This window comes from Mercenaria mercenaria, chromosome 19 (genome assembly GCF_021730395.1).
Source record: "Mercenaria mercenaria strain notata chromosome 19, MADL_Memer_1, whole genome shotgun sequence".
Classification (NCBI taxonomy): Eukaryota; Metazoa; Mollusca; class Bivalvia; order Venerida; family Veneridae; genus Mercenaria; species Mercenaria mercenaria.
The window spans coordinates 19,874,944-19,935,891 of record NC_069379.1 but is presented as its reverse complement, the minus strand read 5'-3'; the positions used below and the strand labels follow the sequence as shown (position 1 = coordinate 19,935,891).

At 33.5% G+C, this 60,948-nt stretch overlaps 1 protein-coding gene across 1 annotated transcript; it reads left to right on the top strand.

Annotated features, from left to right (window-relative positions):
* The first annotated feature begins 4,664 nt into the window (after positions 1 to 4,664).
* On the top strand, positions 4,665 to 52,286 carry LOC128551205 (aminopeptidase N-like). Its single transcript, XM_053531823.1, has 24 exons — positions 4,665 to 5,085; positions 15,855 to 16,163; positions 17,026 to 17,236; positions 17,804 to 17,959; positions 19,069 to 19,186; positions 19,485 to 19,605; positions 19,783 to 19,937; positions 20,417 to 20,530; positions 20,997 to 21,128; positions 21,468 to 21,533; positions 22,291 to 22,356; positions 23,371 to 23,555; positions 24,528 to 24,628; positions 25,545 to 25,687; positions 26,172 to 26,227; positions 27,426 to 27,573; positions 27,915 to 27,991; positions 30,653 to 30,763; positions 31,080 to 31,247; positions 32,294 to 32,383; positions 37,232 to 37,282; positions 38,386 to 38,467; positions 46,592 to 46,740; positions 48,084 to 52,286. The coding sequence occupies exons 1-23, from the start codon at positions 4,818 to 4,820 to the stop codon at positions 46,736 to 46,738; spliced, it is 3,075 nt and encodes a 1,024-aa protein (XP_053387798.1). The 5' UTR covers positions 4,665 to 4,817; the 3' UTR covers positions 46,739 to 46,740; positions 48,084 to 52,286.
* The last annotated feature ends 8,662 nt before the right edge of the window (positions 52,287 to 60,948 follow it).

Here is a 60,948-nt window from a genome sequence, read left to right as displayed (position 1 = left end):
TTAGCTGACATAGGGGTATGCGAAAAATTATAATACAATCCACTGTGTAAGTAAATTTTGAGACGGACATGCATACAGATGGGATAAAGATATCAGAATGTACTTGAAACTAAATGATGATAATTTCGATATGTTATGTTGTCAGTAGAATAAATAAGTTTGTTAAATAGATAAAGGTAGATAAGGTTACATTATATAAATTCAGTCCCTTCTTTATTTCAGTACTTAAAAGTATTTCAAATTGTACATGTAGTGCTATCTATGTTTGCGTCACATTTCTCGATTTTTCGAGGTTTATTTATGTCAACAAATAATATATACGTGAATTATTTCTTTTATAAGATAAATGTTTATATTCCTTCACATAATCAAACAGAAATGTAAGCTACATGGAACATTTCACTTAAAAAGTCACATGTTATTTGGAGTACCGAAGGTGAAAAAGCATTAACTGACCTTTTTGCACATTGAGTTATATTTTATGTACATGTATATATTAAGTAATAGTTTAAAATATATCAGTTTTCTACACGGTGGTGTCATCCGCTAGATATAATGCATCTGTGTATATACTTAATGTGATTGTTATATAGTTTATGTAAATGAGCAAAATAAGTCATGGAATCAAATTAAACATTATTGATTTATATGAGAAGGCCGCAAGAGAAAATGCGAACTTTGATTTTTCCGTTGAAGAAGTGATATTATAATTTATCTTTTTATTCCAGCGTAAATCAAATACTTTTAATACATTGTATAGTCTGTTTACAAATGTTTTCTACTTAAACGCTATCACTGCAAATTTGTCTATGTACCATTTATCCTGCAAAACTATGAATGAGAATGACTGCAAACGTTTTCAAGTCTTTAAATTTCACGTGTACTTAATGCTCAACTGATAACAATTTTCATAGGTTAACGAACTGACCAGTGGAACACTTATCTTTTAGAACATTGCATGAAACACTCAAAACAGTTATCAAATATAACTAAATGCATATCATGTAATTAAAACAAATCGGCAACATAGAACTTTATGCAGTTAAAGACCACAATGTGTTGAAATCCAATTTGCCATGTGTAATGTGCCAGATACATAGATTTCTTCAATATCAGTAAGATGATTTATGTTGATATTATTACAATAGTGTTCAAAACCAACATCAGCTGGTATAAATAAATTAAATTATGATAGAAAATAAATTATACGAGTTCACTGACATAATGATATTAAATGGCGATGTTTCAAAAGCAATGTCTATCTTTGAGATTTTATCATTAAACGAAAAATACTTGAAACAGAAGAAAAGACAGAATAGAACAAGATAAAAGAAATAAATGTTTCAATAGTTAAAAAATACTTATTACTTTCTTCAGTTATCCTCTACAGCATAGTGTAAAAATTCATGAACGGTATAGATAAATGTAATATGTGATTCTATTTATCTATATGTCGCGGCGATTTGTCAAGCTTACTAAAAACCATAATTTGCAACACAAGTTCTTTATCAACACGTAATATAAGTTCAAACTTAAAAAGTCAAACCACCTGTTTCAACAGTTGAATATAAGAGCAAACATAAATTAAAACCACCTGTATCAACACTTGAATAAAATTCAAACAAAAACTTAAACCACCTGTATCAACACCTGAATACAAATTCAATAAAAAACACCAAATAAACCCACCTGTATGTACACTTGAATATAAATACGAACAAAAAGTTAAACCTCCTGTATGAACACTTGAATACCAATTCAAACAAAACATTTTATCACCTGTAAACGAATTGCTCACATTTGTTATTATATTAATATAAAATATTACGTAATATGTGAAGAAATTTCAAAGAAATTTCGATTCAGACCTACTTTCCATTTACCTGATAATTAGATATGCAATTGTGGCTATATTAGAGTAAACGCAGTAGGCATAGGAATTAATTTTCCTACTTGTTTTCACAGCATCACAATCGTCATTCCAGTGCTTTATTTACTCGTTGAATAATTGTTATCGTTGTATCGTTCCAAAAATAAATCAGCGAACAACATCAGAGGAAACAAAACGTGCGGGTATTCAAAATAACGACAAATGTATAAGATATTTTCCAATCAGAACGACTTTTTCAAGTCGTTTCCCTTGAACATAGTACCACGAGACGGGCCTTATTACATGGTATAGTCTGTATACAATTGTTTTCTACTAAAACGCTATCAATGCAAATTTGTCTATGTACCATTTATCCCGATTAAATTCAGATATAGCATACATGTATACCCCGTTCAACTACTGCATCATTTACGAGTTGTCTACAAAATATAATTGTACAGTTGAGTTGATTTAACTGACATATACTAAACACAATAAATATTATACATGGAGTTATGTAATGTAGTCTACAGTAAGTCAGTAGAGCAGAAGGAATGTAAATCTATATTTAGAAAAAAACCCTATTTTTACAGGTTTGATTCTCATACAAGGCATCATGTTTTCTTCTTATTTAACAAATTATTTTCTTTACATACTTGCACTTATCAGCACATGCCGTATTGTTTACTGTCAAAAACTCTAAATTTTGAATTCTAAAGATCATTTTGTTAGCAAATCTATAAGAATATGAGCGCGCCATGAGAAAACCAACATAGTGCGTTTGCGACCAGCATGGATCCAGACCAGCCTGCGCATCCGCGCAGTCTGGTAAGGATCCATGCTGTTCGCTTTCAAAGCCCATTGCAATTAGAGAAACCGTTGGCGAACAGCATGGATCCTGACCAGATTGCGCGGATACGCAGGCTGGTCTGGATCCATGCGGGTCGCAAATGCACTATGTTGGTTTTCTCATCCTTTTAAAGCGTAAAGCGCAACAAAACAAATCATAAATAGGTTATTAGGTTTGATTCACGGACGCAAGACAGCGAAAATATTACACATTTAACGAAATTGAAACCGTTCGTACATTCTCAAATGAATGTAAATAATATGTACCCGAAGAAAAGACATGTTGTAGTTTTACAATTTCGATATTAAATTTTATGTATCTGTCTAGTATTTGAAAGTTTCCCTTTTATATGTCTGATTTCAAAGAAATTCAAAGGATGCAAAAACAGCTGCACATATATAGGAACAATTCTTTTATAAAAGATGCACAAAAAGGCCTTACTGCTTCCGGATTCGAACTCCAGTCCTCCCGAACGGGAATCCTACACTCTACCAACTGAGCTAATGAAATTCCTTGTCGACGAAATAACTCTCATAACCATATAAGTATGTACCAGGATTCATTTATTTCTTTTTCCTCGATATTTTTTTCTTATTTCATTTGAACTCTAACTGATCTAACATGTCAACATATAAAGAAAAGCAACCGAATGTTTAAGCAGTAGTTTCACCAGTGCGGGGAACATGCTCTTGTTTGACATTATTGAAACGGACTATAGTTAATCAATAAGAGGTGCATCGAAAATAAAATGAAAAAACAAGTTTACCCTTCAAGACAAGAAATCTACCAATAAGAGTCAATGTATCTACAACATTTGTTCAGGAAAAATTAAAAACCACTTTTGTCATTCATTCAGCAGTTTTATCAAAAGCAAGGATTTTTTTTTCTTAAAATTGTAAGAATTTGTCACGGTGCGAACCCACTTTCAACCTCGGATGTATTTACATGTGGTAATTATAGATCTACATTGTATATATAGCCCTAAATTCAGAACCGTTTTAGTTCTTTAAATGTCTTTTTGATTCTTTTTTTTTTTTTTTTCGTCGACACATTTGCCTCGTACTTAATCAGGTTTTGATATTTATGTAATTGAAAATGTGTGATGTGTATTCTTATGAATTAAATATTATGCAATAAAAGCTGCTCAAATATGATTAAATCAATGAAATGCAGATAATGCAATGTCTGCAAAAATCTTAAAACTAAATATTTCTATAACATTCAACTTCTTTACAATGATTTGGTCTTTAATCAAGTCATAAACATACAGACGAACATTAATTACTCTTTTGTCTACCGAGTTAACTTGGCATTTAATGGAATTATTAGAATATTTTGTTAAAATACTTCATTTCGTCTCGATTATGCTCAATACTTAGTCTTAGAAATGAAACGCCATTTAGTAATATTATCTAAAAATGGTCTTAAGTCGATACATTTATGGATCTAACTGTATCGCCATACCTTCAGAGATAGAAGGAGACGGACCACCAGCAAGACGGCTACTGGCAGCGCATCGTTAATTACTCACTTGAATTTTTAAAGATATATAGTAGACCCAAAATAGAAAATGTAGTATCTCCACAGGTCGCCCAACACGACAAAAAATTGAAAATATTCAGGTTCGGTCTGATTGAGCCTGTTCATGAACGATAGTGGAAATTCATGCTACCGTCAACGCCCTCTAGTACCGTGTTTGAAATAGTACACCCCTATTACATGTATAGCAAAACACAGTAAATATGTGTACTATCACTCCACTACAAATACTGGAAGATTTTTAAACAGCTGGATGTTATACATCACATCTAATTGTGAATGTAGCTCCAGACATACAGTTGGTTTATATATTTGGTCGAGTTAAATGCATCTGATGTGTATTTTCTACATTTAAAGTTAGTATCTAGTAGAATAACCCATATTATTAAAATATGCGCATTGGATATCTTTAGCTTTTGTTAATCCATTTGATTTTTTTTGTTATATAGTATTACGCTGCATACAATTTATGGATCGGGTGGGAATATATATATCATACAGTTACGGATAGCACACGCATTTTATAAGCTATTTTACCGAGTGAATTCAAGCTTACCGATGAAAAGACAAGACTATTATCTGAACGGTGATAGTGGTAAAATGTCAAGCGATGGATTTTATATTTCGAAGTCAAAAGCTTTTATTATTGTGTTTTTGGCACTGGCTGTTGCCGTCGGTGTCGGCATTATAGTACATTTTGCCGGTTCTGCAGTGAATGTGGAATGTGTGTGTACCTTTCCGACGACCGACGGCGGGAATTCTGTCGGAGAAACGGCAGCTCTTGAGCTATGCAAAACATGGGCTTCAGAAGGATATACAGATATTTGTAAGTAAATTTTCTCTATTACAAATGTAATTGAAACCCGTCAGATAAGGACCATAACGATAAATTCCTAAGTAAATTATTTTTCTAGCCAGAACGTTCATTATATTCAAACCGTGTATCCAGCTCTAGACATAATCTGGTTACCCTATAAACATGTTACTAAAAGTTCGTCCATGTACATAGACACAATTTTCTACAAAACTGAAGAAAAAAAAAATAAAGCATTGAAATAATGTCCCAATATTGTACAAATTTTCTTCAAAATATGATTCAAAAGGTAGCATTATTATACCTGTATGTACGTCAAATCCAAGTATTTCAGATAATGGTAGACGCTTTTTGTAATTGATTTAACGGTAAAAACAGTTGAATAATTGTATTAAATTGTTTTCGAATGATTAAAATGGCTACTGATCTATTTACAAACTATCTTTATTCTAGCAGATTTAAAGCGACTAGAATAAGTTCACATTTTCGGTAAAAAGTTATGGCATTTAAAATTAAAATGTTAAACGTTGCATGTTGTGTACGAAACTTTTGGCATAAACTTACTGGCTAAAATAGATTTGCAAAGCTATACTAGTATCAGTAAAGTTGGAAGAACATTTTTCCGAAAAGAGATTGATTAAAAGACGGTTTTAAAAATATACCACGCCACTTTAATGCTGGATATTTTATTACAAGGGTAAATTTTCCATAATTGTTGGCAAACTCTAATGCTCATGCTAAAATATAGGTACTATAAACATCTTTGTACAAGAAAAAAAAGCAATAAACTTTAGATTTATCTTTAAATGATATATATCATGTTTACTCTAAAAATCCTCAAAAATGACATTTTTATCGTATTTAGAAACTTTTGTCTAAATTATCAAAGAATAAAACACTGAAATCAAACTATAAAAAAAAAAACATTTTTTTTGTAAATATACTGTATTTCTTGAAATCAGGTGTATTGCCCATTTAGTAAAATATACCAATATATTTTAGCTTGTTATGATTGCTGTTTTGGGAACTGGTGATATATGACAACCTTTTGCAAAACCGTGTATTTAGAGAATATAGACAAAAGGCAATCCCATCAGTTAAATTTTTTCACTTATCCACAGAGTTGATAGCACCAACTAGCTGCAATATATTCCAACTACTACAAATATGTTACAGGCCGGAATAAATATTGTAAGTGGGATTTTCTTAAGCTCTGATGCAGTACACCTCCATCTATTTTGATCACAAAAAGTTTAAACTTAACTTTATGCAAATAATTTTAAATTCTGTAGTTTGTCCTTTCGCTATTGTAAAGATGTGCTAGATACTAAAGTGCCAAAACAAATTTAATTTGATTTCTTCGTTGTCAGCATTGTCAATGACTATAATTACATTGCTGATAAAAAATACTTTATATGCGTAGAACGGGAAATCAGATACGGGAAGAACAGGAAACGAGAAATCAGATACGGGAATATCTTTTGTGTAAATATTTGCACTGTTTTTGTTTTTGCCATATTAATGTCATCTGTCATTATGTAGATTAAAGTTATGATATATTTTAGAGTTTGATTTGTGGAAAAATATGCTGAGCAGCAATACGATTTTACTTTAATAACTTTCTGACTCATATTTTGAGATTAAATTCTTCTTGACGATCGAAACAAGTTGTAACTAATGTCATCAGATTCAACAACCAATATACATAATGTACATGGTTCAGAGCAGAAACTGTGTAAGTTATTTTACTAGAATATTGAAGCTCAAAGGGCAACTATGTCCAGCCCATTATTTGTTGACAGACCACCTGAATCACTTAAACATTTCAGCAAATTAAACACGTTTCATTTGATTATCTTGACATAAGTTTTTTAATGGATACGATCGTCCACAAAAAAATCAAATCTTTACAAGGTAGAGATAGGTCAAAATACATCTAAAAATTTGATTTACCATTCATGTTGCACCACAGAAAAGTGTGTTTTTTCAAATATGGCCAATAATAAAAAAGTTACAAAATAAGCTATTTATTGGAACAATAAAAGTAAGTCCATAAAAATCTAAGTCAACAAGAAATCCTTATCAGGTACAGATATGTCCAAATACACCTAATCATTTGAAGTACCATCCATGTTGTACCACAGAAAAGTGGTCTCGGTTTTTCCCTACGGCCAATAATAAAAAAGTTAAGCTATTGATAGGAGCAACGAAGGGAAGTAATTCTAAAAAATGTAAGTCCACAAAAAAGTGATCTGCCAAATAAAAAACGATTGAACAATGGTTGTCAAAATTATGGCCTAAGATCTTATATGAACTTTGACCCCTAAATGTGACCGTTACCGTTGAGATAGGGGCCTAGGGTTTGCGTTCGACACTCCGTCTCATTGAGGCAAACATTTACGCGAAATAAAAATAAGTGTGTTCAATGCATGTCCAAAACAGTTATGGCACGGACAAGCTCTAAAATGACCTTTGACCCCTCTGTGTGACCTTGACCTTTGAGGTAGGGGTCTGAGAGTTGCGCGCAACACTCCATCTCATTGAGGCAAACATCAATGCCGAATTAAAAGAAGATTGCTCTATGAATGGCAAAGTTACATCCCGGACTAGCTCTAAAATGACTCATAAAATGACCCCTAAGTGTGGCCTTGATCTTCCATATAGGAACCTGGGGTTTGCGCGCGACACTCCGTCTCACTGAGGTAAACATTTATGCGAAATAAAAGATATGGTCCGGAAAAGCTCTAAAACTACACTTGACCACTTAGTGCGACCTTGACTTTTGAGATACAGATCAGCTCACGCGGAAAACCCACTTTCCATTTTTCCTCGAAGGAAAAATCTTGTAAAGCGAGGTGACCGCCGTTAAAGAAAAGTGATTTGTTATATTTTGATATTGAAATAATTTCTGACTTTACGAATTAAATTTAGAAATAAAGTTATGTAAAATGCACTAAATTAAGAATAATTTATAACTTAGACTAGATAAACTTTAAAATAACATCCGCTAAAAGAAGTAAATTGTTAAGTATGATATTGAAATATTTTCTGACTATGCTATTGAAATTAAAAATAAATTTATGTAAAACGGACTAGATTTAAGAATTATATAAAACTTAACAAACTTTCAAATAACTGCCGTTAAAGAATAGTGATTTATTAAATATAATATTGAAATATTTTCTGACAGTGCAAATTAAATTTAGAAACACATTTATGTAAAATGGACTAAATTAAGAACTATATAAAACTAGATAAACTTTAAGATAGTTATTTTAGTTATTAGTTATAGATTATTTTTCATTATGAAAATGGTCTTTGTTTTATTTATTTGGAAGGAATTATAAAAAGGAGAAAGAAATTACTGCCATATCCACTCAGAATGTCATAAAATATCATAAGTGAACAGAAAAAATCTGGTTTATTTCAACGTAAAATAAAAAAATACTATTATCATTATTCACAAATACTGTGTTTTTTTCGCGTATCACTACGTAAAATATAATTATCCGGCTATGAGTAATTTGAAATCTGTCCTCGAAGTTACTCGAAGACCCAATTAAATTTGTATTCGTCTCGGAGTCACTCGAAGGAATTCCGTCAAGTGACTCGGGAACAAAAGAAACCAATACAGGTGTGTATTACGCTAACTGGATTTCATCTCGAGTCACTCCGAGGATTTCTTTCGAGTGACTTCGCATAAATCCTCGGAGTCAGATAGCGAAATTTCTCGACGGAAAATGGCTGATTATAAGTATCTTCGAGTCGGAGCCTTGGTACTCGTTTTGGCCATCCTCCAAGGATCGAGTAGAATGGGTTTTCCGCGTGAGCTGATCTGTAAGAACCCGGGGATTGCGTGCGAAACTCTGTCTAATAAAGGTAAACTTTTATGCAAAATATAAACAAGATTCCTTTATACACGTCAAAGTTATGGCCCGGACAAGATCTGAAATGAACTTTGACCTCCAAGTGTCCCTGACCTTTGAGATAGGAGCGTGGGGTTTGCGCGCGACACTCCGTCTCATTGAGGTAGGTAGTATTTACCTGAAAATAATGTCACATTTTGGTCAGTTGAAATTATCAAACAAATTTAAATCATCTTTGGGATTCCTTAAGCAAATGCATGTGTCTTTTGCAAAATGTAAAATACATGTATTAGCCTTTTGATTTGATCATATTATGCTGACATAGGGTATGCAAAATATGAGAAAAGTAGGCATGTAGTAAAATTTGGAGACGGGGATACCTGTACATATCCTGTCATAATGAGATTAAGTTTGAAATTTGGTATGACATTTGACTATATATCAGTGAAATGTCAATATGTACTCCTATGCATCCTGTATAATGATGGCTGTTTGTTTTGTAAAATCACTACTTTTATGTGTATTCTTGTGACTTTTAAATAAAATGGGTGGAGGTCGTCAAATTTATGAAGTGATGGTTTTGTACAATTTGATTTTGTTGCAGTTATAACGTGTTATTAATTTGCTTGAATGTGTAAGACATTTGATAAATGTACTATTAGAAATATGAAAGATATCGTCAAAATATTTCGACGAGGCGTTAGAAATTTCTATTAGTCTATATGTCATGGGTTTGCAAATGAAATATGTATATAATATGTTGTACTAGAACAATTCTAAATACACAAAGATTTTAAAAGCATTTGAAAATGACCTGGATACCAACTAATCGTCCTACATGTATTTTTTTCTGCTTCGCATGAAATAATAAGGTCATGACGGCACAATAATGCAAACACAACATCCAAGGATATCAGGTACGATATAATATTGTACTTTTGCTGTTACAGTTTAGATGCATGTGATTTCATTAATTTAACTATCTACTGAATACGGTAATCGGTTTTCAGTTGGAAACTTGATATGGTATAATCTTTTTAAGATGACTTAAATTTCTTTCTTATTTGTCTTTTGAAGTTGGTTTTAATGACCAGATGACGATCAAATAAGTCCCGCAAATTTTTATTTCGTCACTGACCTAATAAAGCAAAATGTATTATACCTCTTGATTTGTCATTTATTTCGCATGAAGGTAGGATAAACTTCACTGAGACAACCATTTTTATATGCATGACGATTGTTATATTTATAATTGACAAGATATGTCTTTGAAATATATTTTGTCGTAAATTTGTAAAATTAACTTCAATAGTAGTGTAGATTGATATGCCTTCATACTTCCCTTGGGATTATTGGAGACACAGGAAAGTGGAATGAAGATAACGAGACCAAGATCTTAAATCATGCTAAAACAAAGAAATAAAGAAAATCGATCTATCCAGCGATGGTTTCGACCAATGTCTTCTCCTTGGCCGCCCTAAAGGAAACACAAACAGAAAATTATCATGCGTTCACAACTGCAAAAGCAAGACATCGCATATACTTCGCAAGACTGTCATTCGGTGACGAAATATCTGTCCAGTACAATTTGACAAAAGTCAGCGAGATCCTTTCATACAAAGTTAGGCAATTGGTGCAGGCCAAGAAATTCAATAAGAAATGGATCGCTGGTTGCCAAGTGTACATATCAAAAACGGACAAAAATGAACTACGTGGTACCAAACTAGTCTATAAATTTGGATAAAAGTCATGGATGTGATGGAGATAGACACTTTAAACATAGAGTAAATTCGGAACAATAAAGTTACCATTAATTTATTTGCTCATGATTAGTCCCGATATTGATGTGTCAGCTTGTGACTTGAAATATACGCAAATCACGTCATTAGTATTTTGGTGATGTATGTCATATATGTTGACCATGATAATCACATTACAATTTTAACGTAAACATAGTGCATATACTACACTGATTACCTAAACACTTACATTTTAAGTCGTTCATACTCGTAATCACAATCATTTGGTACAGTAAACTATCAAGTTGATTGTTGTTTCTAATTACGAAGTTTCCGTGCACTATTTCCCTTACAAATCATCTGTTCATTAATCAAACAGTCAGCGTCAAATCTGATTGGAATGAGGGGGAGAAATCAAAAATTATTACGATTTGAACATACAGAAGTTCTCCCCCTTGCTATGTATATATAAATTGCGCGGAACCTGCATAAGTCATTTACTACTCTGTTCACTATATACAGTAAAAGTGTTTTTTCTGTATTTTGTCAGTCAAATGTGCTTAACATTTAAATTAGTGCTACAGGTTTTTTACCCCATGTTGTTTATTTTATATTTTTATACGGTAAAGTAGTATTGCATTACAAGTACTTATAATTTAATCTTCACACTCAAACCCATAAATCATTTGCTTATTCATGATTAGCTATTCTCAAGCCGTTTAGTTTAGTCATTATGTTGCATATATTCAATGTAAACTAAAGATTGTGCTGAAAATTCTATTCTGAAATATATTAAATTAAAAGTAAATTGAGTTTTGCATTTTGGTTATTATGCTGTTAAATTGCTGTATTTATTATAATTACAAATGTATGTTAACCCACTTAATTACTATAAGTACATAATATTAAGTGTGTTTACCAATGTTGAAGATTTGAATGCTTTTATAATTTTGTTCCAAATTTTCAGACAAAATACTCTAACATTCTCCTTAAAGGTCTGTTCCAAAATGTATTTAGAGAACTTACGTTTTACATTTTAGTCATTATGCTGCATCCTTCTTACTGTATGAACAAAATTTAATACGTGTTTACCGTTATTCAAGTTTAAAATTTGCAAATGTTTCATAACGTTGCATATTTTCAGATGCAGTATAGCCTTTTGCTTAAAATTCTATACAGCATAGTTAATTATATTTCAACCTTTCTTTATTTTCTCTTCAAAAATATTTACACCCAGCATTTCTTCATGTGCACTATTCTTATGGTTTTAGCTCTTATTGATTTGTCTTCAGTTGCGACATAGTCCCCTTTTCTGACCGTCCCCTGGGATAATACCCAATACATTTATCACTACAGCCGGTATATAATATAAATAGAGAATAACAGGCTAGTCTCTTTTGATATCAATGTTATCAGGTCGAGGTTGATATATGGGCGGAAGGGGTTCCGAGCCTGATAACATTGATATCAAAAGACAGTCGTCTGTTATTGTATTTATCATGAAACTCGTACAACCTGGCTAGAAAAACATATGTCCTCATCTCTTATTTCGTAAACATTGACTTCTGAAGCAAAAATTAATAAATTCATATTTAATTTACGGATTTCAAAATTCATTCGCCCTGAAACATCTGAACGAAACAATACGGCAGCCATATTGAATTCAACTTCGACAATGTTTATTGGCTTTCTGATATTCTTATAGAAATTAACAATAAAATAAACTCTTACCTGAGTGTGTAAAAATAAAAAAAAAATCATCCTATTGAATAAATCAAAACATGCTTTATTTCCACATTATTAAACATTTGATTCAGACAACTACATGTCCAAAGCGCTGAAAATTTCACTTCCAGTTCCAGACTCAGTCAGAGAACTTTAAAGTTTAATCACTAAATTTACACTGATCCAAGAATTATAATTAACACAAACACTTTTGCTACTACTTAATAAAAAATGGATGCCTTAAATTAGGCATAAATCAAGAATAAGTACATAGTCAAGTGTATTTTAAACCTTTCCAAGAATCGATCCATGTAAACATTGTGATGTGACTATGAACGTTACGCAATGACGTCATTAAGTGATATTGTCTGTGTGATAAATGTGGAGACAAACATATTTAAGGAAATTAGTTGAAATTACAGAATCTGTTTAGAAAAATGTCGTGAAACATTAAAACTGGATTCTGTAGTAAAATTCGATGTGGAAGGAAACTGGTGTAAAAACTAGTCTGACAATATGGGAGGAGCTAAATTTTGATATCAGGTCAATGACATGATATCAAAGTAAAATATCAGGCAAGTGATATCAAGCACTTTGCATGGTAGTTGCATGATAAATAGTAATATCTTAATGATTGATTGTTTTTGTTACATCGCTTTACGTAGATTAAATTTTGTTGTCAGGTGATATTGAGCTTTATCCAGGCCTAGTAAATGACATGCCTCATTATCTTTCAATAGTAAATCAAATCATTTGTAGTGTAAGAAATGAAATAAACTGTTATGGATTGTCACATTTCATGATTCGCTGAAACACATTTAACTATAAAAGTAAACATTTATCTATAAAAGTAGACATTTTGGAACAAATACACACAATTCATATATTGAAAAGTCTTCAGAGAATATAGATAGCGTCATAATAGTCCGAGAATATAAATGAGGACCAGCTTAATTCGCTTAATAAAAAATTAAAGATATTTTAATCCGAACAATAGGACACATATTATAGAAGAGCCAACTCATGTACGTGACCATTCAAGTATTTGTAAATATTGGCCCAATTGCCATTTCAAGTTAATAATATGTAAAAGCATGTCAAAGAAGTATTTTGAATAACATTGAGTTTTCACTATATGATTTATATATTAAACAAATTCTTCATAGTATTGGAAACTGGATAAAATGCTTTTCAACGGAAATTCAAGTAAGTGCGACAATATACCATCACTTAAAAATGAAGACCCCTTGTATACTGTTTCTGATAACGGTATAGCCAATACCTTAAATAATTACTTTGTTTCAATCTCTACAATTGATGACTCTCAATCTGAACTTCCAGATTTTGTTTCAAAAACTGATGCCTCTATTAACAACATAAATATCACGGACCAAGAAATGTCTGATGTTCTTTCCAATTAAATGATTAATAAAGCTAGCGGATTAGACGAAATAAGCCACCACATGTTCAACAACCTACTAAACTCCCCGTTGCATCATTCTAATAGATCAATTCAATGAAGCTCATATCCGAGTAGTTTCAAATTTGCAAATGAAATGCCGTTGTATAAAAAGGGTGAAAAAGACATTCCATCCAACTAGATACCTATTTAGGCCATGGAAAGAGTAATTTTCAAACATTTATTCAATTATTTTCATTCAAATAGCCTCATTCATAAGAATAATTCAGGGTTTCTTCCTGGTCATATAGCAGTATATCAACTAATTCATATGTACCACCAAAGTTTTAAGGCATTTGATGATAAAAATCCACTTGTTTTTTATCGAAAACATTTGACAGTTCTGGCCCCATGTTCACAAAACATTTTTTTCGATCCCAGATGAGTTTGAGATTGGAATTTTCATTGCAAATGTGACTAGAACTTCAAGAATAAATTCCAATTAAGACTACTCATCTGGATATGTGAATATATATCTAATATCACTCCATCAACATAAAGAAGTTCTGCTAGGTTCAAAGCAGATGTTAAAATTCAAATTTAAACGTGATATACTTAATCAAATTTACAATTCCTAACTAAGACTATTTTAGAATATGCATCGGTTGTTTGGGATGGTTGCACTGTTTTTGAAAAAGAAATCTTAGAAAAAAATGCAATACGAAGCTGCAAGAATAGTAACTAACCTTAGAAGTCCTGTGTAAATTAATAGATTATTAAATGAAATGATTTGGTCTCTCTTTCGGATAGCCGTAAAATGCAAAAACTGATATTAGTATATAACGAAAAACACTAGTCTATTATCAATGTATCTCTCCCACATGTTTTCTCCGATGGTTAATGAAATTAATCCTTATGATTATTTTGAGAAAAAACTCAAATTGTTCAACAGTTCAAAGACGTACAAAAGTCTATTCCAAATCAATGATACCCACTTCTGTTAAACCCTTGAATGAACTTGATGAAAATACTAGGGATGCTAGGGATGCACCTACTCTTTCAAACCTTAAATCATCATTAAAGGACCGCTTTAAACCTCCTAATGTACCAAAATGTTTTAAGTAGTAAAAGAATCTCTTTCGTTTACCATGCCCGAATTAGAAACCATTATAACAAATTAAATGCAGAAAATCACTTAATGAGACAAAAACCTGCATGTGACTGTAGTAGTGAATCTGAAGATGCTGAGCACATCTTTAATGAAGGATTAACTTAAAAGAGACATAACATATTTTGGCTGCTAAAATATTTCACCCTCTGAGTACAGATAAGCTATCGTTTGGGAATGAACAACTTACAAATGCTACAAATGCATGCATTTAGTTTTAAAGATTCATCAAACAAACGCCGGAAAGATTCAAATACTGATGGAAAATACTGGGATTGATAAGAGAACGTTATTAATCATTACTGAGCAATTAAACTAGAAATAAATAATCGTCAACATTTAGGTCAACATGTTGATTGTTTAAAACAGAAATAGTGAATCATGCAAATATCTAATTTTATTTAACAAAAGTACCACACCCTACTTTTTAAAAGTCACAAAAAGTACACCTAAAAGCTGAGTTTCACAAAAACGAGTAAATACTATTTATAAAACTACAGAGATGAAGATTACTAGAAAATCAAACAAATATTAAATGTTCTTTTTCCGATAGGGCACGACAAAGATATTAATTTGTTTCGGTTAGTTTCATTTCCTTCCCTGATAACGGTTTTGACTAGTTTGTCAATACTCGAGATTTTTGTGTATTTTTGTGACTTTTCAAAAATTAGTTGAAGTCTTAAAAATGAGAAACTTTATATGTTGACATAATTTGATTTTGTTGCAATTTTGAATTTTTATCAACAAGGAATCGTTCTGAGCGTTCGCTCAATTTCAATATAGAAATTGCAGTATGTTTTAAGATCTTGGCAAAATAACAAAAGGCAGGTAAGCTATTTTAAACACTATTATAAACGGATAACATTTACTGCATTTCAATTTAGGCTCAGTCTGTCCCAATAACAGAATGTCCAGCACAATTTCGACCAGGATGACACGGAAGACAATAACAACGCCGCGAACAAATACAACTTCCGGGTCAGTTACAACAACACAAAATGTGCCCTCTGTCGTATCGAATGTTCGGCTTCCCACGGCTCTCAAACCTTTGTTGTATACGCTTGAACTTCAGCCTCATATGTACACTATGAACCCGGACGAATTCACTTTCAATGGGTCGGTCAGGATACTGTTTCACTGTATGGAGAATACCGACAACATTACCCTTCATATAAATCAACTGAATCTAACGGGTAGGTAGGAATGAATCTTTATCGAAACAGAATTTGTTCATATGACGTAGCAATGCGACGTGGTTTAATTACTTTTAATGCAAACATTTAAATGTTATTCAAAGGTATATACTTTGTTTTAAAACTGCTTTAAAAATGGTGTAGTTAATAAAAGTAGCGATAAAAATATCTGTCTCTTATATGTTATAGAATACCGCAATCTGACATTACAATATAAAATACACAATATGTCAGATAGGCATGTCAAAGAAAATATCGGATCTTAAGACATTCCAGCTCCAGGTGAGCAATATAATAAATACAGGGATATTTCGGATAAAGAGATAGGTCACCGACATATACTTCATAAATGAGTGAGTCAGTTAGTCGGAAATAAAGATATTTAGGATTTAAAGTAGTGGACCCGTAATGATAAATATTCTCCGTATGCGGTTTCGAAATTCTACTTTTTACGGAAAGTCATGTGCGCGTTCAGCTATATTTATGTTCGAAGAATGCCGAACTGTATAACGAGAGTACGTAATCATACGGACATTGCCGAGCGTCACTACAAGTCCACTATCTTAAAGCAATTTAAGATATTTTTACCGTGATATATAAGATAAACACAATATCTAAGATAATGATAAACAGATATAAACTTTAAGGTAAAGAAAAAGATATGTCAGAATTAATGATAAGTTATCGAAACAACATGTCACATAAAACGATAAGCCAGTTATAGCAAGTAAAACCACTGTTCAGGACAAGTGTCTGTTAGGCGTGGTTCTTAAAAGACATGTCGGAATTTATTATAAATTAGAATAAAAAAAGAATCGGATATAAATATATGTCTGTAGTAACAAGTACGATAACTTTACAGGATATATATCTGTGACCCACGAGAACAAAATTGAGGACCTATATCAAAGGCATGAGTTTGATATAGCACGACAATTCATAATCATCTACACCAAAATACAGCTAATTGCTGGACGGAACTACACCGTTGATATTTCCAGCTTTGTCGGGCCATTAGTTCCGGGTTTATCTGGACTATACATTAGTTCTTACACCAGAGAAGACACTAAAATGTATGTATTAGTAAATTGTCAGTTTTACGTATCTTCATTATATAATTATGATTTATTATAAACTAATATGTTTTTATTGTATACTAAAGAGAGATGTACGTGCAGTCAATGCTTGACAAGACTAATATTGTTGAAGAAATAAATCAAACTCACTCGGAGAAAAAGAAGAATGTTGTTTTTATGAAAATGTTCTTCCAGGTACTGGGGAGCCTCCTTGGCCGAGTGGTTAAGGTTGCTGACTTCAAATCACTTGTCACTCATTGATGTGGGTTCGAGCCTCACCCGGGGCGTTGAATTCTTCATGTGAGGAAGCCATCCAGCTGACTTACGGAAGGTCTGTGGTTCTACCCAGGTGCCCGCTCGTGATGAAATAATGCACGGTGGGGCACCTTGGGTCTTCATTTACCATCAAAGCTTGACAGCCGCCATATGATCTATAATTGTGTCGGTGCAACGTTAAACCCAACAAAATAAATATATAAATCTTCAAGGTACTGGGACGCATTTTAGTACCTTCTAAATGCAGATACAGTTTCATTATGACGAAAATAAGTTGATATTTTTCAGATATTTAGCTACGACAATGATGGCTCCGATTGACGCCAGAAAAGTTTTTCCGTGCCAGGATGAACCAGCTTTCAAAGCAGAATTTGATGTTACTATTTTAAGAAAAGAATCTAAAAAAGCAATTTCAAATACCCCTTTAGCACAGAGTGTAAGTAGGTAAGTTACGCTAATGTCATATATAAATACAAGAAACCAGCGTTATTTTTTGTATAGAAAACCGTTGCTCTTAAATAAGCGCTACTTCGGTCGTGTGCAGCAACAGCATAAGTTTGACATATGGGGAAATTATTTGACCAGGTAGCATCATTGTCATATTTTAATGCAAATCGTCTGAAACATCACTTCTGCAATCAGGTTAAAACTGAAAACTTTAAATTTGGATACACATGTTCTCATACATTTATGTGAGAAAAAAATGAACCTGATCTTCAATGAAAAAAAAAATCTTGAAAGTGTGTGTGTGTTCGGGTTTAACGTCTTTTTCGACAATTTTTCAGTTATATAAACGACGGTGTCTACTTGTAGCAGTGAGCACAATGCCCAACTTTATAGTGCTGCCTCACTGGAATATCAGGCCGTAGACACGTGGCATGATACCCCACCCAGTCACATTATACTGACACCGGGCTGACCAGCCCTAGCACTATCCTCTTAATGCTGAGCGCCAAGCGAGGATGCTACTAGTACCATTTTTTACGTCTTTGGTATGACGCGACCGGGGATCGAACCCACGACCTCCCGCACTCGAAGCGGACGCTCTACCACTAGGCTACCGAGGCGGTTTTATCTTGAAAGAGTGTGTGACATTCAAACTTGCATCTTAATAGGTAATCAGGCTATTATTTTCGTCTTTTCACAACCGGAGAATAAGTTTGCTAAATGGAGATAGAAGTAAACAATATTTTACTGTCTTTAAGATACTTACCATGGTATAAGTTGTTGATGTGTTTAATCCAAACAGCAGACCCTTTGTCGAGTACTATATGTCCACGTATCAATAGTGAAGAATGTATTAATATCATAGTGACGCTCTGGGAACAACATCAATTATATGATTTAGACTAGCGTTGTACGCTCTATGGACAATATTGCTAGATGATTAAGGCATTTTAATCTTTAAAAAATAAGAAATTTATGACGTAACTGTTGATACCATACACACATTAGTAAGTAGAATATAGAGACTATTATTAGTACGAAATCTCGTGTCATTGTACTGTTTTAACATACACAACATCACATGTATACTTTACCTCATGTTGCAGAGGCGACGACTGGGTTGCCGACAAGTTTGAGAGAACTCCAAAAATGTCAACATATCTTCTCGCTTTTATCATCTGTGACTTTAATTACACCCAAAATACAACGAAATCTGGTATAACGGTAAGAAGATATAATTAACACATTTTGTGACAGGCATTTTAGCTTGAAGTTCTAAATAAATATAATATGCTATGGTCATTGTACTGTAAAGGACTGGACAAATGTTTGTTTGATTTTTACATATAGTTATCTTTAGCAGTTTGAATTTGCCATAGATTTTATTTTGAACGGGAATTCACTTTTTAAAATTCAGTTATGATAGCCCATGTTAAAATCACTTATGGTCCATTATTTTGAAGATTTTGCCATGTATATTATATTTCACTATATAAATGTCCGGTCATATATTGTATTTCAGTATCGTGCCTGGTCAAGACCGGAGGCAACTGATCAGACTCAATACTCTCTTGATGTGGGTGTCAGGATACTGACGTTCTACGAGAAATACTTCAATATACCATACCCGCTTCCGAAACAAGGTAAGCTGGGCGTTTACAGTTCCTAGCGAGTAAGAGTAACTTTGTTAAGTTTCAAGCCTTCACTAAGATTTATGTTCACTTCCATTTAAACAAATGGCAAACAAAATGTATAGTAGTCGACATAAAAATTCTGTAGATATCTATTATTTTAAACAAGTCTAGTCTATTGTCTTTTAGACATGATTGCAATCCCAGATTTTGCAGCGGGTGCGATGGAAAACTGGGGTTTAATCACTTACAGGGAGACAGCCATGTTGTACCAGCCAGGAGTATCCTCTGTAAAAAACAAACAATTTGTTGCTATTGTCGTCTCACATGAGCTTTCTCACCAGGTGAGTATTTCTGTCTCTGAATTATGTTTTCGTATGTCTATGTGATAATGTTTGTCCTAATTATTTTAGTTCTTTGTTTGTTTTACACAAATGTTGAAAACATAAATAATTAACAAATCGTGATTCATTTATGTCTGTTTATATATTGAGATATTCAGTGTAATATAACACAGGACAGATTTTATTCCCTAGAACAGTTAGGTGAGGACTACAATTTTAAACCAACGCACCATTTGCAAAGTCAGTTTTCTCAACAAAATAGTCTGATCACATCAAACAGTGCACGTCACTGTGGGCATATTGTAAAGGAGACATCTACATTAATGAAGATACCATTGAAAATTCAAGGCGCTGCAGCTTCAGTTTTCATTATAAGGTTGTACTGACAGTAGCCAGATGAATGCGTTTCAAAGGGTTGTTAATTGTCAACAGTAGGGAAACATTTCCGTAGTTTAGTTTATGCAAATGTTTACTTACAGTGGTTTGGTAACCTGGTGACCCCATCATGGTGGGACGATCTGTGGTTGAACGAAGGATTTGCCACTTATATGCAATATATGGGGGTAGATCACGTACATCCCGAATGGAAAATGGTATAACCGTGTAATGTCCAAAGCTAAAAACATGTGTTTCTGATTTTCAATTGATATATTGATAAATTGTATGTTCAAATAAAAGGATGAAATCTTCTTAGTTTCCGATATAGAATATCAAGCAGTTCAAACCGTCGTTTTTGATCAAGTTAGGAGAGTAATGTCTCCAATAAGCGATGTTTGCTGAATTCTATTTAAAATTTACAGAAAGATAGCAGGACTTGTAGGTATTTGTGTGTTCTGTGTTAAAATGTGGATACTAAAATAATAATTTCTAACGGCTGACACCAATAATTTGATATGATAGACATAATTAAATAAATTGATAAACATATTACATTAATATTCGAGTCATAGTTTCAGATAATATGTTACATAAAAAATTATTTGTTTTTCTAAACCTTTTTCGCATAAATTCCGGTAAAGATGTGATTTACATGTATCTTATTTTGAATGTTGTTGACAGTTTGAACAATTTGTTGTCGACCTTCAAGACGTGTTCAACATTGATGGACTGATATCCTCACATCCTGTCTACGTACCAGTAGCACATCCGAACGAGATAAATGCAATTTTTGACAAGATTTCGTACGCTAAAGTAATACTTCACTTGCATGTTATATTTTGTGCGTTTTTGCAGCATCGTGTTACATTTAACAATGAATCTTGTTATAAAATACGACGATTTAAATTTATGAAATAGTTTAACCACACAGATGTGTTCTCCCTTACAATATCTGTAATACATATTACTTCAACAAAATGAATTAATTAAATCAATGTATTCACGTTCGTATATGTTCACTGAACGATTTTATTTGAGAAATTCCACGAGTGCCTTTATCAGAAATAAGATTTCAAAATCATTTAAAAATATTCCACCATACCTTTGTTATTGCTTTTTTAGAATAAGCTTAGATATTTTTTTGTATTTAAGGGAGCATCTATAATCCGGATGATGAGATTTTTCCTTGGGGACGACGTATTTCAGCATGGACTTACGGTAAGAAGAAATGAAAGCAAATTATATACATTTTTACATAATATTATTATTGTAATTGAGCTATTTAAATACGTAAGTGTTTTGAGAGCTGAAAAGTTCTATAGATCTTCCAAGATCAGCTGAAAAACATCAATTCAAATAGCACATAAACCATGATAATTACAAATATTTGGAATTGGTTCTGGTTTCAGATAGGTAATTGCGTTGTACATTGTCAGTACTATTTTTAAATAGTAAAAGTTCACGATAACTAACGATTTTTTTTACAATCCGTTCTCTCTCTCTCTCTCTCTCCCCCTCCCCCCCCCCCCCCCACCCCCTTAACACCGACTCAAGTAGATCTGATCTCATCATTTAATAAGCAAGACATTTAATGAGCTTCGCGATCCCTGCGGAACAGAAATAGCAACAACGCTAAGCCCATTACGAGGAAATATTCACGAGAGTCTCACGGCACGGTAAGGCTTCATTTCATAAAGGTGTGCCTAATTTAAATAAGAAAGCACACAAGCGAATTAATAGCATACTCGGTCTTCTTTAGTCTGTTCCTGAGAAATAATGAAATATGCAAATTGTTCTAGATTGTTATTGTTCTCGCAACGAATTAAGAGGACTATGACTGATATATGTAATGTTGACATTGTTAGGCCTATCATACAATGAATAAGTGTACAAATACAAGTGCCTAAAGCATTTTGATTTGATAACTTTATATACTTCTGTTGTTCTGTTTATCCACTTTGTGTTTTTTTTTCAGAGGTACTTAAATGGTTTACGCTACGATGTTGCTTTCCACGATGATCTTTGGTTTGCCCTGGGCAACGTAAGTAAATATTGTCTCAATCATTTTACATTAAGATGCACACAATGTACTTCTTTCTATGGTGGAGTTTTGTTTGGCCAAGGCAATTTTTTGTTTTCAAAATAAAATAAAAATGTTTCATGAGTATTTGTGTTTCAAAATGGGAAAGGGTTTTAATAAAGTTTTTCATATTTAAAAACGAAAATCCAAAATACGCTTCATGTAATTTACAATTAATTTAATTAGCATGATGAAAGAATATTTTCAAGACAAAAATGTTTTCTTTTTTCTTTTGTTTTCTGACTACTTATCAAATACAACAGTGCTGAAAATTAAAATGATAGTTATGAAGTTGTGGAAGCAAATACCAGTTACAAATTTCCAGGTATGTGACATCCTTTCATTTTCCTTATCTGATGAATGGGAGTGGAAATCAATAAGCACAAGGCACATGTTTGGTACAGCTGTATGCAGTTAAATTGGTAGTCAGTTTATAGTCTGCTTTGGTGTACTTCGGACACACTGTACGACATAAATGTGACTACTTCATGGATATTCTCCAAAGAAAACAAGACTGCATTTTAAACAATGTTGGGACTCAATAGAAAGTTGGATTTAATTTAATAACACTTTGAACTTGCATTAATATTATTGATTATCTTGCCTCCTACAAGTTTCTTGCATTTCTATTGGTCAATAGACGTCACGTGGAGACAGGATATATTCCATATCCTGCTAGTACATTTCAGATATGAATTTTGATTTAAAAAAATGACTGCCGCTTTGTTTATTTACAAAATATTAGATTATAGCATGTAAGTAAAGGGTAGTCGGCAAGATAAAATCGTTACACAGCTTGTTGGTGACAGGATACGGGATATACGCTGTCTCGAAAATCCATATCAGGCTCGAGCTTCGCTCTCGCCTGATATGGATTTCCTCGACAGCGTATATCCCGTATCCTGTCACCAACAAGCAGTGTAACTAATAATATCGGTTAGTTATCATCATTTCAGGATGTTATGTAATTTTCAGCAATCACTAGCGGAAGACAACCGTATATCTAATGTGAAAGAAATCATGGACACATGGACCCTCCAAATGAACTACCCTGTTGTAAAAATAACATATAACAGGACAGGACAGATCACGGTAGAACAACATAGGTATTTGCAGGACCCAAATGCAATGGACCCCGGGAAATATACATCTCCGTTCGGGTTAGTAGTTTGAATGCTTGAAATATCTTCCTAAACAACTAATCATTTTTGAGAAGTAATTCACAGATTTTTTCCTTGGGTAACCATTTTCCTCTATCACTAAAGGCACATACAGTGTATATTAGTAAAATAAAACTTACAAACTATAAAACTTGCAAAAGAGATTGGTGGTTATAAAAGGACGTACAGAGCACAATGATCTTAATTTTTGTGATAAGCATTTATTATACTTTATTTTGTCCCGACATTCACTCTGCAACTATTCGGGTAAATCGGGAAATATTGTATGTAATGGAAACAAGAAGAGCAACTCTTTAAATTATTACGTTATTAAATCATTGAATTGAATATTGATAAAGTGAATGATGGCAATGTGTGGGCACTGATAAAATGACTGGCACTAATCTATATACTTCAGAGAGAGAGAGAGAGGGAGAGAGAATAACTCGTCTAATAGAAATCAATGGTAGAAATGAAATAAGACTTCAGTTTGAACTTGATAGAACTAGCAGCTAGATTGGTGATGCATACGTGCAATAACATATTACTTTCAAAAAGGAGAAACAAGAACAACATGATATATGTCATGCCTGTATCTAAAAAGGATTTCTCTCTATCTATTCTGGGGGCTTTATCTCACTCTGTCCCTCTGATCAGATCGCTCTGTGTCTGTACTAGTAGAGGATGAATTTCGCGCCCTGTGTGGCTGCGTTTGCTATATGTAAAGCGCCTTTGAACGTGTTTGTCATGAAAAGGGCGCTATATAAATCTGGTATAATAATAATAATAATAATACTAATATATTTTTATGCAGTCGACGGTCTTTACGTCTACATGAATTATCTTTTTAACAAGATTTGTTTATTAGTGATTATTAATAACTTTGTTTAATTTATAAAAGAGCAGACTGCAATTTATTCATCACAATAGTATCGCGGGTAAACATATAACCAATATTGTTTCTTATTATAGCTACAAATGGCATATTCCCTTTGCTTATACAACTAGCGACGACAAGTGGTTTAACGTGAATTCTAATGACGTCATTATAATGAACAAAAATGAAACTACAAGTATGTAACCATATAACAGAGACATATTTTTAAACATTATATGTAAAAGTGGCATTTGGTGTAAACTTATTGACAATTGTTTTGTAATATATCCTTGTAAAGTATACAGTAAACAAAATTGACTAAAACTTATGAAATTATGAAACTCTTCTAAAATGATGACAAAGCAATATTTTACGTTTTGTTTCACAACTACGTATATAGCGCAAATTTCCATTTCTTTATCATTTATATAAAAAGTGTATAACTGGACATATTTGAAATTTTCTCCCTGACTGAGAAGACTTTATTTCAATTTTCTTTTCTTTGTTAAAGTTGAATATATACTGTTACAATTAATAACATATATATATTTCTGAATCAAATAAGAATGATACCATACTTTATTAAATACTATTCTTTTATATTTACATCTAATAAGGAACTTATAAAATTTAAAAACTTTGATAATGTGCATTTTTACCTTTCGTTCTCAATGCCATGACTAGCTCTTGAACATTCAATATTATCACTATTAAGTTGCCATTTGTCTCCATGTAAAGTGCTTTTACACTAATATCATTGCTCTTGTACAATATATGTGATGTTTTCTCTGTGTAATATATGTTTACATAATTTCTTTATTATTATGTGAATTGTATGCTTCGCATCTTACGGTGAAATATAAGATGTATCTATCTATCTATCCCTTAGATAAACTCCTTACACAAAATGACGGAAAATGTCTATGTATGTCGTCATTCTGAAATGATTCATGTAGCTGTTAACAAGATTGTCATGCTTTATGAGACTTTTTGTTCTTACAAGTAACATAAATGTTATAAATGCAAATAATGTTATATACTGTAGTTAACTTTTGAAATTTTCAATACTTCGGGTCATTTTCTTATGTAAATCCTACATACATCTTTTCTAGAGACTATATCTAAGAACAGCATACCAGCTCCGACAGGAAACAACTGGGTGCTCGGAAATCCCATGCAGTACGGATATTACCGCGTAAATTATGACGACAGGAATTGGATTGCTTTGACAGAGCAACTTAAATCAGATCATACAGTATGTACCTTAACTTATTTCAAATAACAATCAAATATGAGAAAATAAAAAATGAAAAAAAAATCCAACACATGTAAGAACCCTCCATTCATCGTTTTTGTCGTTTTGATGATACTTAACTTCCGTTTTACTTGATTATCTTAAAAAACGCATAGCACCGATAATAAACAGTAAAGCGATTGCTATTAACTTGTACTAGTATCAATCAAATAGCAAGTGAATCTTAAATTTGTTACAATTAATGCAGTTTCTGGACAATTTCACATCTTGACATCTGAAGGCAAAACAACCGAGAGAATTTACATTAGAAAGTTATTGATCACAGATGAATTCGTACATGAATGTGTTTTCAAGGCATATATGAAAACTCAAGATAATAATTAATCCTGATTGTTGTCGCCAGTTAATTTCTAAATTATACAGAACAGCAAAATCTATCGTCAAAAATTGTGTACATTTTTATATAAGTTTACATGTTTTTCAGGTTGTTCATGTTATAAACAGAGCCCAGATTATAGACGATGCATGGAGTCTCGCAAAGTACGAACGCAAAGCATATAATAGGGTTATTTTAACAGTACCTTGATATGAAATGTTGTGTTCAGCCCGAGTGGATTATGCCAGGCCTTGATCCCACGAGTCGCTTTCGCCGAGTGTGGCCCGGTCTGGCAAAATCCAAGAGAGCCGAAATGTATCAATGCTGATCAGGGTACTGCTTTAATACCTTTTACCTTTTTAATGCTTTAATAGCTTTAGTCATATACATATACCTATTTCTACTGTTATATCTGCCAAAATGGACTATAATTTTAGACAAATATGGCTGAAAACTCATTTGAAACGATGACCTTTTTGACGCATGGAACGTCGCAACTTAAACAAGTAGTTGAGTCTTTTTCCGTATCCGTCGGGAGTTGAATACAGGGTTTTGTATTTTAGACTGAAAATTCGAAGGTACATAATAAAGCTTTATACATAAATGGTTTAAACCGTTATGCCGCAGAAGTATAGTTTATAGTCACTAAATCAGTGTTTACCTCATGTAACAAAACGAATTGTACATGAGATCTGTTTTCTTCGTTCTAATGTAATCCAAAGATAGTAGACGGAACGTTTCAGATTGTGAAACATATCTTGAATCCCCTTATAATATGAGGCTAAACTGTATCTTCATAAAAATCCTCGTATGATATTCAAAATGTTAAAAAAAAAAACAGAACTTTACAAACATTAAACATGCATTAGTTCCTTATACCTAACGAAAATTCTTAAGTGTGAAATTAATAAGAATGTAATAACAAACATGTAGAAATTACAGTGTTCAATGTGTAAAATATCTATTTTAATTGGTTCGAACAATCAATATATTGAAATATATCATTTTACGACATGTTGAGTTTATTGGCATTATATAAATATCAATATTTTGTCAACTATTTGATAAACTAGCCCAGCTAAGTATAGCCCGAATCAGACTTGTTGAAACGTGCATTATAACCCTGTAAACGTCAATTACGGATAACCAATATAATATGTACATTGAAGAAAATGTATAATTGATGACATTATATACTAGATACTTTAATGTGATGCATTCGAACAAACATTTGACACAACAACAGTAATATCTGCAAGTTGTTTTGTTCTATATCGGAAATATTAAGTATTTATTGAAATATATTAACCACGTTTTATCAAACCTTGATCATGCAACTTAACTGCGTTCTACATATTTTAGATCAGGGGACTTGGATATGTCAATTGCATTAAGAACAACAGAATACCTAAATAAGGAACTAGATTGGATACCTTGGTCTGCCGCCAACAACCAGCTGGGTTTTGTCGGTTCTATGTTAGAGAGGCACCAGTTGAACGAGTCATTCACTGTAAATTTTATATTAAATATTAAAATTTTGCATTCACTAAAAGATAATGGTATTCTGGCCCGCATAGGCTAGATAAGGGCATTTCGAAAAATAATGCAGTTTGGCCATTTTGTTTTACACTATTTTTAGTTCAACAAATATCTCAATCATCTTTAAGACTTTTATCAAACATCAGCTAAAACAAAATATTGCAGCCGATAAAATGCTTTATATTACTTGAAAGCAATCCAATAAACCTTTTTCACTACGATCAGAAAAGTGATAAATATTCTCACTGACAAAGAACGGCGAAACATCTATATATATATATATACCATGCTCGTTTTTTTTTTATTTTTCAGAAATATATGCAGAACAAGACATCATCTGCATTTGAAAAAGTTAAATTAAACAGCACAGGAACAACACATCTAGAATCGTAAGTAAATTTAAGATTCCTTAGTGACATTAGTTAGCTCACCTAAGCTTAATGCTGAGTGACAGATATCCGTCGCCCATCCATCGTCTGTCGTTTACTTGTTTCCTTAAGGACTTGTTCTTTTTAACCAATAATGTTGCATCCTTACATGGACATCTCTCAGGTTCGCTCATATTATTCCGACCATTAGCTCGCTGGGTGCCATTAGCGTTAAAATAGGTAAAACGAAAACTTGTCTCCTCTTAGATCGTTCAGCTCTACCCTTCACAGTAATCACAAAAGCTAAAAATAGAAAATAGAAGCCTTTGAAAGACTTTCTTATGTCCAGAAGACACATAATTATTCAAATCAATATGAAGATCATTTAGAAACATATACATCATCCCGGTAAAATAATAGTGTACTTTAAACCGAGCACGAAGACTAATGCAGTTAATTTAATCAAATATAAAATAAAATCATTTTGAAGCAAAGAACGCATCTAAACTAAAACAATGCCGTACTCGTACTCCGTTTGATTGAGCTTGTTCATGATAAGTTATGAAATGTGCATTATCCGATTAGACAGAATTTTCGTTCGCCAGTCACAAAAAAACAAATGATACTGCAATAATCTTATAAGTACACGAGAATTTTCATGAACCATTGCTTATAGATAGAGGAACATAAGGACAATATGCTGGTTTTGTATACAATGGGTACTGCAATGCCTGTAAAAGTAAGTACAAGAAACATGAACATTTAAAAAGAGTACAGTATGTAGAATATACCGGTCATTTTTACATCAACAAAGAAACACTTTCAGGTAAAATTATTGGTAGTCAAAAGTCTAGTTGTATAATGTTCCCTACTGTTTAGCCCACATTTTCCGAGCGTGGTAACATGATCTTTTGAAATTTTCAAAATATCTTGATTAGTTTAAAAAGTGTTCCATAATTTATTATAAGTTTCAACCATCTTTGATGCCAATTTAAGAAAAAGAACAATTTTGACTTAATTTGTGATAGGATTGTCATAAAACTTTCAGGATATCTTAGTAAGCATAAAAACAATTTTGCCGTATAAAAAAATGTGTGTGACAGCTGTAAAGATGAAAATTTCGAAATTGTGATTTTACTTGTCAATGAGTTTTACGACGGAAAAAAATACCTTTTTAGTCATTGACAATATTTAAAATATTTTGAAAATTCAAAAAGATCCTTCTGCCACCCTCGGAGGAGTCCTTAAGAATAATGTATGGTTTATACTTGGGTTTTGCAGAACAAAGCCTTAATTCACGAGAAACCCTTTTACGGATAAGATAGATCAAAAAGTAGGTTTAAGATTATATTTCGTTTACTGCATTGAATTACATTTGTAAAATTCCACTATTAGAAGTGTCTAATTTTTACGGGCCAGGCGATACTGGAAAGAAAAGTCAGCAACACACTTTAACAATAACAAACGTTATTCAAAGATATTTAGAAAACACAAAATTTAAGTAGAATACCTGAAACCAAAAGTTTTAAAAAGAATGTACTCCAGATTTTGGCTTAAAATGATCTTTCTTTGACATTGAAGTTTGGTCATATTATGAACAATATAACATGCGATTTTGTTTCTATCTTCAAATTGCTAAATAAAGACAAAAATATGTCTGGAGTCGGGAATCAAACCACCTTGACCAATACACCACGGAGGAATTCATACTTAACTATTGTTTATATAAAGCTTTATAATTAAGGTAGTTTACCGTCGGTACCCGTGACAAACGATATTCAATGTTGAATGGAAAACATAGTAAAAACAATAAATTTCGCATGTGCTCTATAACATATAATCTGCAAGTAACCAACTTTCAAAGCCTTCTTTCATGTGAGGAAGCCATCCAGCTGGCTTGCGGAAGGTCGGTGGTTCTACCCAGGTGCCCGCTCGGGCCTGAAATAATGTCCGAAGGGGCACCTAGGGTCTTCCTCCACCATTAAAGCTGGAAAGTCGCCATATGACCTACATTGTGTCGGTGTGACTTAAAATCCAACAAATAAATAAATAAATAATTCAAAGCCTTCTTTAGAAATACAGCAATAATTTCCTACAGAAAACCAGATCAGATAAAAGCTTTTCCTTATATCATATAAGCTAAATATTCTCTACACATTTATACATATTCCACAACATTTAACAGAGTTCTACAGTATTATTTTTACAGAACAAAGAGAGATTTCTAAATTGTTCTTTGGATATTTGGTCAAATAAATATAAAAAAATTATATTGGGGGAAAACTCATCTGTTTATAAAAGCAACTACGTCATCACAACGGTAATATCTTAAAGCTACTGGTAGATGCAAAAGCAAATAAAATGCAACACAGAACATGAACATTACAATTAAATTCACATACTAACATAAATACTCTATACAGGTTATGATGTTATCAGGTAGTTTTAGTTATTGCTTTAAATATTACTCAGTGTGATGTATACGTTTTATATCTTATGAATAAATTATTGTCATTGCTTTAAATATTACTCAAGTGTGATGTATACGTTTTATATCTTATGAATAACATTATTGTTATGCCTTATTATTATCATAGTGCAATCAGTGAAGCCGATGAATTTGTCAGTGCTGTGTGCAATTGATTTCGGTTTACGCCAGCAATGTATTTGTCTATTAAATAGGTTTTTACGGTCGACTATTACAAATCTTGCGTGTTCCTATGGTGTTGAAGCGTGTGTCGATGAAGCTAAGCAGCTGTTTGCACAGTGGATGAGTTCTCCTGAAAACAATCCGTAATGCGTTTTTTCTTTTAAATTATTACATAATCTTGTACTGGATAATTAGAACTTTTAGAATGTGTTAAAATGTTCTCATTATCTCAAAGCCAGCTATATTGATGTTTGTTTGGCTAGAACACGAACATGTTGAATTTCCTATTGGGTGGAAAAAAAAAATAAAATGTAAATGTTGAACTATATTATACCAGTCAAAAGAAATAAGACATATGAGTCATACTTAAAATCTGGATACAATGCTAACACGTTGCCATGCCTAGAGCGTACGTTGTATTTTTGACAGTATTCTGTAAATGCATACTTTTCATCCTAGAATCGACCCTGGAATAAAGTCAACTGTATATTGCGTGGCTGTGGCTGAGGGTGGAATTGATGAATGGGAGTTTGTCTTGGTACAGTACAGGACAGCTAACTTGGCTGATGAGAAGTCAAGGCTCCTGGAAGGCTTATCATGCTCCAAACAACCTGTGATCCTTAGTCGGTAAGTGCATTTTGTGCTGTAAAATGTCACTTCCTTGTTAAAATGTAAACCTTAGTCGGCCCTTTTGCCTTCTTTGTTTAAAAATATACAAATGTAACAGCCCAGCTTAAGCTTGACTTCGTATACATAAATCAAAATGTTGATTTACAAGGGTGGCAAAATCGTCCATTGACATTCTGAACAAAGTCTATAGAATGAGACATTTTCGCGTCACTTTTATTTCAAGTTTGATAAACAATAATCCGCATTTAGCAGTTGTCTATACTTCTGGAGTTAATGATTCTAAATATTCACGACTGTCTTGAATGTGTGCGTCTGTCTGTTTGCAAATATTAGCGAACATTACACCATCGCGTATAATATTATTATCCAGACTACCGTGAGCAAAACGGGCTTTGTTTGGTTTGTATATAGACTTACTACTGAGAGCGGTCATGTAAAGTTATAGAGAATAATAGGTTAGTGCCGTAGATGAGAAAGTTTATCTGGCGAGGTGGAGGAGGTTATCGGGTGAGCCGAAGGCGAACCTGATAACGTCCGGAGCCGAGCCAGATAAACTTTCTCCATCTTAGGCACTAACCTATTATTCTATTTATCTTGTCATTACTTCATTTTCCGATATTTGGCAATTTATTTTACAAAAATAAGTGTGCGACAACCGCTTTAATGACGTCATATTCGTAATGACGTCACTTATATAATGACGTGATTACCGGCAAAATCGCAATAACTTCTTCGTTTTTGAATAAAAACTCATTATTTGACCACTCATTTTCTTAGTTCGGACATTTCCAACACAATGATGATGGTTTCGTTGCAAAATTTCTTATGACAACAATATCGATCATAAGGTCACATGATCAACTGACCGTATATCACTGGTCACATGATCAACTGACGGTATATCAATAAAAATATACGGCATCCTGATATCGGGTCGAAAATACTGCAAGTGACAGGATAATGAGTAATATTATGTTAACATTATTCGACTGGAGTCGTATTGGTACAAATCTAGTAATACTATCATTTTATTCTACTTTCAGATACTTGAAAATGGCGATAGATCCCAACGAGATCAGGCGACAGGACTCAGTGTCGGTAATTGTGCACATATCAAGAAATACGAATGGTCGGTACGTGAAAGAAAATAATACGTGATTTCTCATATAAATCACCGGTACATAGCTTGTGCTATTGACCAGTCTATAGTTCAACACAAGAGTCTGTTCGGCTTAAGTCAAATCATGAAAACAAAAATAAGAAAAGTTATTTCTTATGCCATGTAATAAAACACTACTTATTGAATATCTTGTCGGTCAATAAGCAAAACTAGTCATTCGATAAATGTATATTAAATCTTTCAGGAATACAGTAGGATTCTGAAAAGAAAAATGATTGTTGTTATCTACATTTGACAAAGTAATGTGATTACCCTGATCCTTGAAGGAGATCGTATATTACGCAAATATACCCAGTAACTTTTCGAACTAAAAACCGGTGTTTATTTTTTTATTATTATTTATTTTTTTATTTTATTTTTTTGTCTCTGCCAAATTGTGACAGATTTGACATGGAAATTGAACACGTTCCTTAATGATAATTTCAGTTCAGTAAAACATAACAACGATATCAATGTACGCAAATTCATTTAGCCATCACAGATGCAATTACATCATCCAAAAATAAAAAGTCACAAAATGAGTGCAATTTTGTGCTAGTCAGTACCATTTGTGGGATTAAACACTTTTACAGTCGACATTAAACTCTTAAAGGATAGAATATGCCTTTATCCTGAGATCAGATACTATTCTGCAAGCGTGCTTTAGTAGATTATCAGGTTTGTATCGAGAAATATGCACGAGTCTTGCAGTGCAGATTTTGAAAACACGAATGCATATCTTATATTCATTTTTTTTTTTTGCATATTTATTGCACAAATCTACTTTTTTACTGTGTCTGGGCATGTATTATTCATGCGCAGATGAACATATGTTATCTGCGTCTTGTTTCTTCAGTAGAAAACTATAGCATAATGATGCCATATAATCATAGTATATTATGTTGTATTCGTTAACAACCCTAAACGCACTGCAGTCTCCCCTATAGTATGAGCTTACTCAATTTATGTCTCTGATTACTCTATCGTTAATGTATTGAATCGCAGGTAACCTGTGCGGTTGTTTATATTTAAGAATCATATCAATGATTTTAGGAAGTAATCGGTGTATCTTATTTAATACATCGCAGAATTGATCTAAATCTAAGAAGCAGGTCAACACGTTGTAATCAAAATAACTGGTGTGTAACATTATTATTCTTGAAAGTGTACCTGTTTAATGCGATTTTAAGTGACATGAAAAAATATGGTTAATGTAATATTTATAGTAAAGAGAAATAAAAATGATCGTTTAAAAACAATGATTACATGCTCTTGGTAGTGTTGCTGACAAATTTAAAACATGTTGACAGTTTCCTTGAACAACAGAATGGGAATTAAAACTGTATCTGAATCGTCAAGTCATCACCTATGAAAACAATACATTTGGTCTTCATGTCATGTGTTTTAATGCAAAAATATCGACAATACACGTTTGTTTTGTCTATTTTCGTCTGCAGAAGCTCTTGTGATATGTTGGTCACCAACATACCCGAAGGATTTCTGCAATGCTTATACACAAAAACAAACGTCATTTATCCCTATATTCATTTTACATATAAAGTGGTGCACCTTTTGTTCGATTAGCTGAGTAAATTTGAAAATTACCGACGTCAATGTATTTTGAGCTCACATCAGCTATTAATGTGTTGTCATTAGTGACGTTCCAAATCTTATATGAAATTTACTGAAAATGAATGGCGGATGTTCCAATTCATTTACACTGAATTGAAAAATCGGTATAAGATAATTTGAATGTCATCAGTTTTGTAAGTAAATAGTGTACAGCTGTCACTTGGGGGATACTAATTATGTGACTTTCGTTATAAGAGTTACCTTATTGTAAGTGTGATTACTTCCGATTTCTATTTTTGTTATGTTTTATTATAACAAAATAAACATTTAACATTATGCCCTTATTCATGCAAATCTGCCTACATTTTGCAGAGATGAAAATTCAAGACAAAAAGATCAAAATGATATGTGATATATATTAAGCGCAGGTTTGACTGTACATTTAAATTTAAAACTTGCCTTATAACAGGTTTTTATTGGATGACTGAAATATAAGAATGAGGTATTCTTGACATTTCAGCAGTGTTCAGTAGCACACATTATCGCGCAAAGTATAAACGTATAAACAAACAAAGTTGTGCCAAAGAAGTATTTCAAAAAAGACAAAAATGCTTAAGTAAAGCATAAAATGTACCAAATTCAAAGGACTTCAAACACTATCATATGCTTCTAGCCCACATTTTGAATGCAGAATTCTCATTAAGAATTTAAACAATACCCAAATCGTTTCGAATCACATATTAACCAATGTGTTAGTTAACAGATTGCAGCAGAAACTGGTTTGTATCCGTTCTTATCAAGACGTTCTTTCTATTTAATCTAGGCCAGGGTATATTTTTTTGAAAAGAATAAAATGTTTTATTTCCGTAAAAATATGATGTCATCACTTTACGGAAGTTTCAAATATATGAATTACAATTGAAAAAAACAACAACAAAAAACTGGCAAAATCTGTTTATTTAAGGAAACAATAACATTTTAAGATTAAAAATCCTACTGATAAATAAAAAAGAGAAGGATATTTTAGCAAACAACCTGTACTTGATTTAAACTTACTTTACTTGCTTATCTCTGTAAAGTTATTGATGCATTACATTTTGTGTGAATATGAATGCTACAGATATACATGTATAAGTGACCGGCCAGTTTTGTGACAGTGGGCACTTGGTTAATAAAGTACATGTACATGTCTGTATAACTCTGTTGTAAGTAATGGTAGATATGTGTGTGCTGTATAACTTTAATACTAAGAAAAGGTAGTCATCATATCAAGGTCGTAGGGTTCTCGCTGGGGATAAGTACCAATGACACAAACAATATTTGGCTAAAACATGTAATAAAAATGTATCCAAAATGACAGTTCTTTGTGGGGCTTGACTAATAAGGCTGTAGCGGAAAAAGTTAACTCAGAAGAAAGAATGAGTCTGACTGCAACCCCGATAAAGATAATGTTGTGCAAATCAGAACTGAAGTTGTGGGCAAACACATTCGAAATGTGCCATTTGTAATGCTAAAGTAGAAGCAGGCAGCTGCATAAAATTCCGTCTGAAGCTGGGCTGGATCTTTTAGTACGTTTTCGAGTCTAGCCGTATTTGTATTTGCCATCTGCATGGAAAGAGACTTAAAACATCACTTTCGTGGCATCACACTGAGTATGAAACAGTCACTGATATGACCTGCAAAGAAGGTACTGTTCTTGACCTATGCATCACAGGCATATCAATGCCAAGCGTTATTTCTGTCGGATAGACTATAGTCAGGATCAGATTACTGCTGTGCACATATTGACTCTTTGTTGTGGTGTTTAGGCCTAGTTCGCCACAAAGAACAATCATCAGTTCAGTTTTCACAAAAAGATAATCATGAAGTAATACATTTATTTTGTTGGATTTAACGTCGAACCGACATAATCATAGGTCATATGGCAGCTTTGATGGCGGAGGACGACCCCAGATGCCCCTCGTGCATTATTTCATCACGAGCGGGCACCTGGGTAGAACCACTGACCTTCCGTAAGCCAGCTGGATGGTTTCCTCACATAAAGATTTCAACGCATCGAGTGATGCTCGAACCCACATCGGTGAGGGGCAAGTGATTTGAAGTCAGTGACTTTAACCACTCGCACGCGGAGTCCCCCTATGAAGTAATGAATGCGTGTGACATAGGAGAGCAGGCAGTAGATTGTCTGGTGTGTTTCTAGTATTTCACAGCACACATTTGCAAATCTACTGCAACAAACAACGAGGATAAGTCAAATTCACTGAAAGTTCAATCGAACGAATAATAACGATTTCACAGTGTTAGCTTCTCTTATTACTATACATATATAACATACCTTTGTGCACGCTTTGCAAACATTTGTATGTTATTTGAGTTATAAACAGATGTAAAAATACGTGACTATCAAATTATTTAAAACGAATATAAAATATATTGGTTAGTTTACATAAATTTTGGGAACACCCTGTAGTTATATTTTATGTTTAAAAGTACTGCTCCCACAACCACCACTTGCATCAACACAATAGTTACAGAAAATGTGTATAGTTAATATCTACATATGTTGGCCAAATATTGTTTTGATGCACGGGGGAGGGGGACAATGCTGTATAAAGAAAAATAGCTATTATATGTATACAACATGGTACGTAATTCTATTTAGAGCAAAAATCAACCGTTTTACGAAACAAATATTGAAAATTTGACTTTAAGAAATAATCTCAAGTATGTATTTTGATGGTATTTGTAATTAAATATTTATTTCTGAGTAGTTTATTTTTTACTCTTGGAATAGTCAAATTCATATAAAAGGTGTCCTTTAAGAATGTGAAGGCATGGTGTTACGCGTGCGTCATCGGACAGTTGATGTGACGTTGTGGAAATAAGAGTAACACCGAGAAAAAATAAATTCGAAAGGAACATAATTGTCCTACATTCAGCTAAAAATGTGTCATAATATTCCTAGTAGGACACAAACCAACGCCCCATTGTGACATGTTATTGAATGTTAAGAAATCGATAAACCTCTTAAAACGTTTTGAAAGGTATTTCGATCATATATTGATTTGTATTAATCTAAGATCGAATATACAGTAAGATCTTGAGTTTCCGTGAGTAGCATTTTTTCTTATTACAGGTAAAAAACCTAGGTTTCTTTCTTTTGCAGTGGCTTTCAATGGTTTCAATCAAATTATAAAAATATACAAATATCTGTTTCTTGTTTTCATTTAACAAAATAATTTATTTTCAGATCTCTTGCCTGGGAATTCTTCCAAGCTAACTGGGATTTCTTATCAAATGAGTAAGTACAACTGTGTCCGTTTCTTCATTTGTAGTATAACAGTTGTAATTTACTAATTTTAAAACCATGGTAGCGCTCAGCAAAAATTATTTCATAGTATAGTAAGTTTTAAATTAAATACATTACTGTCTAAATGAAAAAATAAAATGATATTGGAAGGGGAGATATTAATGTATACAAGTGGTTACCAATTATCTCTCTATTACAAGAGACGTTAACCACCTAATGACCGGCGGCATTGTTAATAATCGGGAGCGTGATTTTTATGCATTGGGTGTTTTTCCGCAATGACGGAGTCCCGATCACGTTTAAAGACAACAACGCTTACTATTCATAAATACTTTGAATATTTTTATTTATAAATCAACCCAGTTAATAGTTTATCTGTGATCAAATAAGTTACTTTCCATTTGAATCTTTAAATGTTTAAAGCCAGTATTTCGTATCCCTACGCAATAGCCGTTTCGGTTAAAACCACGAAATTGCGTGTCCAAATAAATATCATTTTCATCAAAATTAAGATAAATCAGTCTGGAAACCCTTCATGACACAACATTAATCGCATATAGAAAGCAGTTATCAATCTCCCGTGTCAGCCGAATAGAGAAGTATATCAATATTTATCATAAGCAAACATTATTATAATATTCAGTCTTTGATATTCATAGTGTCAAGCGTACCAGACCATAATTTAGAAAGCGCTACATAACATGATCGTTTATGAAACAATGGTTTATGATATACCTTGAGCCTTGTTACCGCCTAAACTTGGGCCAGATATTTCCATCCGCACCTTCAAATGGTGAAAGAATCTTCTGATAGAAACAAGTCTGTTGTATGTTCAAACGCTACATTACATAAATGGATGCTGGAAAATGTCAGAGCCTTATAGATCACTTTATTACAAGATTCCTTATACAATTCGTCGGTCCGTTGTTTATGCAGTTGACTTGTCTGTAGTTTAATACTATTTTTTTCTGGGCTTAGGTTAAAACTTTAAGGTAGAATTTCTGATGTCATGGCATTCGGACCTTAGGTAACAGTTTTGTCTATAAACCGGTATGCCATCTATTAAGTGTGTAATGCAATTTCTCTATTTGTAGTTTTGCCGCGGGTTCATTTACCTTCTCGACTCTTGTAAGCGGAATAACATCATTGTTCAATACACAATTTGAACTTGACCAGGTAATATATAGCACATAATTTATACTCCGTATAGTTTTATGTATTTAGATTAACATTTTTAAAACGCACAATATAGATGTTTCTGCGCTGTCCGACGTTTTAAGATTATGCATATATTTAGCACAAGCTGGCATCACTGACTAATCATGTTCTCTACCCAAAATCTTCTATCTAAGACACTAATGTAGTTTCATACTAAGAGAATGATTTTCTTATAACTTTCTTCGTACTAAAACTACATGTCAGTGTCAAATATCAACAACCAAAATAATAGGTTTGAGATACCTAAATCAAAGGGAGACGATTCACTTGAACAATAGAAACATAAAAGTTTTCCATCGAAGTTCGAGTTATACAATAAAAATAGTAAGAGCTTGTGCTGACTAGAAATACAATATTTGGACAGATTTTGACACAGGAATATATAGTCATATCAAAGATTCTTGTTTTGACATCAGATAAATATTTCGATTTTGCATGCACAATTGTCAAAACATATAGCTTTTTATAAACAAAGTAAATTCTAAATGAAGCTCCCAGCCCCCATCCCCTCACCCCCATTTTTTCGTCTTACAAGCGGAATAGGAGATCTATTACGAAACAAAAATAACCACACGTTTCGGTGTTTATATTTGCATTTAAAGTTAACACTTCCACACAATTATTAATGAATTTCCTTGTAATTGACTGGATTGTAGTTTTAGTTATTAATAACTCCGCGGCAATTTATTTTTTAAGCAGTCGGCCCAGACCAGAGTTACTGCCAGTTAAAGTACAATAACTGGGAAATATCTATTCGCACAAAGATGCACAACGAGACTTTAAGTAGGTTTAACATTACATTATTTCATATGTATCAACGGTTGAATGAAATATCGGTAGATTACTCCAAGACGGTTTAACTTCTTCCTTTTTTGTCATTTTCTGTAACCTGTGATCGTTATCTCAATATACAGTTCGATGTACATAATGTCTTAAAAATATAAAATCGTCTGAGTATTTTTCACGAACTATTTTACCTTTTCAACACAAATATTGTGATGTATGCATCTATGAAAAGTTTTCTCAATGAACAACATAGTTTTAATCATTTAGAATCATGTATACATCGAAAATGTATACATATAACAATACAGAAATATCCTTCTTATACTTCTTTACTATGATTATCTATCTGCTATACCGTAAAACCTGTATATAACTATTATAACTATTTTTTAAACTCAGTTGGGGTTTCAGAGTTGTCATGAGTATGAATGTCTGCGTAAATAACACAGCTGCATTCTGCAGTTATCCTCTAACAAAATTTGCAAGAGAAAATACATTGCAGTTTCATTACTCTTTTAAAGCTGCTCACCTACAGATCGGGTAATTATTTTCGGCATGTACATTTCCATCAAGTTTGACATATAATGTAATTATGACACTGAGGAAAGGATAACAAGATCGATATAGCAGCATGACGTGACACGTATTATCCTTTCGCAGACCTGCAAGTTTGAGACATGTGATCCGAAAATGACAAAATGTCGTCATTTATCCGGACTGTCCTGGACTCTGCACCATCCTCAAGTAACCCAAGACATAACAAAATAGTCACAACGGAGTTACTTTATGGAAGGACATTTAAGTATAAAATCCATTCATGTAAATGAGTTATTCTTTCATGTAAATTACATTGATACAATGGTAAATTAATATTCTAATATTCTTTGTCCCAAAGTCTAATTTCTATGTCCCATTTTCTAATTTGTTTGTATGGAAAAGATAATCAATAGTGTAAAACATAACATTTTGTCACAAAAATTCCTGCATGCAAAATGAATTTATATAGTTTGATATGTTTAAATTGTTAATGCTGAAGTTTTAATTTTTCTACGCCGTATTTCTTTTTCTAGGTCCGAGCTAATTTACTAATCACTAACTGTAAATTTCATAACACATTTTACAAGTGTTTCATCAAGTCTTTTTCATTCAGAAAGTATTTTCGTACTTTCAAACATATATAACATCATTTAGAAGTTATAATAGGAAATTTGTCTCGTACGCTTTTAAAAGTTGCAATCTGAAAAATAGAATTTAAAAGGGTAGCAGTTATATTGGTATCCAACTACATAGACATTATAACAAAGAAGGAACCAGGAATACCGGTTCCCTTTTAAGTCAGAGTGCGCTTCAGTGGGCTATTCTATAAAATCCCGACCTCTATGGAAGGCATTTCGACCCCCAAATACACCCTTGGACATACCCTTAAAACACTCCCCCGGACAAGCATAAGAAGGTAAAACACAATACCCCCGCGCCCGGACAAAGTAATTTGACACAGTGTACCCCTGGACAACCTATGAAAGGCATTTTTCCAAAAAATTACCCCCTCCCCCCACCTGAACAAGCCATCGTGAAAGACCCACCTGGACGAGCACCCTCTGGACAACCTGTGGAAGGATTTTTTTCTGAAAAACACGTACCCCTCTTAAAAAGCCGTCACAAAAGACCCCGCTAAACAACCTATGGAACCTGGCATTGTGTCCTGACCCCCCACCCCCACCCCAACGCCCCACCCTCTGTAAAATTGTAAACGCTGTCTCCAGAGACCCTCCCCCGGACAACCTATGGACCTATGGAAGGCATTCTTTCTGAAAAACACCCACCTGGAAAAGCCGTCTCAAAAGACTCCCCCGTCCTGAACAGACACCCCTGGTCAACCTATGGAAGGTATTTTTCCTGAAAAACACCCCTGGACAAGCTATCTCCAGAGACCCCTCCCCCTTGGAAAACCTATATGTAAGGCATTTTGTCCTGGAAAATAGCCCTAGACAAGCCGTCTCAAAAGAACCCCATTCCCCTTGACAAGCTATGGAAGGCATTTTTTACTGGAAAATATCCCCCTGGACATGCCGTCTGAAAAGACCCCCCCCCCCCCCCCTGGATAAACCGTTTCATAAGAAAATTGTACACGGAATATTGGAAGTTAAAACAGTCACAGAGTTATTTCAAAATAAGTTAAACAGATTTCACAAGTAAGAATTTTAATGTCCAATTGTTATAATTTACACAACACAAGAGTGATTTTTACATGGACAATTTGCAAACAGGAACATAATTATATTTAAGAAATTGGGACATAGAATAATTTATGACTTACATTCACAGTATAATTTACATAATAAGTGTGATTTTCCATACAAACACATTAGTAAATGGGACATAGAAATTAGAAGTTGGGACAAAGAATATTAGAATATTAATTTACCATTGTATCAATGTAATTTACATGCAAGAATAAGTCATTTACATGAATGGATTTTTTTACTTAAATGCCCTTCCATATTATTTGCTCGCTTTTTCCAAATTTACTAGTCAAATGCTTTTGATTATTGAAATAGAGAACAAAAATAAACTCTTTTTAAACAAACATAATAAGATATTTCATGTATTTATCCGCAATTATCACTATTTCAATATCAGTGTATTTATCAAATTCGTACTTTTGTAAAGTACAATACCATAACAATTAAGTAACGGATTCGAGATACATCTATTTGTAACATCCATGACGCAGAACATATCTTGCTATAAATATGGTCAGGATCGCAATGAAACCGTATTGTATTCTCTATGGATTAAGAAACGGTACTATAGCTAAAATACATCGTCCTTTTTACTTGAAATATGTCAGTCATAATTATCTAAGCTTATATATTTCCGCTATTATAATCAATCTACTGCATATATCGTACTCGTCATGCATGGTGTTGGTTACGACTGTGACCTTTTCTTGTACAACGTTCTTGTAAGTATAATTTCAGCTTATTCTACCTCAAAGTTTGTATCTGTATCTGTAGTTGTCTGTTTATAGTTGCTTGTTTCTTATCTGTATCTATAGGCGTCTTGTTGCTATTTGTATCTATAGTCGCCTGGATGATATCTGAATATATGGTTGTCTGGTCCCTAAATATACATATAGTTCCCTCGTTCTGTGCGACTATAATTGCCCAGTTCCTATCTGTATCTATAGTCGCCTGGATGCTATCTGTATAAATGGTTTCCTTGCCCTACATATATCTATATTTCCCTCATTTTAATCTGCGACTATAGTTACCCAGTTCTGTATCTATAGTCGTCTTGTTGCTATCTGCATCTATAGTCGCCTGGATGCTATCTGTATATATGGTTCCCTGGTCCCTAAATATATCTATAGTTGCCCAGTTCCTATCTGTATCAATAGTCGTCGTGTTGCTATCTGTATCAATAGTCGTCGTGTTGCTATCTGTATCTATAGTCGCCTGGATGCTATCTGTATATATGGTTACCTGGTCCCTAAATATATGTATAGCTGCCTGGTTCCAATCTGCGACTACAGTAGTCCGGTTCCTATCTTTATCTACTGCTATCTAAATCTACAGTTGCGTGGTTCATACCTGTATCTATATCCGTCAGTTTTCTCTTTGTATCTATAGTCGTTTGGTCGCTATCTCATTCTGTAATCGCCTAGTTCTTATCTGTATGTACAGTCGTCTGGTTACTACCTGCATATATAGTGGCCTCGTTCTTATCTGTATCTACAATTGCCTGGTTCCAATCTAAGTCTATAGTTGCCTGGTTCCATTCTATATCTATATTCGTCTGGTTGCTCTCTCAATATGTAATCGCATAGTTCTTATCTGTATCTGTAGTCGTCTGGTTGAGATCTGCATCTATAGTCGCCTTGTTGCTTTCTTGTCTATTGTTGCCTTGTTCCTATCTGCATCTATGTAGAGTCGTCTTGTTCCTATTTGTATCTATAGTCGCTTGGTTACTTTCTGTATCTGTACGTGTCTTGTTCCTAACTTTATGTACAGTTGTCTGGTCCCAATCTGAACCTATAGTTGTCTAGTTCATGTGTATCTATAGTCGTCAGTTGATATCTGCATATATAGTCGTCTGGTTGCTATCTGCATATATATTCGCCTGGTTGAAATCTGTATGTATAGTCGTCTAATTTCTATCTGTATATATAAGCATCTGGTTCTTTTCTTTAGTGTAGTCGTCTGGTTTCTATTTTCTGGTTCTGTATAATTCTATAGTCGTCTGGTTGCTATCTGTATCTAAAGTCGTCTGGTTCATATCTGTATCTATTGTCGTCTGGTTCATATCTACATCTATATTTGCTTGGTTCTTGCATGTATCTGTAGTCGCTTAGTTGTTATCTTCATCAATTATCGCCTCGTCTTTGTTTGTATATATTGCCGCCTGGTTCCTGTTTGTTTCTATATCTACCTGGTTCTGATCTGTATCTATTGTCGCCTGGTTATTATTTGCATTTATAGTGGCCTGGTTCCTAACTGTATCTATTGTTGCCTGGTTCCTATCTGCCTCTTTAGATGCTTGGTTCCTATCTGCATCTAAAGTCGTCTGGTTGATATCTGTATGTATAGTCGTCTGGTTGCTATCTGTATCTGTTGGTAGCTGGTTCATTTCTGTTTCTGTAGTCGTCTGCTTCCTGTTTTCTGGTTTCCATCTGTGACGTTCTATATTCGTCTGGTGTATCTATAGTCGTCCAGCTCTTATCTATATCTATATTTGCCTAGTTTTTACATGTATCTGTATAGTCGGCTATTTTGGTTTTTTTTTTGATCTATTATCGCTCTTATTTTTATCTATTATCGCCTGGTTCCTTTTTGCATCCGTGGTTGTATGGTTTTTACGTCTATCTATTCTCGCCTGTTTCTTATCTGTATCTATAGTCGCAATGTTCTGAATTGTATGTATAATTGCATGGTTTTTATATGGAATTTTTAAGAAAGTAACACACTTCTATGTCAAAATGGTATCGTAGATGTATTTAATTTTAGCCGCAATAGTAATGTAAATAGCGGCGCATGTTTTAAGAATCTTCTGTTTGCTTGTATAATTTGTCTAGCTATATGATATGTCGTTCTTAGCAATGTCTGATTGGCGTATTTAAAAAAACTTCACTATAAAACAGCAAGAAGTTACAGATGGGGTTAACAAAATCCCGTCTGATGTTATAGCAGGACATTTTAATCCTTTTTATGGGATTAATAGGGATCGTATCAAAATCTTTTTGTAGAGAAATGATGATATCTCCGCAATAAAATTTTCTAAAGTTAAAGATGGCTTATATAATAGAGCAAAAGTTTTATATAATGTGACGTTTTATGAAAACAACCATAGAATATTCAAAACTTAAATGATCAGATCGTGGTCTGAGTGCAAAACTATTGTAACTGTATATAAATAATGAAAACGATACAATAGTTTCTCGCTCAGCCCTTGGTTGTAGCCTAATTTATCAGACAAATGTTTTATGAAAGTAGTTACTACACTTTCAATAATTATGTTAGTATCTCAAACTGTTCCTTGATTAATACGGAACAATAAAGAGGTAACTAGTGTATGTAGCAAAAAAAATAAGACAAGGTGCAATTTCTCACAAACTAAAGAGTCATCATCTGAAAAGCATAAAATGATGTTTTACAAGTGCTGCAGCGAAACAACAGCTCTCAATGTGTAACAACTGACTATCTAATGCTAATTAACTTACGCTCTTTGTTATTGTTAAACAAACACTAACAGATGGAGATATCTACGATATCGAACTATGTTTTTTTTATCAAAGTGATTTTGAAAGACCCTGTCATTTTTAAAGGGGAGGGAATTTTAATCAAGACGACTTTGTAACACCGTGGCATTATACAGCGTAGGTTTTTCAGCAAGTGGACGTTTTAACACGATGTGATTTTGAGATTTTGATCGGAGGATTTTGTACCACCATGTCATTTTACAAAGAAAGGGAATTTTGATCGAGGGAAGTTTATAACACCATGTCAATTTACAGTGGGGGAAATTTTTGATAGCCCTGTTGATATTATAGAGGGGTCTATGATAGCCCCATTTAATTTACAAAGGGGATTATGATAAGCTTTTAATCTTGAAATAGATTTTGCAACACCTTATTTGTTTTCATTTGGGAAATCTTTATCAAGGTGATTTGATAGCCCTGTTTTTATAGCAGGGACTATGATAGCCCAGTAATATTCTAGTTTCATATACATATATGTAAATATATACCGACTGTGGGCGCTGAGCAAGTTGTTTAAGAAGACTCGCTCACTTCAGTGCAAATACCATGGCAGAATGATTAGCGGCTATTATTACTAGCCCTGATCCATATCGATATAACATAGTGGCTATGATTATTTTTGCTACCCTTTGTTATGAGAAACTTGAGCACGAAAACAGATTGGAAAGTGTTGTGAGTATGGATCAGCTTGTCGCAATCTTTTTGCGTGAGTGTTTGAGGTTTTCTTATGGGATTTGTTTTAACCGATACAATTCAATGTTATGAGATGCATAGCCTTCCGTAAACAGCCAGATAGCTTCCTCAAAGTAAATTAGTCAACGTCACAATAGGAGTTTTGTTTCCGCAGCGTTGCGGGGCAAGTGATTCAATATCCAAGACAAAAGTATGGAAGTGACACTGATTTGAAATAAGATCATCGAACGTTTATGCACAGGTGTACAGTTATTGCTTTATCTATTGTTCGATATATAAAATATTGACAACCTAAAAGATATGTTAAATAAAAGCTATTCAAGAGTGATTGTTTGTTTTGCAAACGTTCGTGAGATTTTTATGAGGCAGACGTTATTCTCTAATTAAGGAGAGGTCACTTCAGGTGGTCAGACACATCTGAGAACTTTTATAGTTCTGTTGGAGGTTTCTTTGACAAAGTAAGCTAAAGTCCTTTTCCAGTAAGTTCTCACATATACTTCATCTTGCAAATACATTCCAAATTTTAAAAGTTTTCTAAGGGAGGCACTCATACCTACACTTACAGGATGGGGAACCCTCTCCCACACCTACCCCCACTCGCCCTTTTACGGTTTGTATTCGCACCCACTTCCAGAAAATCTTGGGCACCAACTAATCCCCGGCATCCTGCAGATGTTATAACATGAAACGACATGCGATATCCCTACATTCCCGAACAGAAATTGAAATTTCAAAAAATCAACAACTACATGAACTGTATAATGTAACGGTTTACAAACATATCAACAATAACAAAACAGTAGGAAATTGAAAACGGTATAATTTGTTTTTATTTATTTAAAAAGTTAAAAGAGTTTGTGGACAGCAAAGCAAGTCTTGGATCCGGTGAACGTGCTTTTGCTCAGGCGCTTGAAAAAACACAAAGTAACATCAATTGGATGACTGCAAACGTCCCAGTGATAGAGAGCTGGCTCAATGATCAAGGATACTAAAGGTTAGTTTCCGAACTTTAGTTAGCTAATGTTCGTATGCAAACATCTTCTTTACTACAAAAACTGTACACTTCCGGTTATGTAGCTTCTGCCCAGAATTCTAATACCGGATTTTTTTTGTCCACGGAATTTGTTCAACAACTCCCCTCTGCTAATATTTTCAAGACGTTTATCCTTCCAGTTTATATTGTATTCAGTATAAAAAGCTTTAGTAAATAGGTCATTTTAATGTTGTTCAGTAAATAAATTCATAAACACAAAACAAAATCAACTAAATTAACGATCGAGATTCCAGATGAATGAAAGCATGTGCACACTAAACAAAAATATTACTTTGACCGGGTGTATGGTATTTTGAGTGATGAAACCATTAATTGTTCAATGAAATCTGTAAGAAGATCAACTGGAAGCACTGAACGCAACTAAGCAAACTAGCAGACTCGATTTGATTGAGTCTGTTCATGAGAGGTAATGAAATGTGCAATATCACGCATGCCCCCTAGCACCGGCTAAAGTGGAAACATTGTATGGAGGGACCAGAACATATAACAAAACTTAGTCCAAGTACGGAGAGACTTTTTACAGCCTCCACACAGCACTTAAAGACTGCTGTAGTGGTAGTTAATAAAATCTATAATAAGATCCTTTTGGAGCACGGAACGCAACCAAGCCAAGATAATAGCATACTCGGTTAGATTGAGTCAGTCCGTGAGAGGAAAAGAATTGTGCAACAACCCGCACGCCCCCTAGCATCAACTTAAGCGGAACTCTTGTATGCGTAACCATTGAATGGACTCAATGATGATCAAGCTTTGTAATAACTATTTGATTTGTATAGTGTGTCTGTCTCTAAACCGTTGACGTTTTCAAGGGAAAGGGTCAGCCATTTTTTTTTCGGAATAACGTTGCGATTGCGATTACGTTTATAACTAGGTGCACATGTGGCAAACTGATAACTTTGAAATAAGAATCTTCTAAACTGTTTTAATAACTTTAATAACTTGAATTGCTCGCTGTTTGGTAAATCTACAATTGTAAGATGTAAATTGGCTTCTAAGGTATATTTGAACGCATAAGACCATATTTTGTGAAAAGCTTCCGAATTTTTATCATTCAGGTCCTTATTGAAATAAAGGAAACTTTATTAAATGTACGCGTACCCGTACATGTATGAAATCACAGCCACTTTTTAGCTTATTCTATGACAATAATAATGCAGATATTATAATTGTAGGTTAGCTATTTTGATTAGTACATGTTTAGATATACTTTACAAATTTTTCACTCCACACTTTGTATTTTATTCTTATCTCTATCAAATATCATACATTTTGTGTTCTTTCAGGCACGTTAAACGTATATGCTACAGATCAAGATGTTGGAAAGCGAGTAAGACTTATGACGCACAAGACTACCTTATTCCTGAACAGTCCAGAATACCATATTTATCACTTACCATTCTTTATCAATTGATAGGAAATATTTTTATTTGGGTAGCCAATTAAGGAAGTGATACATTGTTTACGTCATAAATAATTGAATGATTCAATAACTGTTTTAAAATATTTTTAGCCTGGATATAAATTAATTGAATAACGGACCATATGTATATATTTACTACTAATAAAAACAATGGAATTACTATGCAGACGGATAGACAGAATATGTATTTTATTTTCCTTCAATGTAAATGAAGAACTGACATATTTACATGTATATAATAGTATTTATTAATATTAACAAATCGAATATATTCAACACATCGTTATCAACAACAGCTAACATTTGTACAGTTTTAGAAATATGCCTAAACAAACAATATTATCATTAGTCCATGTCACATACATATACGTTTTTCCTTCTTTAACACCTATCTTTTACTGTGACAATGGTAAGAAATGCTTGCAAATTTTGATATATTTATCCTTACTGTAATAAAAGAACATTATCTTATACATGTAATGCCAAAATTGCTCCGCTATACAAAAACCATTAGGGTTTTACGATGAGCAAGAATCAAGATCAGTGCACAACCATACTGTTTGTTTATCCCCACATCAATTCTGTTCGTTTTTCAATTTCAGCAATGATATGAAACTGATAAGCGAATAGTATGGATCAAGATCAGACTGCACAGATATGCAGGCTACTATGGATCCATTCTGGTCTTAAGCCCTAAAGTTGGTTTTCGCACAGCGGGGCTAAAATAAAAATTGCGAAAGTATTTAGACAAAATCAGTCAAACAAAGAATTCTTACCAGTAGATGTATCATGTATGTTACAATATTACACATTGTTTTAATTGCAAAACAATCGCTCTTACACTAGCATGTAAATATTATTGGACAATAGTACAGGAATAAATATATTATACATGAAGCAAAGAGTTGATCAATTATTCAATGCATTAATTATAGAAATATACGGTATCCGTGAAGAACAAAACATATTTTCTAGGTCTTTAAAACTTATATACAAACAAATATGATATATTATTATCGTAATACCAAATTTATATATAGCGCCCTTTTCATGATAAACACTTTTTAAAGTGCTTTACATACATGGACAGCCACACAGGGCGCCATTCATCCTCCACTAGTACACAAACTGAGCGAACGGACCAGAGGAACAGAGCGGGAGACGGCCATTAGATACAGACCCGTCCGGCTAGTTCAAGCCTTGTTCTTGGCGAAAAGACAGTCTAGTGCTTTAACGTATCTGGGTTGAAGCAACGATACACGCGAAGCCAACTTTCCTGGGAAGAACCGGTACTGGCCTCTTAGATGGGAGACACTCTTAGTAATTGAAGTGCCTAGACCGAGATTCGAACACCGGACATCTGGACTGACAGTCAAGCGTGTTATGACTAGACCATATGATCTTCAAGGAATTGTTCTTGTATTAAATTAATTTGAATGAAATAGTTACATTTCCTGGGATAACTGGAACTAGTAGCTGAAATTTCGTGCATACGCAAAACCAATATAATATCAGTCGAAATCGTCAAATAACTAACATTTTATAAATGAACTACCAGTGATGTCTTGTTAGAAAAACATATATACGGCAATGTAACGAAATGATCAAACACTCAGCATCTCGCCATACTATCAATTAGAGATTGTTTATGTCTGTAAATCACCCGTTTAAAGAATAAACTAATCTAAAAAGGAGAAAATAGCATCATTGAAAATCGCCTATCGTTATGAATAGAGCAATTAAAACAAACATGTTCAACGATCAATTTCCATTACATATTAGCCATTTTTGCCAAATATTTAGAAATGATTATAAATTAAAATATCTTTTAACTGCGGTTTTGAAAAAAAGGGAATGTTATTCTATCCAGTGGGATTGTAACAAGGTTCTTATTTTTTGTAAGTGGGTTGGGTTACCCTGAAATCCCGAAAATAAGCCGGTTTCGATAATAAGCCGGTCTCGAAAATAAGCCACCATTTCACTACAGGCAAAAGGGGCTCGTAAATTAGCCGCTCTCAAAAATAAGCCGCACATTTTTTTTTGTATCAGTAATAGTATCAATGACTTTGTCAGGACACCATATAAGACAGCAAAAGTTACCAACGTATACATAGCAGATTTATTTCCAAATGTAATAGCAATAAAACATACTTTGGAATAAAAACTTAAAACAATGCAAGTTGTGCTGATTTTAAAAACACTTTTTTGTCACATTTCGGCCGTTTTTATAGGCGTTATTGGGCTATATTCCCAAAATTGCACAAACATTGACCAAATTATGGACAATTTTGTAATGGCAGTTATGTTAAAGAGGTTGTACAATGTGAAACAAGTGTATGAGAAAGTACTTAAACACATCCTTACTATATCCTGTGGGACTAAATATTTCCCAATTTGGAACATTTACGCGTCAAAATTCCCAATATTGGGGGTATAGGCTTTGTTTCCAAAACAGAAAGAAAAAACCCTGCCTAATTTTATAGAGTACCATTCAATGCGTGTGTACATTCAATGTGGCAGAAGGAATGCCGATCATGCTCTGTTATGTAAAGCATCCAGACGATTCAGATTTTGTTTACACTAGTAAGAAGTCATTGCATGCGTTTCTGTAATTTCATGTACGTTTTTATATGCTAAAAAATCAACAGACATGCGTATATGCATTATTTACGCTATTACGCATCTTATCTGGAGCCCTGCTGATCTGTTAATTACTGTATGTGCCTGTTATTTTTCAAAAAAAAAATCTTTTAATATCTTGCTCCTATATTGAGATGTACATCTGCAACAGAAATGATGCAAATTGTTTTTAATTAACAGTTCATGTATTTATTTGCAACAAATACCACTTCTTGTAAGTTTTGATTTACAGGAATAAAACTATGTCTTCAGACTCTAATATGTGTATGAATTACAAATCATTTGCGTTTCTGAACATAACTGATATGTGGTGTTAAAGTCGTGCTAGATTTTTACACGTAACAACTTTTTCAGGTTTTTTGTGCAAAATTGTCTGCAGTTAATTGCATTTTTTGGTATTTCATCTATTTTGATATGACTTATTCATCCACTATAAAGAAACATTTACATAATTTCTTGAAAGAGATTACGAAGCAATTCAATAAAAAAAATATGACTGGAAATCTAGCTTCATTCAAATACACGGAACCTTCAGTTTGGAAAACAGTGCATAATTTCTAATCTGCACATTTTTAACTCTTGAAAATCATACATAGAGGATATTACATGAGTGTTTTTCAATATTTAAAACAGAAAAGGGTTCAATGGCTTTCCTTTGCTCCAAACTTGTGCGCCAATACCTTTATTCTATATATTTCGGGCTAATACTTTGTTTCTGGTTCAGATATATGAACAATTTTTTTACAACTTACATTACTCTATAATGTTGTGAGACAGGGCTTTTTTCCCCTATAAATCTACCTCTGGTAAAAGGAAGTAATCCCAATGCAAAAAAGTGTGTTTTTTTTTCCGAAGTTGAATTTAAAATTCCCAGATGATTATACCTTTTAGGGTTTTTGCTGTTTTAAGATAGTTTTGCTAATTTGTATGTATATTTAGGTATATTATAATACTGTTGAACAATTACTGAAATGCAATTCATTAATATTTCACACAAAAACACATTGATGTAGATTTTGGTAACTTGCAAATTGTCCCAATTAAGTCAATTTCCGAGAACATTTTCCCAATTCCATCGGTGTCTGTGGCATTCCCATATTGATGAAGAAAAGGCCTGTGAGAGCACTGTATACATTTATGTACCAGCGCATTAATTTAAAGGTTCAGTTAGAAAGCCATTGAACACTATTTTGTTTTAAACGTAGCATAAGAACTTATTTCTTTTGGACTTCAACAATTATGCGTCATAAAAATATGAAAAGGGGATATAATTCTACCCAAACTGAAGCCCGATCTGTCAATGTGACCAGCCTGATTAATTTTATTCAACGAGTTTAATAAATTCAATCTGGCAAGTCACAAAATTTTGTAATATTTTTTTATCACATGTTAGCCTTTCCTGTTGAAACATTAAAATTTCTAAATTTGTTGTTGTTCAATAATTCACTGTTTCCAGCCTTCTTTGTTTAATAGGAGAATGATTCGGTTCGTGTTAGAATGCTATACTTATCATCTCTTTCTTCATTTTATGTTAATCATGTTCACCTTTGTTATTCATAGCTGGTTGTAAGTTAAAAGCTCCATGAGCTTATGTTTACTATATATGTTGCCTCCTTTAAGACTCAAAATAAATATCATCTCATCTTACCTTATCTTATCTCATCTGTTCTTGCCAGTGGTCAGAATGATTTCCATAAATCAATACAATAAATAAATTTCTTACATTCGGGTTATCCATATTCACGGCAAACAAATTATTTTTCTTCTACTTTCGATTTAGAATGTTTAGTTCCGGTACTAAAATTTCAGGCGATCAACATATTTGCGAATAGTTGGATGAAAGGCAGGAAAGCAATAAGACGATAAGGTGACAGTGTATTTATATCGAATCCAGGGAATGTCTTAGACCTGAAATACAACACGCAATTCGTTGTCCCAGTTCATAAAATAAACACTGATGTAATGTTAGACCACCTACGTAAGATCCCTGTCGACCATTACTTCACATTCTCAGGGAAAATAATGTATTACAAAACAAAAAAAAAACTTACATTTCTGATTGTACATTAATTCCTAAGTACATGAATTACTGACCACAGCTACCTAGGTAAACGACGAATTCCCTAACAGCTGGATGTACTCAGATTTTCTCAACATTTGCACATATCGTTCCACCATTCCACTACGATTTAAATATTTGAATGTAATATCTAGGACAAATGGTACTCGCAAGTATGCTTACAGAATCAATGTGGCAGGGAACCAGATATTATAATTAGCCGTTTTTTTTTCTTTGGTGGCGGACGGATTTCTTTTCCCAGGAATAGGGAATAACTCCAATAACTATCAAAGTCTCGTTCAGAAATTAAACACACTTAACTTGCAGTAATTTTCCTGGCAAATATATCTAAAAAATAAGTGTGACATACACTGAGAATACACATGCACTAATTTCTTGGGCGGATTAGCTTTGTTCGTTGGCTCTCGAATTATTGGGGTTCTTCAAGGGGTAATGAAAAATAACAACAATAAAAGAAATCACTACTGCGATATATATAAAATTTAATAACACTATAACTTAATTTTAGAATCTAGAACGTCACCTAATTAGTGCCTTGTTGACCACTTAGCCGTTCCAGAATGTATACCAATTACAGGCCGGTGAGTGGTTCCAGAATGTCTAACTGAGACATTCCGGAACGTCAACAAAATACTAGCAAAAAGTACTGGCTGGTTAGTTGTTTCAGAACGTCTAACTTAGACATTCCAGAACGTCTAAGATGAAATGATGGCTTTACGGTTAGGGCACTTCTACCTTAGTGCTGTACCAAATGACAGACTTTTGGTGCCAGAACATATATATTAAGTCATTCCAGAACGTCTACCAAGATCCACTGATGGTTTGCTGTTGTGGATACACGCTTCACTGCTTAAGACCTAAGGAGTTATCTACCTTAACAAGCGATAAGAATGGTATGTATACAATGACTTCATATTCCCTTAGATCAATAAAAAAAACATGAAAATGAACTACAAAGACAAGGTAGTTCCTTGCATTTTGACTGCTCTTTTCAAACATCAAACACTTTGACAGAGGTTTCAACCTATAACCGTAGTCAATGTCTAATGATTTCAAGAGTGACAATTGATCCCCATACAACAGTCGACTTATATAATAAATACTATGTATAGCCTGTTAAAAAAACAAGTTACTTGAAGTCCAGAATAAATAATAAGTCTAGAATTAAATAATACCCTGTTACACGATTTGACCTGGTGGGCAGAAGAGTCCAAATGAATGTAAAGCATCATATTTAAATTTTGCACATGTTAGACACTAATTTTCTTACGATAGTATGATGTACGTACATGTGTGTAAAGCATTATTAGAATATGAAGGTCCTATATTGCTTAGGTTAAAGGTTACGTGATCAGTGTGTATGAACATGAACATGATGTTCCATTTATATTTGGAAAACATAACAAATGACCGACTTAAACAGTTTTATATCTTTCAGTGATAAAAACTCAGGCTAGCAAGATGCAAAACTAAGGTGTTCAAAATTTAATTAAGATCATATATTATGATATATCTTATAGGAGAAAAGAAAATCGAAAAAACAAGAACGGTTCTACTTAAAGCAAAAATAGAGAATTGATTGCTCAGATCAGCTTCAAGAGTTTTGGACCCACTTGATTGAACTTTGTCTTGTACCACAATCTTCTGCATTTGGTTCAGAAAATACTTTGAAAGGTAGTTTGTAGTACATTTGCTTTAAAGGACATGTCCATATACATGTACACAATCTCACAGATTTATGACAGGTACCTATGTGTATCAGATCTCAAAATGAATAAATCATTATGATATCAATCTATATTGAATGGGTCTGATGCAAAGTTAAGCTAAAGAGATTTCTGTTATATCAAATGTAATAGCTTGGCTATCACATTAGAAAATTTATGTACATAACGATACAGTGTTAATAGGAGTAATATACTGCGTTCAACTCATTAACTCACTTTTTACTACAATACCCAACGAAAGGTAGTGTCTAAATAAATATACGTAAAACACTGAAATGTTAATATTTTTGTACTCACAATGGTAAAGAATGTCATGCCTTATAATTCTAAGCAAAAATAATGTTGCTTTGTTAAATATTGTAGTGAAAAACTTGATGTTGAAATTTTGTTATATTAATTAACAAACTTGAACGAATATTTAGAAGATACAATTAAATACCTTCATGAATTTTACAGAGAAGTTGAGTGAATTGCGCAACACTTGGCTTGTAATATTTGCTTTGACAAATATATTGTGGTTGATACTGATTTTTACCTTGGCTGAAGAAGGGCACTTACTGAATGTTTTTGGAAGCAGTCCTGTTGGTAAGACATTATTGTGTTGCTGGATGTCTTTTGAAGTGTATGCCAAACCATGCAAGAAACCAATACTCCTTGTATGTGATACCGAAAACAAACGTTACTCAAGTAGCAGTTAGTTTAAAACTATTCTGTTAACTTTGAAATCCTGTTGCTTGACTCATCCAGTTTTGTTATTTCTAAATTTTAATATCTTTTGTGATATAAATATCAAGTAAGGTCTATGACGTGGGCATAATGCATGTTTTCGATAGGTAACACGTTTCACACTTTTCCTCATTACGTATGGTACCAAGCTCGACCGAACATATTCTGTAATTTTATCGTCGTAAAATAATTATATAAATCTGAGTATTAACTGTTTGAAAACATTCGAACGCTTTTCAGGGAATTGTAATTAAAGAATATTTAACTTTTAAAGAATATCATGTCGATCTCTCTTATTTATTATTTTTACAACGTTTTAAGTTTCGATTCATTTGTTCTCTAATTAAAAGTTATGTTGCATGTGTTTAGTTTTGGTACTATGTATGTATGTAAACACCTAATAGGTTAAACATCATGTTAAAGATACTAAATATCAACTTTAAGAGTTGTTTCTGCGTAACTATCACAGAAATGAAAATTGTCAAATACTTTAATGCTATTTCATTTTTAGGTTTTATCGTCATAGTCCTTTTTGTGTTCATTTTGATGATACAATTTCTTGCAATGATTGTGCACCGCTTTTCAACATTTAAGCATTTTCTGGCAAGGGCACCATATTTCTGTAGCAACGGCAAGAATGTTATATATGACTTTGGCCTACATGCCAAGTAAATTGATATAATTTTAAAATTTTGTCCAAAAGAGATGTAATTTAAATTTACACTGCTGGGTGGGGGAGTGAGGGTCTTAAGAATCTTATATATAAACATCAATTTCAACGACCTTTAACTGTTGTCACATGAATGTATCACATGACTTACCAGACACTTAATGCTAAGTACATTGTCTTTCAAGTGTAGAATGTTTCATCATTTTACACTTGGTAAATGTAACATACACATGCGAACGTCTTCTATTCATATGGCAATTATTAACTTTATTAAACAAATTTTAATGAAAAATGATTATAATTTTGTAATAAAGAGCAATATCAAGTACTTTGACGTGTAAAAACTAATGTAAAAGGGTTGCTCGAATAAAGGGATCTCGATATAGAATCGAGTATATTTTGTTATTGAACTAAAACAAGAAAGTACATGAATAAGTCATTTTCTTAATCTACTTCTGAAAACCTATACTTCACTTGCTGAGCGTGTATTAGTTCCAATTCAAATATACTATGTTCAGAGCTACTAAAAGTATTCTTGCTGTAATGTAATGTGATTTCCTGGATAGATGATCTTATGTCATAAGTACTTTTCTATTAAATGGTTTTCTATTTCAGGTAACCCGAAGACACTAGGCAGAGTGGTCGTTATATTCGATTAGCCTAATATATATATATATATATATATATATATATATATATATATATATATATAACCTTTGCCTTAGATACACTAGTAATGTACCGGAAACTGTTTATAATTGATATTCAGCACTCATAAGAGTTCTATAGTTCAAGTGAATGCTGTGCGACCAAAACTGTTGTAAAAACGTTTTTAGTTTGACCAAGACAATTTAAACTGTAAAATACCAAATAATTCACCTTTCTGTACAAAATACTTTGTTAGTTTCCTACCGGTGGAACACCGGAGGGAACTAAAGGAATGCTTCCGTCCGTGGGTCCGTTCGTCTGTCCGAACATCTGGATGATACAATAGCTCAAAAAGTATTCAAGCTGGGTTCATAAAACCTGACATATGAATAGAGGGCAATATGTAGACTATGTTCGTACATAACATACCATGAAATCCCGAAAATAAGTTTTCGTAAAGAGTTGGTGACTTATTATCGAGACCGGCTTATTTTTGAATCAGGCGAACTTTTGAGTACATGTATTCAGTAACGGTTTAAAAACCGGCGTATTTTCGAGTACCGAAATACTGAAGATATGGATGTCATATAGTTTGCATTTTAGTAAAAGCATCGACGTCGATAAATTCGTATACTTGTTACAGTTTGTTACAATTTCTTTATGAAAATAATCCGACGCTAACAGATAATTACCCATTTAAAAGTTGTGTCTGGCCTAACAAACAAATACACTTATGATTTAATCGGCCAACGGGTATGAATAACTTACACAAAAGGTTATAAACACTACATTGCGTTACACAGACCGGTCATGTTAATTAGTAGAATTACTGACGTGACAAAAAGTGTTTGAGTCAGGATATAAATTTTTTTGCTTTTAAAGTTTTAATTTTTCCAGGGATTTAAATATTAGCACAACTTGCATTGTTTTAGGTGTTTTTATTCCAAAGTATGTTTTGTTGCTATTTAGTGTGGAAATAAATCTGCTATGTACACGTTGGTAACTTTTACGCTCTCATATGGTGTCCCAACAAAGTCATTGATACTATTACTGATACAAAACTCTTGAAGGCCTATTTTTGAGTGCGGCTTAATTATGAGCCCTTTGTGCCTATAGTGAAATGGTGGCTTATTTTCGAGACCGGCTTATTTTCAAAACCGGCTTATTTTCGGGATTTCATGGTATACTTGTAGGTCATAGGTCAAGGTCACTATTGAATGTCAAGTAAACTTGTTTCCGCTCCTTACCTTCTATATGCATTGATGGATTATCTTAGTGCTACACACAAACGTTCCCCATGATGAGACAGTGTACGTGTCAACCCATGAATTATGTTTGTCGGTTAAAGGTCAAGGTCACTGTTCAAGTAAAAATGTGTTTCTGTTTCATTCTTGCCTAAATGATTTCTATTGGGAGCTATATAATTTTAGTGATCAGACAAATCACTAACTGTTTCAAACTAACAATCTTCAATTAATAATAATTAAACTCCTATAGGCTGGAGATACTATATTTGACTGGTCTTTTTGTCGAAGTTCCCGTCAGACAATTATTATTATACCAGATGTATATAGCGCACTTTTCATGATCAATTTCACGTTCAAAGGCGCTTTATATAGTTCAAATGCAGCCACACAGGGCGCATAATTCATCCTCTACTAGTACAGACACAGAGCGATCTGACCAGAGGGACAGAGTGAGACAAAGCCCCCACGACAGAGAGATCAGAAATCAGATACAGGCTTGTCCGGCTAACTTAGCCTAGCTCGTTGCGAATAGACAGCCTGGTTCTTTAACGTGCCCAGTGTTTAGCACTGATACATGCAAAACCTTTGAATCAACAACATACGAGTCATATCCTATAGATGCTCAGCCCTTATCTTCTTAATTGAAGCTGCAACTCAGCGCCTATATGCTACCTCATGTAGCAATTAACTACCATATACGTATAACCCTGATGCCTTGGCTGTTCTTCGCCAGTAACACTGAACCTTGCCTATAAGCTGGAACTCTCCTACTTTCTCAGTAGATCACCGAAACCTATATGTCTCTGCCTCAGCTTTCCGATGCCCAGCCTATATTTGCTATCGTCTATAGCATTCAACTACGCTTAAGGTAAAACTCCTATGCGCAGACCCTATAGCTCGAAACCTTGTTGAAATTCTGCAACTCTTCTTTAGTCTATGTACTTCAAACGGGGCCTCCGTGGCGGAGTGGTTAAGGTCGCTGACTTCAAATCACTTGCCCCTCATCGATGTATGTTCGAGCCTCACTCGGGGCGTTGAATTTTTCATGTGAGGAAGCCATCCAGCTGGCTCACGGAAGGTCGGTGGTTCTACCCAGGTGCTTGCTCGTGATGAAACAATGCATGGAGGGGCACCTGGGGTCTTCCTCCACCATTAAAGCTGGAAAGTCGCAATATGACCTATCATGTGTCGGTGCGACGTTAAATTTAAATAAAATGAACTTCAAACGTCTTCTTTTTGATAATTTATCAGCCCTGATATTCTACCAGCAAAAGTGCTAAAATCATACTTGGATGAGCTGTTGCCTGTTATTACCAAATTGGTTAATTTGTCGATGCGCGACGGCATCTTTCCAACAAAATGGAAACAGGCAATTGTAAGACCTTTATTGAAGAAAATGGGACTGGAACTTGAATTCGCAAACTACAGGCCTATTAGTAATCTATCGTTTCTGTCAAAATTAATTGAAAAAGCAGCTCTGTTCAGGCTCAGTGATCATGTAAACAAACACAATCTTCTACCAAAAAACAATCTGCTTACAGGAAAAACCATTCTTGCGAATCAGCATTGTTACGTCTTGTAAATAATTTACTGGATGCTATGGAGAAGAAAGAAGTTATGGCGCTAATTGCCATCGATCTCAGTGCCGCCTTTGATACTGTAGATCATGACATTCTTGTTGATGTGTTAAACAAGCAGTATGGCGTTCGTGGAACAGCACTGAGCTGGGTTGATTCCTATCTGCGTCCTAGAAGTTGTCGTGTAAGTGTCAATTCAGCCATGTCATTTCCACGCCAATTAAATTGTAGCGTTCCACAAGGGAGTTGCTTAGGACCTTGGCTATATTTGACATATGCGGGGACACTGTTTGATGTTTTTCCGCCGTCGATTTCAGTTTATGGCTTTGCGGACGACCACACTGCTAATAAACGCTTTAAACCATCATCTCCAACAGTAGAATCCCAGGCAATACAAGAACTTGAACAATGTGCTAAAACAATCAACAACTGGATGAATGAAAATAAGCTTAAAATGAACACTTCCAAAACCAAGTTCATCATGTTTGGTAGTAGGCAACAGCTCTCTAAGTGTTCTACTGACAAAATATGCATTGTAGGTGATGAAGTGAAATCAGTGAGCTTTATTCGATATCTAGGTGCATTCCTGGATGAAAACTTGAATCTAAAAGAGCATGTAAAACGAGAGTGTAGAACAGCAATGCTCAACTACTTCAGAATAAAATGTATCCGGAAATATCTTACCAAAGAGGCTACCGAAACCCTTGTCCTGTCATTGGTGATATCCCATTTAGATTATTGTAATGTCATTTTGTATGGTATTGCTCAAATCGAAGTAAACAAAATGCAACGAATTCAGAACATGTGTGCAAAACTTGTCCTAAATCGAAGAAAATATGACAGTTCTAAGCAAGCGCTGTATGACCTTCACCGGCCACCAATCAAAGCCAGAATCACATTCAAAATGCTCACCTACATGTATAATTGTTCAGTTGGAAACCCTCCAGAATATCTTTCTGAACTTTTCATAAAACAAACACAGACAAGGAACTTGCGTTCTTCAAATTCCGTTACTGGGTGTTTCGTTGTTCCTTTCAACAAGCGCAAAACGTTCAGCGACAGAAGTTTTGGTACTGGTGGACCTAAACTCTGGAATGAATTGCCTCTCGAAATAAGGAACTCAAACACAATAGATGTATTCAAAAAGAAGTTGAAAACTCATTATTTTGGAAATTACTTTGCACTCTTTTAGAGACTGTGACTGTAATTTTTAAGAGATTGAAGTAACCTGAACTGGATGATTTTATTGTGTAAATACATTCGAATATGAACTATATTATAACAAATACAAAATACAGTTGTTTGTAATAACTTCTGGACATGTCGCAATAACCTAATTATTCTTACTTAATAACAAACAGCTGTCTTACTCTATCTTAATATTCTAATATTTTATTAATCTTATCTGATGCC

Coding starts and splice junctions, on each gene's coding strand:
- LOC128551205 (XM_053531823.1), top strand. CDS start 4,818: ATGAAAAGACAAGACTATTATCTGAACGGTGATAGTGGTAAAATGTCA. Junction 19,187..19,484: donor CAACGAAATCTGGTATAACG/GTAAGAAGATAT, acceptor ATTGTATTTCAG/TATCGTGCCTGGTCAAGACC. Junction 24,629..25,544: donor GAACAAAAATGAAACTACAA/GTATGTAACCAT, acceptor CATCTTTTCTAG/AGACTATATCTAAGAACAGC.